At 47.8% G+C, this 72089-nt stretch overlaps 2 protein-coding genes across 2 annotated transcripts in view; one reads left to right on the top strand and one right to left on the bottom strand.

The window, feature by feature from the left end:
- The first annotated feature begins 17225 nt into the window (after positions 1 to 17225).
- Positions 17226 to 50527, top strand: SUMO1 (small ubiquitin like modifier 1). The gene is made up of 5 exons (XM_075318977.1): positions 17226 to 17367; positions 24883 to 24960; positions 25544 to 25621; positions 33588 to 33659; positions 49307 to 50527. The coding sequence occupies exons 1-5, from the start codon at positions 17356 to 17358 to the stop codon at positions 49373 to 49375; spliced, it is 309 nt and encodes a 102-aa protein (XP_075175092.1). The 5' UTR covers positions 17226 to 17355; the 3' UTR covers positions 49376 to 50527.
- Positions 50528 to 70802: 20275 nt separating this feature from the next.
- KIAA2012 (KIAA2012 ortholog) overlaps positions 70803 to 72089 on the bottom strand; it is a 518638-nt gene continuing 517351 nt past the window's right edge. Inside the window, exon 26 of the mRNA XM_075318976.1 lies at positions 70803 to 71289. Coding sequence (XP_075175091.1) covers positions 71130 to 71289 — 160 coding nt within the window. The 3' untranslated portion in view covers positions 70803 to 71129. The remainder of the gene's footprint in view (positions 71290 to 72089) is intronic.

The following is a 72089-nucleotide window of genomic DNA, read 5'->3' as shown; positions in this document are numbered from 1 at the left end:
GTGACCATCAATTCTGCCAATGAAGGGATCCATACCCAGATGAATTCCCCGAACCAATTTTAAACCAATTTTAAACCAACTTCAAGGACTCACCAATAAAAACGCCACAACAAAGGCACCTTGAAACCCTTCAAGTGCCTGAGACCCCCCGCAATCGCAGGGCCCTCTCAATACCTCCCTGCAAGCAAAGAGCCCATAAATCAATTCCCCGCATTCAGGTGTACCCAGTCAACCAACCAAAATTCCTCTTCCGTCCTTTCCAACTCAACATGCCGTATTGCTATACCCCCGTTCCGACTAACAAACTTCGAAATCGCCCTATTAACCTTTGCCCGCGCCTTGTTCAACCTGTCAACCGACCGCGCTGTCCGCCAACTCCTTCTCGCTACTATCTCCGACCAAACTATCGTTAGACCTGGAAAAGACACCCATAACTGTAACAAATCATGCTTGATGTCTTTTATCAAGATTTGAAAAGGACGCCCACCCAAATCATTCCCCCAGACATGCAACACTAAAATGTCAGGAGGTCTGTCCAACCGGGCATATCTATGTACCTCTTGCAACACCCTGTTCCACCCCAAACCCCGAACACCAAGCCATCGAACGAAAGCCAGGTCCCTCTCAAAACCTAGCTGTCTCCCGTTCCTTCTCGCATCCGCTCGTCTGGCTCCCCAATACACATAAGAATGGCCAAGGATCCAGACCAGGGAAGGGAGGGGGGGTGCTTCTGCAATACAAAATGCACAAACGACACCATTTTATTGCATCACCAACCCAAATTGAAAAAACACACAGTCTCACCCCCCTATTTCTACTATAGTACCCCCCCCGTTCAATTGCCAACAACCGCCTGGCGACGGACATACAACTTAAAGCGCTGCGGCTTCCACCTACCAATCTGCTTAACTGTCTCCTCTGGCAGACCGCACATAGAGACCTCCGTCGCTGCCCCAATACGAAAGGAATGTGACGCGAAAGCCTTCGGATCTAACCCCAACGACTTCAAACATGCCCTAAAATCACTCACAAATTGGTATCTAGATAAAAAGGACCCATCCTCGTGACATAATAAGGGGCCATCCACCTTCGGACGGATCTGTTGAAAATTCCTGAGACACTTGAACGGGCACATATCAGATGCCACAACCATCCCCAAACGAACTAGTCTACCCACACTTCTCTGATCAGTTTTAGACTTTCCAATCCAAAATTCAACTTCGTTTTCCACTGCCATAATGTCACCCCGATCCAAGACCCCGGGGAACGCCTTACTGGGCGATACCAACTCCACAACCCGCAGGGCTCCAAAAAACGCCAAAGAAAAGGCTAACTTAAACAAACTCACCTCAAACGGAGATAGACAAACCTTCCACAACGCCCTACCCAGCCGCTCCAATAAGCCAAATGACACAGGCCGTCTACCATCCCGTGGCTTCCGTTCCTTACGAAGACCCTTCAAAGCCTGGACTACCAAAAAACTCTTAGTCAAATCCCGTAAACCTCGCAACCGGAAACCAAATGCTAACCCTGCAACAAAGCGATTTACCTTTGCAAAAGACCACCCTGTCACCGCCGCCCCCCCCCCAACTTTTACAACAATGTCCCCAACTGATCCTCTTCAGAAAAACGCAACCCTGCAACCACTGCTCCCAAAGATCCCATGCTGCCTGGTAGGCTGTCCATGTGTTACCAAACAAAGAAGCCCGAATCAGTGGTCCGACTGCCTGAAGACCACGTTCCAAAGCCGTGCTGGGCACTCCAAACCGCTGGCCTCCGCCTCTGGCGCGCAAACCCGGAGCCGATCCCACTGGAAAACGAGAGAGGGAATCAGCTATTAGGTTCTGAACACCAGGCACGTGGACCACTGTAACACACGCATTGATTTGCAAACAAACCAACACCAGCTCTCGTAAGACCCGAACCACTGGAGGAGAGGACGCCGAAAACGTATTAATCGCCAACACCACCCCCATATTGTCACAGTTAAAATGAATCTTCTTGTTCACCAACTGCTCCCTCCAAAGATGCAGCGCCACCAATATCGGAAAGATTTCCAATAGCGCCACATTTTTTGTCAAGCCTTCAGCCGTCCACCTGTCCGGCCACCACTGATCCTGGAAGAAGGCCCCAAAACCTGAGCTGCCCGCCGCATCCGTGAACAACTCCAAATGAAAATTGTCCCTTGCATCCTCCATCAGCAGAGAACGACCATTGTATTCCTCCAAAAACCGTCCCCAAACTGCTAAGTCCGCTCTGTGTTCCGCCGATAACCGAATATAGTGGTGCGGAGCGAGCACCCCCGCCGTGGCACTAGCAAGTCGTCGCGAAAAAATTCGACCCATGGGCATCACCCGACAAGCAAAGTTAAGTTTTCCCAGTAAGGACTGAACCTCCCTTAATTGCAACTTTTTTACTCGCCGAGCCCTTGCTACCTCGACCTTCAGCGCGGTGACCTTGTCCTCGGGAAGCCGAACTTCCCAGGCCAAAGAATCGATCACAATACCCAGAAAACTTATGCAAGTGGTTGGCCCCACCGTTTTCGCAGGTGCTAAAGGCACCCCAAAGCGACTGGAAACCCACTCCATGGTCGCCAAAATCCCGGCACACTGCGCCGAATCAGCAGGACCTACACATAAAAAATCATCAAGGTAATGTACCACTGATGACAGGCCTGAAACATCCCGAACTACCCATTCTAAAAAAGGACTAAAAGTTTCAAAAAATGCACACGAGATCGAACACCCCATGGGTAAACAGCGATCCACAAAATAGTCCCCCTCCCAACAACAACCCAATAACCGAACGCAATCTAGATGCACTGGCAAGAGCCGAAAATCTGATTCAATATCTGTCTTAGCCATAAGCGCCCCCTTCCCACATCTTTTTACCCACTTTGTGGCCTCGTCGAACAACGTGTACACCACTGAGCACAGCTCAGCCGGTTTCCCATCATTCACCGACCTGCCTCTTGGGTGAGACAAATGATGAATCAGCCGAAATTTTCCGGGCTCCTTCTTCGGCACCACCCCCAGCGGTGAGACCACCAAATTGGGAAAACGAGGGGCCCGAAACGGGCCTGCCATCCTCCCCAAAGCCACCCCCTTACCTAATTTTTTGCTACGACTGCGGAATGCCGATAAGCTGACTGAAGATTCCTACTTGCCACCGGAACATCAAAACCGGGGGCCGGAATCCTGAAACCCTCCCCAAAACCCAACCGCAAAACCTCAGCTTTGTCCTTATCCGGGTACCTATTTAGGTACGGCAGCATCGCGACTAAGCTCACCGGCGTCAGACCCTTGGGTATGAGAGGTGCCGGGCTTGGATTTCCTTTCTTAAAACACTTAGCTGCTCCATCGGATGTCCCACTACAGTGGCTGCAGAGGTGTTTAAAACGGCAGGTTGCCCCAAACTTACATTGCCCTCGTTGAATTGCCAGCACAAACCGGGCTTCTGCGATACCACTTGACCCTGTTGACTACCGGTACCCTGTGTCCCAGACTGGCCAGCCGACCCGGCCCCGCCTTGAAAGGGCTGGCCATACCTGGACAGCGCCATAACCCGCAACCATAACCCTATGTCCTTTTGATCCCATCTTATAGAAGGACACACGGCCTTCCTCTGACGAAACTGCTCGTCATACCTAAGCCAAGTCTGCCCCCCATACACCCTGTATGCCTCGCCAATTGAGTCCATGTAGCAAAACAAATGCGAACAGTTCTCCGGCGCCTTTTCGCCAATCACGCTCGCCAAAATTGCGAAGGCCTGCAGCCAATTATTAAACGTCTGAGGGATCAACCGCCACTGGCGCTTCTCCTCATCCTCCTTCTTACTATCCTCCTTTTTCCCTTTGTCCAAATTAAACTTTGCCAATGGAAGAAGGGAAAAGATCTCAACATATTCATCCTTCCAGATCTTTTCCCTCACCTCCTTCTTAAGATGAGCACCTAAGGGGCCCTCAAAACAGACATAAACTTCCCCACGCGCCCGATCATCTAAATGAATCCTATCCTCCCTGTTCTTCTCTGTCTGAACCGACACCGGGGAGGAAATACCTGCACCCGCCGATTCAATCGCACCCAGCGCAGGTGGGTTAACCCAAGCCCCCAGAGGGGCTGGGGGTTCCCTTGCCCCCCCAATCTGCTCCAGCAACGTGTGAACGCAACCTAACAGCTCTCCCAACTCCCCACTTCCCGCCGCATACACCCCACCACCCATAGGCACCCCCTGACTAAACCCCGGGTGACCTACCCCCCCATTGCATTCTGGTCCTGACAATACCGAGAAGACAAACAAGACATAGAAGCATACTCACCGGGCTGCACAAGGGTAGAGACCCCGCCAGCCGGACCACCAGACTCCAGACGTCCATCCCCCTGCGCTGTAGCTTCCGGACTCCTCTTGACCACCACGCCGCCGTTGGCCCCTGCCGCCACAGGGCCGGAAAATCCCTCCGGTCTAGAATCCTGTCGCTGATGTCTGCCTGGCCGGCTGGCTGCACCATGGAGCTGCCTGTCTTCCTCCCCCACCTGGCAGTGCAGCTCCCCAGCGCCATTCCATAGGTCCCCCTCCGCATTCTGGGGCTCAGCCGACGTGGGCCCTGCACGCCAGGCCCGGTGCACCACAGATCTCAGCCTTCTCGCTCCGCCCCCTCTGCTGGGGCCCGCCTGCTTCTCCGGACTACTCTGCTGACAGGGCACAGGGCGCTCGGCAGGTACATCACCAGAGCGCCCTGCCGCAGCGCCGACGTCCGTCGCTGCCTCAGCGCTAGCAGGCCCCGCCCCCGACTCCAGCAGAGGCCTGCTAACCGCCGCTGGACCCAGCCGCACATTAGAATTCCTCCCAGACCGGGACCTGCTGGACTTCTTTGCATGTGGCGCCTGGCCTGGAAGGTCCTCGGATGGGCTTCTGGGTCGTCGCTGGGCCCGGGGAGTCAGATCAGGAGAAAACCGCTCCGGCGGATTAGATCTCCGGAGGCGCCACTCCCGCAGGGGGAAAGTCCCCTCCGCCTCCATACTCCCTCCAATGATCCCAGCTACAGTCGCCTGCAGCCAGCCAGGAGGATGGCCACCCGCAACCGTTCTGAGACGTTCCAGGAGCTGCTCAACGGATTCCATGGCCTCAGGTACAATGGATGCGACTGTCACTTCAGACACAGGAGCGGGAAAGGTGCCGCTCCTCCCCCTTGTCTAACACTCCTATTCAAAACGGGCTCCCTCCCCCTCACCCCACCTATGACACCCTGACCTCCCCACCAATCAGGTGTCATGACGGCCTCCGCAAATGCCCCGGGGGTCGGGGGGGGGGGGCAATGCTCCGTCCTCTCTTACCTAGTGATGCCCCACATCAAATTCAGATCACTCCAGCCTGGCGCAAACAGGTTCTGGGCATCAGAACTGGCATTAAAGTGGGCAAATGGACAGTTTTAACAGATTTGAATAAGTAACTGGTGTTTTTGAGGGGTTAAATGGCCTTGGGCCACTGATATCACCATAAATACAAACCTTTAGGATTCTCATTCACTTTGGTGCATCCAGATCCCCTTTATAATTTTCTACAAATCTGCACAAGTCAAAATCTTCACAATATCCCAGTCATTTAAGACAGACTGGAGTAAAGCGGGCGTCAAACGGGACGATAAATCGTGCGATCGCATCAGCGATCGCACCCGCCCCCATCGTTTGTGCATCTGTGACGCCCTTGACTAGCCAGGGGTCACAGAAAACAACAACATACACCCCATACACCCCAGGCAGATCCATTAGTCAGACAAAAATCCTTGTTGCCTCCCTCCAGGGGCTGATGTCCACAACAGGTGGGGCGAAGCCAGGCGGTTGGCCCCACCCATCGAGGAGTTCATAGTCCTGGAAGCGGGAAAAAGAGTGGAGTTTAGTTTTGGAGGTGAAAGAGGAAGGAGTAAACTACTGCGGTGTCTGGGTTGGAGCCCAGGCACCTACAGCAAGGTTGGCAGACGGTGGTGGATGTCTGCAGGAGTGACGGATCTCCGCAGAACCGTAGGACCGGGGCTGGGCGGTGGCCCACCGGTACCGAACCGGGGACCAGAGTGAAGTTAGCACACAGGCAGGGCGATCGGATCCCGACCAGGCTTGGAGCCGCCGTTAACAGTCAAATCCGAGAGTGACAGGAACCCCAGGGGTTTCCTAACTACCCAAGTCCCGTCAGAAGGCAACCGCTCACACCGTGAGGATGTACAGCCACCACCACAGGCTAGAGATCCAAAGGCCAGCGCCTGTGGGCAAAAGGGCTCCTACGGCATCTATATGCCGGGGAGCGGACTACCGTTTGGGGAACCATCGGAGTCATCTCAGTACACGAAGGTGCAGGGAAAGACAGCCATCACCACCTGACCGGGAAGAGACACTGCAGTCGGCTGCGGGACCCGTCCATCCAGCCGTTTGGTTTACCGGAGACTTTTGTGACTTTCTAATGCTGAGTGAGTACACCAGTGCCATTCGGCACTGCGCCGCGCTGTCCCTGCAACCCTGCACCCCACCGGTCAAGCCTCCCCAGTCATCCCATCGGGCCCCGGGAGCACCAACCCCCATACCCACGGAGGGGATAACATCCTCGCTGCCTCCTGTCATCTCTCCTGGGATCCCCGTCACCGGTGGTGCCACCATCACCACAAACCGTGGGTGGCGTTACGGACAATCTCCCCAAACCAAATCATCCCCCTTTCACTCACGGGCGAGGAGCGCCGCTTGAGTCCCCGGATGCGGCCCACCGCTCGAGCCACCGAGCAGCAGAAGCAGAAGCAGAACCGGACCCGGGCGTTAGCGAGCGCAGCGCCCCGCTGCCCGTGACACATCACGGGAAATTGATTGTCCGTGTCGCACAAAGTCATTTACCCCTGTCACACTTACTTACCTCCCGGGCGACATCGCTGTGGGCGGCGAACATCCTCTTCCTGAAGGGGGCGGGTCGTGCGGTGTCACAGCGACGTCAAACGGCAGCCGGCCGATAGAAGCGGAGAGGCGGAGATGAACGGGACGTAAACATCCGCCCACCTCCTTCCTTCCACATTGCCGGCGGGATGCAGGTAAGCTGTGTTCGTCGCTCCCAGGGTGTCACACGGAACGATGTGTGCTGCCACGGGAGCAACAAACAACCGGAGCACAGAAGGAGGAACGAGAGTATGAAAATGAACGACGTGTCAACTATCAACGAGAAGGTGAGTATTTCTGCTCGTTCAAAGGTGTCACACGGTAAGATTTGTCTGATGATGCCGGATGTGCGTCACTAACGACGTGACCCAAACTACATATCGCCTGATATATCGTACCTTGTGACGACCGCTTTACTTGACTTTGATGCCAGTTATGATACCCAGAACCCCTTTGCGCCAGACTGGAGTGATCTGAATTTGATGTGTGGCATCAATAGGTATGCAAATGTGGTGTGAGATCAGTGGCCCAAAACAATTTAACCCCTCAAAAACACCCGTTACTTATTCAAATCTGTGAAAACTGTCCATTTGCCCACTTTGATGCCAGTTCTGATGCCCAGAACCCCTTTGGGCCAGGCTGGAGTGATCTGAATTTGATGTGTGGTATCACTAGGTATGTAAGTGTGTTGTGAGATCAGTGGCCCAAAGCCATTTAACCCCTCAAAAACACCAGTTACTTATTAAAATCTGTGAAAACTGTCCATTTCCCCACTTTTATGCCAGTTCTGATGCCCAGAACCCCTTTGGGCCACGCTGGAGTGATCTGAATTTGATGTGTGGCATCACTAGGTATGTAAATGTGGTGTCACATCAGTGGCCAAAAGCCATTTAACCCCTCAAAAACACCAGTTACTTATTCAAATTTGTGAAAACTGGGATATTGCCCACTTTGATACCAGTTCTGATACCCAGAACCTGTTTAAGCCAGGCTGGAGTGATCTGAATTTGATGTTGGGCATCACTAGGTATGTAAATACGATGTTAGATCAGTGGCCCAAAACCATTTAACCCCTCAAAAACACCAGTTACTTATTCAAATCTGTGAAAACTGAGGTTTTTGCCCACTTTGATGCCAGCTCTGATGCCCAGAACCTGTTTGGGCAAGGCTGAAGTGATTTGAATTTGATGTGTGGCATCACTAGATATGTAAATGTGGTGTGAGATCAGTGATTCAAAGCCATTTAACCCCTCAAAAACACGTTACTTAATTAAATCTGTAAAAATTGGCTGTGTGCCCACTTTGATGCCAGTTCTGATGCCCAGAACCTGTTTAAGCCAGGCTGGAGTGAACTGAATTTGATGTGTGGCATCAATAGGTATGAAAATGTGGTGTGAGATCAGTGGCCCAAAGCCATTTAACCCCTCAAAAACACAAGTTACTTATTCAAATCTGTGAAAACTGTCCATTTGCGCACTTTGATGCCAGTTATGATGCCCAGAACCCCTTTGGGCCAGGCTGGAGTGATCTGAATTTTCTGTGTGGCATCACTAGGTGTGTAAATGTGGTGTGAGATCCGTGGTTTAAAGCCATTTAACCCCTCAGAAACACCAGTTACTTATTCAAATTTGTGAAAACTGGGGTTTTGCTCACTTTGATACTAGTTCTGATGCCCAGAACCTGTTTGGGCCAGGCTGAAGTGATCTGAATTTGATGTGGGGCATCATTAGGTATGTAAATGTGGTGTAAAATCAGTGGCCCAAAGCCATTTAACCCCTCAAAAACACCAGTTACCTATTCAAATTTGTGAAAACTGGGGTTTTGCCTACTTTGATACCAGTTCTGATGCCCAGAACCTGTTTGGGCCAGGCTGGAGTGATCTTAATTTGATGTGAGGCATCACTAGGTATGTAAATGCGGTGTGAGATCAGTGGTCCAAAACCATTTAACCCCTCAAAAACACCAGTTACTTATTAAAATCTGTGAAAATTGGCTGTGTGCCCATTTTGATGCCAGTTCTGATACCCAGAACCTGTTTGGGCCAAGCTGAAGTGATCTGAATTTGATGTGTGGCATCACTAGGTATGTAAATGTGGTGTCAGATCAGTGGCCCAAAGCCATTTAACCCCTCAAAAACACCAGTTACTTATTCAATTCTATGAAAACTGGGGTTTTGCCCACTATGATGCCAGTTTTCATGCCCAGAACCCCTTTGGGTCAGGATGGAGTGATCTGAATTTGATGTGGGGTATCACTAGGTATGTAAATGTGGTGTGAAATCAGTGGCATAAAGCTATTTTACTACTCAAAAACACCAGTTACTTATTCAAATCTGTGAAAACTGGGTTTTTGCCCACTTTGATGCCAGTTCTGTTGCCCAGAACCTGTTCGGGCCAGGCTGGAGTGATCTGAATTTGATGTGTGGCATCACTAGGTATATCAATATGGTGTGACATCAGGGGCCAAAAGCCATTTAACCCCTCAAAAACACCAGTTACTTATTCAAATCTGTGAAAACTGAGGTTTTGCCCACTTTGATGCCAGTCCTGATGCCCAGAACCCGTTTGGGCCAGGCTGGAATGATCTGAATTTGATGTGTGGCATCACTAGGTATGTAATTGTGGTGTGATATCAGTGGCCCAAACCCATTTAACCCCTCAAAAACACCAGTTACTTATTCAAATCTGTGAAAACTGGGGTTTTGCCCACTTTGATGCCAGTTCTGATGCCCAGAACCTGTTTGGGCCAGGCTCGAGTGATCTGAATTTGATGTGTGGCATCACTAGGTATGTAAATGTGGTGTGAGATCAGTGACCCAATTCCATTTAATCCCTCAAAAACACCAGTTACTTATTCAAATTTGTTAAAACTGGGGTTTTGCCCAGTTTGATGCCAGTACTGATGCCCAGAACCTGTTTGGGCCAGGCTGGAGTGATTTGAATTTGATGTGTGGCATTACTAGGTATGTAAATGTGGTGTGAGATTAGTGTCACAAAGCCATTTAACCCCTCAAAAACACCAGTTACTTATTCAAATCTGTGAAAATTGGCTGTGTGCCCACTTTGATGCCAGTTCTGATGCCCAGAACCTGTTTAAGCCAGGCTGGAGTGAACTGAATTTGATGTGTGGCATCAATAGGTATGAAAATGTGGTGTGAGATCAGTGGCCCAAAGCCATGTAACCCCTCAAAAACACCAGTTACTTATTCAAATCTGTGAAAACTGTCCATTTGCCCACTTTGATGCCAATTATGATGCCCAGAACCCCTTTGGGCCAGGCTGGAGTGATCTGAATTTTCTGTCTGGCATCACTAGGTGTGTAAATGTGGTGTGAGATCCGTGGTTTAAAGCCATTTAACCCCTCAGAAACACCAGTTACTTATTCAAATTTGTGAAAACTGGGGTTTTGCTCACTTTGATACTAGTTCTGATGCCCAGAACCTGTTTGGGCCAGGCTGAAGTGATCTGAATTTGATGTGGGGCATCATTAGGTATGTAAATGTGGTGTAAAATCAGTGGCCCAAAGCCATTTAACCCCTCAAAAACACCAGTTACCTATTCAAATTTGTGAAAACTGGGGTTTTGCCTACTTTGATACCAGTTCTGATGCCCAGAACCTGTTTGGGCCAGGCTGGAGTGATCTTAATTTGATGTGGGGCATCACTAGGTATGTAAATGTGGTGTGAGATCAGTGGTCTAAAACCATTTAACCCCTCAAAAACACCAGTTACTTATTAAAATCTGTGAAAATTGGCTGCGTGCCCATTTTGATACCAGTTCTGATACCCAGAACCTGTTTGGGCCAGGCTGGAGTGATTTGAATTTGATGTGTGGCATCACTAGGTATGTAAATGTGGTATGAGATTAGTGTCACAAAGCCATTTAACCCCTCAAAAACACCAGTTACTTATTCAAATCTGTGAAAATTGGCTGTGTGCCCACTTTGATGCCAGTTCTGATGCCCAGAACCTGTTTAAGCCACGCTGAAATGAACTGAATTTGATGTGTGGCATCACTAGGTATGTAAATGTGGTGTGAGATCAGTGGCCCAAAACCATTTAACCCCTCAAAAACACCACTTATTCAAATCTGTGAAAACTGTCCATTTGCCCACTTTGATGCCAGTTCTGATGCCCAGAACCCCTTTGGGCCAGGCTGGAGTGATCTGAATTTTATGTGTGGCATCACTAGGTGTGTAAATGTGGTGTGAGATCCATGGCTCAAAGCCATTTAACCCCTCAGAAACACCAGTTACTTATTCAAATTTGTGAAAACTGGGGTTTTGCTCACTTTGATACCAGTTCTGATTCCCAGAACCTGTTTGGGCCAGGCTCGAGTGATCTGAATTTGATGTGTGGCATCACTAGGTATGTAAATGTGGTGTGAGATCAGTGACCCAAATCCATTTAATCCCTCAAAAACACCAGTTACTTATTCAAATTTGTTAAAACTGGGGTTTTGCCCAGTTTGATGCCAGTACTGATGCCCAGAACCTGTTTGGGCCACGCTGGAGTGATTTGAATTTGATGTGTGGCATTACTAGGTATGTAAATGTGGTGTGAGATTAGTGTCACAAAGCCATTTAACCCCTCAAAAACACCAGTTACTTATTCAAATCTGTGAAAATTGGCTGTGTGCCCACTTTGATGCCAGTTCTGATGCCCAGAACCTGTTTAAGCCAGGCTGAAATGAACTGAATTTGATGTGTGGCATCACTAGGTATGTAAATGTGGTGTAATATCAGTGGCCCAAACCCATTTAACCCCTCAAAAACACCAGTTACTTATTCAAATTTGTTAAAGCTGGGGTTTTGCCCAGTTTGATGCCAGTTCTGATACCCAGAACCTGTTTGGGCCAGGGTGGAGTGATCTGAATTTAATGTGTGGCTCCACTAGGTATGTAAATGTTGTGTGAGATCATTGGCCCAAAGCCATTTAACCCCTCAAAAACACCACTTATTCAAATCTGTGAAAACTGTCCATTTGCCCACTTTGATGCCAGTTCTGATGCCCAGAACCCCTTTGGGCCAGGCTGGAGTGATCTGAATTTTATGTGTGGCATCACTAGGTGTGTAAATGTGGTGTGAGATCCATGGCTCAAAGCCATTTAACCCCTCAGAAACACCAGTTACTTATTCAAATTTGTGAAAACTGGGGTTTTGCTCACTTTGATGCCAGTTCTGATGCCCAGAACCTGTTTGGGCCAGGCTGGACTGATCTGAATTTGATGTGGGGTATCACTAGGTATGTAAATGTGGTGTGAAATCAGTGGCCCAAAGCCATTTAACCCCTCAAAAACACCAGTTACTTATTCAAATCTGTGAAAACTGGGGTTTTGCCTACTTTGATACCAGTTCTGATGCCCAGAACCTGTTTATGCCAGGCTGGAGTGATCTGAATTTGATGTGTGGCATCACTAGGTATGTAAATGTGGTGTGAAATCAGTGGCCCAAAACCATTTAACCCCTCAAAAACACCAGTTACTTATTCAAATTTGATCTGTGAAAATTGGCTATGTGCCCATTTTGATGCCAGTTCTGATACCCAGAACCTGTTTGGGCTAGGCTGGAGTGATCTGAATTTGATGTGTGGCATCACTAGGTATGTAAATGTGGTGTGAGATCAGTGGCCCAAAGCCATTTAACCCCTCAAAAACACCAGTTACTTATTCAATTCTGTGAAAACTGGGGTTTTGCCCACTTTGATTCCAGTTCTGATGCCCAGAACCCCTTTGGGCCAGGCTGGAGTGATCTGAATTTGATGTGTGGCCACACTAGGTATGTGATTGTGGTGTGAAATCAGTGCCCCAAAACCATTTAACCCTTCAAAAACACCACTTATTCAAATCTGTGAAAACTGTGGTTTTGCCCACTTTAAAGCCCACTTTACACGTTGCAATTAGTTGTACAATCGCATTTGCGATGTGACACGCCCAGGTTGCATACGGGATCTTACGAGATTGCACGTTGGTCGTTCATTTGCTGTCACACGAGCGTTAGTAGTCTATGTTAAATTGATCAATTTTGTGTGCGATCCTTTAGATCATGTGTTCTGTGACGTATGCATTGGGCAGCCTTTTTTTTTTTTATTTATTGACTTGCCAAGCGTGTGTAATGTGTAGGGATGCGTTTTTACTATGTCATCTGCCATTCAGCTCTGCTACATGGCCGCTAACAGCAGACACAGACAGCCATGTAGCAGAGCTGAATGGCAGATGACAGCAGACACAGACAGAGCCGCACTGTCAGAATGAACTCGGGTGAACTTCACCCGACTTCACGGTCATGCTGCGGCTCTGTCTGTGTCGGGCCCTGATTAGCGGTCACCAGTGAAGGACTCACCGGTGACCGCTAATCTCCTAAGTTACTGAAGTTAGCAGCCCTCTCTCATATACTCACCGATCCCCGATCCCCGGCGCTGCACGGCGTTCACACTGCTCCGGCGGCTTTTACTGTTTTGAAAAAGCCGGCCGCCCATTAAACAATTTCGTATTCCCTGCTTTCCCCGCCCACCGGCGCCTATGATTGGTTACAGTGAGACACGCCCCCACTCTGAGTGACAGGTGTCACACTGCATATTCCTCATAATTTTTTCTCTTTTCTTCTTTTCTTTTTTTCCTTTTTTTACTAGGGTTGATTATAGTTGATAAAAAATTAAAAAATTATTAAATTGATTCTGAATAAATACACCATTCCCTTAATCCTCTTATCTTATTTCTTCTATTTTTTCTTTTATTTGATCTTTTAGGTAATTTGTCTTTAAATTGCCAACCATCTGGTTTATATTTTGCCAACCAGGATCGTCACTTCCGGTTTGCGGACCGGAAGTGACGTCCTGCGGTGAGGAGTGGCTGTCTGAGTATGTCTACAGTTGCCAACCATCAGGATTTACACTTTGCCAACCGGTGACGTCACTTCCGGTTTTCGGACCGGAAGTGACGCTCCGTGACGTCACTTCCGGTTTTCGGACCGGAAGTGACGCTCTGTAACTTGTTAATGAGCTAATTGAGCGGTCTATTTAAATCTGGACATTGGACTGTCAGATTACATTGACTGCAGACCCGGACGGGCAGCTTTTTCCTCTGGTCCAGCTTTTCCATATATTTCTACAGAGCCCTTTCTGGTGAGTGTTCATTACATGGCATTTCTGTGTATTGTCTGTTTTATTAGATTAGAATAGTGTCTCAGTGCTGGTGCTTAGGCTTTTTGTCCTTCTATATTAGCAAGATATACATTTTTTGGATAAATTTTTGGGTTTCCTGTTTGGTTCCCCTTTTGTTGTATAATGGTTCTATTATGTTACATTTTATCTGTATTTCAATTATATCTTTAGGTGGACAGTATATCTGCTAGTGAAGCGGCTCAACTGACAGATTCTTCATTTTTGTCTTTTTGTTGACATTTTTTGTATATCATAGTTTATGGTTCATGCATTATAATGTGGTGAATATTTCTGCCCTTTTTTGTTACCATGATTGTATAATGCCATTATTTCTGTATACTTAAAAATTTTTCATGTATCTTTTTATTGTAGTGTAAACTGATGAAGGTCGGATGACCGAAACGTCTTTAATAATTGCACAGAACAATGAATAAAATATAAAACAATTCCAGTTGAATGCTTTGAGTGCTGGATTTTTTTCAATTTTTTTTTTTTCACACTGCACCCAATCACAGCAGCCGGTGGGCATGTCTATACTGTGTAGTGAAATAAATAATTAAATAATTAAAAAAAACGGCGTGCAGTTCCCTCCAATTTTAAAACCAGCCAGATAAAGCCATACGGCTGAAGGCTGGTATTCTCAGGATGGGGAGCTCCACGTTATGGGGAGCCCCCCAGCCTAACAATATCAGCCAACAGCCGCCCAGAATTGCCGCATACATTATATGCGACAGTTCTGGGACTGTACCCGGCTCTTCCCGATTTGCCCTGGTGCGTTGGCAAATCGGGGTAATAAGGAGTTATTGGCAGCCCATAGCTGCCAATAAGTCCTAGATTAATCATGTCAGGCGTCTATGAGACACCTTCCATGATTAATCTGTAAATTACAGTAAATAAACACACACACACCCGAAAAAATCCTTTATTAGAAATAAAAAACACAAACATATACCCTGGTTCACCACTTTAATCAGCCCGAAAAAGCCCTCCATGTCCGGCGTCATCCAGGATGCTCCAGCGTCGCATCCAGCTCTGCTGCATGGAGGTGACAGGAGCTGCAGAAGACACCGCCGCTCCGGTCACCTCCACGCAGGTAATGAAGACAGCCGCGCGATCAGCTGCTGTCACTGAGGTTACCCGCTGTCACTGGATCCAGCGGTGGCCGCGGGTAACCTCAGTGACAGCTCGTAGATGTCACACGCAGATACCTCACAAACGATGCCGGATGTGCGTCACTTACAACTTGACCCCAACAACGGATTGTGAGATATATTGAAGCGTGTGTAGCGGGCTTTAGGCTATGTTCGCACGTTGCGTTTTTTCCGCGTTTCTGCAGCGTTTTTAGCAGCAGCGTTTTTGCGCTAAAACGCATGCGTTTTTGATTGCCAGCAAAGTCTATGGGAAAAGCAGAAATCCTGTCTGCACTTTGCTTTTTTTTCTGCAGCGTTTAATTTGCATATTTGTGGTCAAAAACCATGCTGAAAAAGAAGCAGCATGTCAGTTGTTTTTGCCATTTCTGCAGCGTTTCCTTAACATTGGAGTCAATGAGAAATGGCAAAACGCAACCAAAAGCACAATTCCTGCGTTTTTCATGCTTTTTACCTGCTTTTCCACTGCGTTTTTGGCTCCAAAAACGCATGCTTTTCTGGACAAAAATTAATGGGTTCTAATGTTCCTTTACACACACACAATAACCGAAAATTTAAATGTTAAAAAATTATAAACTTCACCTATTTTTCTGATAAAATGTGCATAACCACTATTTTTTCATTAAAATTGATAATTTCCCATATAGTTTTATTAAAATTATTATATAATTTAATAGCCTTATGCCAGTTCTAATGCCCAGAACCTGTTTGGGCCAGGCTGGAGTGATCTGAATTTGATGTGGGTCATCACTAGGTATGTAAATGTGGTGTGAGATCCGTGGCCCAAAGCTATTTAACCCCTCAAAAACACCAGTTAGTTATTCAAATCTGTGAAAATTGGCTGTGTCCACTTTGATGCCAGTTTTGATGCCCAGAACCCCTTTGGGCCAGGCTGGACTGATCTGATTTTGATGTGTGGCATCACTAGGTATGTAAATGCGGTGTGAGATTAGTGGCTTAAAGCCATTTAAGCCCTCAAAAACACCAGTTACTTATTCAAATCTGTGAAAATTGGCTGTGTGCCCACTTTGATGCCAGTTCTGATGCCCAGAACCTGTTTGGGCCAGGCTGGAGTGATCTGATTTTGATGTGTGGCATCACTAGGTATGTAAATGTAGTGTGAGATCAGTGGCCCAAAGCTATTTAACCCTTCAAAAACACCAGTTACTTATTCAAATCTTTGAAAATTGTCCATTTGCCCACTTTGATGCCAGTTCTGATGCCCAGAACCTGTTTGGGCCAGGCTGGAGTGATCTGAATTTGATGTGTGGCATCACTTGGTATGTAAATGTGGTGTGAGATCAGTGGCCCAAAGCCATTTAACCCCTCAAAAACACCAGTTACTTATTCAAATCTGTGAAAATTGGCTGTGTGCCCACTTTGATGCCAGTTTTGATGCCCAGAACCCCTTTGGGCCAGGCTGGAGTCACTTGAGTTTGATTAGGGGCGTCACTATGTATGCAATTGTGGTGTTAGATCAGTGGCCCAAAGCCATTTAACCCTTTCACGAACATACTTCGGTGCCCACTTTGATGCCCATTTTTTTGCCAGTTTTATAATTTTCGCAGCAGATTTTGAGTGTATTTATATTAGGGCACATCAGTGCATTTTATTATTGTGAGGTGTTATTTTTGTTGTTAAACGTGTAAAAAACTGAAAAAACTAAATTGCCGAATAAAAAACTGACGAATAAGAAACCAACTTCAGCATCGTAGCTCCATGACCATATCCACTGAGCACAGCAGATCACTGCGCGGAGCACAATGAGATTGTATGGGCCGCAAAATCTGTACATCCCATGCACTTTTGTGCCATGTGAAGGCGCACAACACCGCAGAGTCCTGCGAGGGGATGGGAGATAGCCGGCAATACCGCGACCCCATGTGCGGCAGAGCCTAGAAATGACGGAGCAGCCGCCCCGCGCTCCCCCTACTTCCACCACCATCCTCACAACCCAGCGCCTCAGCGCGCACTGAACGTAACAGTCTTCGTCACGTGACGTGGGCGGGGCGTGTGTCGCCGGAGGTGACGTCAGCTGCCCACACAGGAACTCTGGGCTTGTTTGAGTCTCCTGTGCTGTTATTGTGCCCGGAGGATAGAGCGGCTACAGACCGGACCGGCACGGGGGACAGTAGGCAGCATGTCTGACCAGGTGATGGAGGGTGACGGGGGCTCCGCGGCTGCTAGCTGGCAGCACTTACAGGCCGTAGATGTGGAGAGCAGGGGCCGAGCGTTGCGCTAGTGACGGGACATGCGCAGGTGTCGTTGCGGCTTGTTTATGTTCTTATGTGAGTGTGTGCGCCGTGTACAGAGCTGTTACGTAACCTGTGCGTTACCTGTCCTGTGTATACAGTGCTCCGTGCTGAGGCTGCAGGCTGGAAGTAGAGCCCAGCTACACCTTATATGAGGGCATCAGGCCTGGTAGCAGAGCCCAGCTACACCTTATATGAGGGCATCAGGCCTGGTAGCAGAGCCCAGCTACACCTTTATATGAGGGCATCAGGCCTGGTAGCAGAGCCCAGCTACACCTTATATGAGGGCATCAGGCCTGGTAGCAGAGCCCAGCTACACCTTATATGAGGGCATCAGGCCTAGTAGCAGAGCCCAGCTACACCTTTATATGAGGGCATCAGGCCTAGTAGCAGAGCCCAGCTACACCTTTATATGAGGGCATCAGGCCTGGTAGCAGAGCCCAGCTACACCTTTATATGAGGGCATCAGGCCTGGTAGCAGAGCCCAGCTACACCTTATATGAGGGCATCAGGCCTGGTAGCAGAGCCCAGCTACACCTTTATATGAGGGCATCAGGCCTGGTAGCAGAGCCCAGCTAGACCTTATATGAGGGCATCAGGCCTAGTAGCAGAGCCCAGCTACACCTTATATGAGGGCATCAGGCCTAGTAGCAGAGCCCAGCTACACCTTATATGAGGGCATCAGGCCTAGTAGCAGAGCCCAGCTACACCTTATATGAGGGCATCAGGCCTAGTAGCAGAGCCCAGCTACACCTTATATGAGGGCATCAGGCCTAGTAGCAGAGCCCAGCTACACCTTTATATGAGGGCATCAGGCCTAGTAGCAGAGCCCAGCTACACCTTTATATGAGGGCATCAGGCCTGGTAGCAGAGCCCAGCTACACCTTTATATGAGGGCATCAGGCCTGGTAGCAGAGCCCAGCTACACCTTTATATGAGGGCATCAGGCCTGGTAGCAGAGCCCAGCTACACCTTATATGAGGGCATCAGGCCTGGTAGCAGAGCCCAGCTACACCTTATATGAGGGCATCAGGCCTGGTAGCAGAGCCCAGCTACACCTTATATGAGGGCATCAGGCCTGGTAGCAGAGCCCAGCTACACCTTATATGAGGGCATCAGGCCTGGTAGCAGAGCCCAGCTACACCTTATATGAGGGCATCAGGCCTGGTAGCAGAGCCCAGCTACACCTTATATGAGGGCATCAGGCCTGGTAGCAGAGCCCAGCTACATTTTATATGAGGGCATCAGGCCTGGTAGCAGAGCCCAGCTACATTTTATATGAGGGCATCAGGCCTGGTAGCAGAGCCCAGCTACATTTTATATGAGGGCATCAGGCCTGGTAGCAGAGCCCAGCTACACCTTATATGAGGGCATCAGGCCTGGTAGCAGAGCCCAGCTACACCTTATATGAGGGCATCAGGCCTGGTAGCAGAGCCCAGCTACACCTTATATGAGGGCATCAGGCCTGGTAGCAGAGCCCAGCTACACCTTATATGAGGGCATCAGGCCTGGTAGCAGAGCCCAGCTACACCTTATATGAGGGCATCAGGCCTGGTAGCAGAGCCCAGCTACACCTTATATGAGGGCATCAGGCCTGGTAGCAGAGCCCAGCTACACCTTATATGAGGGCATCAGGCCTGGTAGCAGAGCCCAGCTACACCTTATATGACGGCATCAGGCCTGGTAGCAGAGCCCAGCTACACTTTATATGAGGGCATCAGGCCTGGTAGCAGAGCCCAGCTACATCTTATTTGAGGGCATCAGGTCTGGTAGCAGAGCCCAGCTGTATGCTATATACGAGGTCACAGTCATCATAGAGTGGGGTATACTTGAAAAACCAATCTACTAATGGCTTCCCCTCCTGATACGTTTGACAACTTGTGCATATGGTTGCATCAAGCTTTCCCTTATACAGATCTCATTAGTAATGTCAGAGTAGAGTCATTTAAAACCGCTAATCGGTTTTGTCTTGTTTTGTTTTCCATTTAGTTTGTACACCAGAACCCCGACTTGCACATTCTTCGGCAATGTTCACACAGTGCATCTTAAGATGCAGCGTTTTTGGTCCCAAAAATGTACCCGCGGCAAAAAACGCATACGTCTTTGACGCGTTTTTACCACATTATGCCCAATGCGTTTTTTTTTTTAAGTCAAATCTATTGACTGGAAGGGCTTAAAAACGCTGGCAAAAAGGATTGACATGCTGCATCCACAAAAACGCTGCCAAGAAAAGATGCCCAGTGTGGACAGCAAAATAGAAATCTCATAGACTTTGCTGGGGGAAGGAAATGCATGCATTTGGGTGCATTTTTGTGACCTAAAAAATGCACCAAAAATGCAGTAAAAGATGTAGTGTGTGAACCCAGTCTTAGGGCTTTTTTGGCAGATGGTCCTCCAAATTGGGTCCCCTTGGCCTCCACTCGTCCTGTATACATTAAACGTTCTGGAATAGCTAGTGAAGGAGATTATTCTTCCATCCAACAAGACCCAGTGAGAGTTGGGAGTAACTAAACGTTTGGTATTACTTTTTACATTGTTTTTGTTCTCTTAACTGCAAGTAGATAAGTGGGGGCCTGAGGACCCCCCCCCCCCCACATCACTCACAAACTCCTTAGGAGGTGCCTGCACAGCAGCCGGGAGAAGCCATCCCCTGCCTCAGCTCGCTCACACAACCGACGACTGCTGGAATAGAAATCTTGTGCCTGGGTGTCCGGAGCTATTTTTACTGATTGATGGGGGTCTTGGGATGGGGGTCTTGATGGGGGTCTTACTATCTAACTATCTATCTATCTATCTATCTATCTATCTATCTATCTATCTATCATAGAGAAACAAGAACAGCACATAAAAAATCAGAAATGGGTGCAACCAGGCAGCCTTTCAATTGCTTACTAAGGAAAAGATAAGTGAGGCAGATAGCAAAAATCAAACCTTAATTGGCTCATAGTGTAACTGACGTTTCGGTCCAAGTAGAACCTTTTTCAAGCCAGACTTCAAATAGATTCTCGTCTTCTGTCTTCAGGAGTGCACCGCTCCTCTACCTACCCACTTGTTGGAGGAGCGTGCTCTTGAATAGCGACAGTTCGGACCAGCTGCGCCTCTGACTTTAAAGAGATGGTTCATCCCTTTTCATTACTGGCCATATCGATATTATGTTGAGAAACAAGGTTTCTCTCAATTACCTTTTGTTGCCAATAGTGCCTGTGAGCGGAGCTATTGGGGTGCGCTCACCCCCGTCACATGAACTCTGATGTCCGGTGATGTCAACTTCCTATTGACCTCACATGACCGTGGCCGGCCCCAGCCTTTGAGAGTCACAGGGCTATGGGCGGAGTTTCACCGCTCATCACAGCCCAGCATTGCTCCTGCTTGCGGCGCTCTGCAGTGAAAGAGGGAGCAGGGAGATGCTGGGCTGTGATGAGCGGTGAAACATCACCCAGGAAGACTGCAGCCCGCCTCAGTTGTCATGACCTCACCGGACATCAGAGGGCACGGAGCCCAGGGGGTGATCGCAATAGCGCCGCTCACAGGCACTATTGACAACACAAGGTATTTTGAGAGAAACCTTGTTTCTCAACATAAAAACGGTGTGGCCAATAATGAAAAGGGGTGAACCACCTCTTTAATTATGTACAGGTTTGTCTCTGCAGCAACTGAGGAGCACAGTGACACTAAAACTCTGGCTCCCTCCCTTCGGCCTCTGGCTCCCTCCCTTCGGCCTCTGGCTCCCTCCCTTCGGCCTCTGGCTCCCTCCCTTCGGCCTCTGGCTCCGTCCCTTCGGCCGCTGGCTCCCTCCCTTCGGCCGCTGGCTCCCTCCCTTCGGCCGCTGGCTCCCTCCCTTCGGCCGCTGGCTCCCTCCCTTCGGCCGCTGGCTCCCTCCCTTCGGCCGCTGGCTCCCTCCCTTCGGCCGCTGGCTCCCTCCCTTCGGCCGCTGGCTCCCTCCCTTCGGCCGCTGGCTCCCTCCCTTCGGCCGCTGGCTCCCTCCCTTCGGCCGCTGGCTCCCTCCCTTCGGCCGCTGGCTCTGCTGCCTCTTCCATCTACATAGAATCTCATCAGCACCAGCTGCCATCTCCTATCTCAGTAATGGGAAAGTCTTCACTGAATACAGATTTTACCTCAGAATTGAGAATTTTGATAATGACTGATCAATTCTGGCAGAGAAAGAAGCAAATTTGTCTCATGATATATTACAAAGTTTCTTTTTTCATATGTATTATTGTTTTACAAACTAAAAAGTATAACAACTGTTATGCTTTAAGTTTTGTTCTTTTTGGATTCCAAGAGTTCCTCATTAACTAAAGGCAGTATTTGGTCTAAAATTAAAAATTTGCAGTCTCCTTATGTGATATACGTTATTATTTTTTTTTTTTTATTATGATCTTTCCTCGATAGCCTGATTTTGAATTGACCAATTAAAATGAAATATTTGGTGCCTGTCAGCCTTTCCTTGATCAGTCATTTTTGTTACCCATTAAAAGACACCCTTCATCACCATACGAGTATGTCAGTGCCGGAATTTTTTCTTTAGTTTAATAATAATCTCTTGTTAATTAAAGAGAATCTGTCACCCTTTTGGATTTTTTTTTTTAGTTATTAATATGGGCATACAGGTAGAATAGAGGTGAAATTAGCCATAACTGTATGCCTCCTGGATCAGGGGTCATTTGGCAAAGATCCTCATTTTATATCTTCGATCTTCCTGGCTACGGGGCGTGTGGTGCCCGGAAGATAAGCCTGCCTCCCCTGGTGCCTGCGCATTCTGCCGTCTGTCCCTCCCTGCAATGTTCGGCCCTGCTTGAGGCACAGGCATCAATTTTGCTGTGCGCAGGCGCCGGGGAGTCACTGCTGCTTCACAGTGCAGTGGACAGGCGGCAGGCACAATGCACAGGCGCTAGATTTCTGACCATGCACCTGACGTAACAGGGACGCTGAAGAAAAGGGGAGGATGAATCCTATACAATGAAGACCGGAGGCCGGATTATTTTCCGGGCAGTGCACGCACCCCGATAGCCCGTAAGATAGAAGATGTAAAAGAGAATTTTTGCCCAACAACCCCTCATCCAGGAGGCATAGAGCTATGGCTAATTTCACCTTTATGCCACGTATATACCCATATTAAAGGGAATCTGGCACCCGGTTTTTGCTCCTCCATCTGAGAGCAGCATAATGTAGAGACAGAGATCCTGATTTCAGCGATGTCACTTACAAAGCTGTTTTGCTTTCATTTTGATAAAAGCAATGTTTTCTCTGCTGCAGATCTAGCTGTTATACAGAGCTCATGAATATGCTGGACTACCTGCAGCACGCCAAGTAGTCCTCTAATGATAATCTACTGCTAATTAAACAGTGATTTTATCAAAACTACAGTAAGCAGTCCAGTAAGTGACACATCGCTGGAATCAGGATCTCGGTCCCTATGTTATACTGCTCTTAGATGATGTGACAAAAATCAGGCGACAGATTGTCTCTTATAACTAAAATACAAAAAGGGTGTCAGATTCCCTTTTTAAAAACATATATATTTTTTTCATTGGGAGCAGGACATTGCCCCCCCACAATAGCATTTTTTGGTACTGATGCTGATAACCTGGTTGCAATGCCAGGATTGCAGAGCATGGCCGCAGGTCACTATGCACTACCCACCAGATCCCAGTGATGGGTACATCCACTTCTGAGCTGGACCAGTAACTTCCACGACTGATGTCAGTGAGCAGTGACCAGTGACCGGTGGAGCGCAATCACTACCATGGTGAATGGGAGAGCAAGTTGTCAGTAGTCTCAATGGAAAAAATTACACAGTACAAGTTACATCATTGAAATAGGAAACTATATATTAATGTGCCGCCACCGGGATCATTGTCAGAAGGATTTGAAGAAGAGACATGTAGACATCATTTGTAGGACACTTGGGTCTGGAAGACGGTCTAGACATCCTTCGTCAAACCCTACAGATAGAAGTGCGGTGTTGCCCGTCACCTTTATACATTCAATTCATTGTATCATGCCTCCATAGCGATTCCGCATGACATTTTCTGATTTCTTTGTGAAGGCGCGTGCTCGCAGCAATGCGGATGGAACGTACCGTCTGCTATGTTCTACTTTCGACTCATTCCCTTGCAGAATATAATTCCTCATCTTTTCTGCATGATGAACCTGCTGATTCCACATTCTGGCAGCCGCTCGCTCCGTGCAGGGCTGAATCAGCAGCGCTGCTCATGAAAGGACATTAAGAAGCGTGAACAGACTGTTTAAGAGGGGCATTAGGAATCTCAATGCTCGCAAAGAAAGGGAACGATTCCTTTACTGCTCATGGCCATTCACCTCAAGGATTACACACTGGAATAGGTTAAAATTACTGTATCTACTGCAGTCATTATTAAGTGGAGTTGCTGGAAATGAGCATCCTATTTAGTCGTCTTAGGTTCTTCAATGATTTCATATCTTGAGAAGGAAGGTCAAAGTAAAATAATTGTAAGCCACAAGATATAAAGAATATGATGTCCTGGACTGGATTGTGATCGTCATACCCCTCCAGTACCTAACGGCGGTGGTCATAAGGGATGATGATGGTACAAGTCGCTTACATGGACTGACAGCTATGTGACCGGATCATTTATTCACTGGGGAATACAATTTCAACGCTAATTGGCCAGATGCTCTGTACCCCCTTTGTTTGTCTTTTTACTCCACTTTTGGCCTTTATAGATCAAACCGAAGAAGCGCATGTAATGCTTAGGCTCTGTTCACACTAGAAAAAGGATTTTTCTGAAGAAATTTCTTGAGTCTGAAAGATTAGCACACTTGCAGTCAAAAAGCGCACCGAAAACCGCATGCGTTTTTTGTGCGTTTTTTTTTGTGCAGGTAGGTCCCTGAGTTTTTTTTACCATTATCTATAGCAAAAAAAACTCAGGAACCTACAGAAAAGTGACATTGTGATGTCACACGAGCCCCGCATCCAATTACTGCCGATGTCTCATGCCTTTGGACCAAATGATCAATAAACAGGAAGTTAGTGGCAGCCGCAGCGTCACTTCCTGTTGAAGTACTCATTTGGTCTGAAGGCGGGGGGAGAGAAGTCGGCGGTGATTGGATGCATCACAATGTCATGTCAGCCCCGAACATCGATTACCAACAGCACTGTTCGGCGTAAGAATGGGAGGGGAGCACAGGGTCTTATATTTTACTGGGGAAAACGAGGAGTCAGACTGTGTGGTCCTAGTAATGGACAACCCCTTTAAAGGATCCTTGGCCATTTGTAGTTGTTGTTGGAGCCACATATAGACGGATTGCATATATCCTATAGGTGTGTCGACACGTCTCTTCAGATTGAAGGATACAGTTAGATGGATCCAGCTTTTGCTCCTCGTATTTGTCCACATTTTTTTATTTCATAGTTTTATCTTCTCATTTTTCAGGAAGCAAAACCATCCAGTGAGGACTTGGGAGATAAAAAGGAAGGAGGCGATTATATTAAACTGAAAGTAATTGGCCAGGTAAATTTGGTATAGAGATTGTTATAACGGTGTAATATTAATTGTAAGTGTATCATTCATATTCTGTATACACGTGTGAATATCTACAAACCTCTCCAGCATAAATTCATTCCATGGCTTGTTACAGGTTAAGGTTTTTTGTTTCTTGGTAATTACTATAATGCAGTGATTGACAAGATAGCAATTGTTTTAAAGGAGAATTTGGAGTCCACAGCTCCCTATCCGCACTATCCTATCGGGTACTACACTGTAAATGCAGTATTACATGCTAAGTGGAAGCAGTTTCTTTCCAGTAGCTCCATACTCTGATAGGAGTGTAATCTGTGCAGGGGCTTCTACATGATGGCCTAATTCCCTAATGGTCATGTGGACAAGGGTTGTCCAAATGTGAAGACCCCTTCAGACGTATCTGGCTTACATGGTTTTTGTGTAGAAAAAGAGAAGTCTTTGCAAATTTTGAATTTTTTTTTTTTTTTAACTTAGATGGACATGTATTGACTTGTGTTCTCAATTTTGTTTGCCTTTTTAAGCTCTTCTAAGCTTGCACCACAATCACATTTATATTGCACCTTAATCTTTTCAGGACAGCAGTGAAATCCATTTTAAGGTAAAGATGACGACGCACCTGAAAAAGCTGAAAGAGTCCTACTGTCAGAGACAGGTGAGAAATACTGGTTTTGGAGAAATGTCATGTTCCATCAATATTGCGTTCAACTACTATGTCTGCTAAGCTTTGTAGCACTTGATAAGTTATTAGAACTTTTGAAAACATTGAAACTAACATATTGTTCTTTTTATGCTTCGACTTAAAGGGTAACTATCATTTAACCCCTTAATGACTGTAGGCCGTATTAGTACGTCCTAAGCCATCGAGGTGTAATCACCTGCGGCTGCTGCGGACAGCCGGTGGCGATTCCCACTCATGTCAGCTAATTTGTACAGCTGACATGTGTGCCTCACAAGTGTAGGTGGATCTGTGATCCACCCGTGCCTGTTAACCCCTCAAATAGCGCTCTCAAAATGTGACAGCGCTATTTAAATCCCAGTAAATGTTCACTCACCCGGCTCCATCAGCGGCGCCGCGACATAACTGTGATCCGATGGTAGCACAGGGTCATGTGATGACTCCTGTAGCTCACAGGACTCACTTCCTGTTTCAGCCGGCAGAGTGCTACCTGTTACAAGACATGGGCATTTCTTGTGATCTCAGCTGTAGCTGTGATCAACAGAAATGAATGAGCAATCAGACTGCTGATACTTATAGTCCTCTAGGGGGACTAGTAAGTTAAAAAAAAAGTTAACCTAAAATTTCAAATCACCCCCCCTTTCGGCCCATTAAAAATTAAATGGTTAAAAAAAATATACACACATTTGGTATCAGAGTGTTCAGAAATGCCCGATCTAGCAAAATATAAAATCAATTAATCTGATCGGTAAACGGCGTAGCGGCAAAAAAATTCCAAACGCCAAAATAGTTTTTTGGTAGTCATAAATTTTGCATAAAATGCAAGAACACCCGATCAAAACGTAGCATCTGCGCAAAAAAATGGTACTGTTAAAAACTTCAGCTTGAGACGCAAAAAATAAGCCATCACTGAGCCATAGATCCAGAAAAATGAGAACGCTACAGGTCACTGAAAATGGTGCAAAAAGTGTGCCGCTTTTTTTGGACAAACTTCTGTTTTGTTTTTTTTTTTGTAACCCCCTATACATGTTTGGTGACTACAAACTTGTGCTGACCTGAGGCATCACACCGACACATCAGTTTTACCATGTAGTGAACACAGTGAATAAAATATCCCCAAAACAATCATGTAATCGTATTTTTTCTTGCAATTTTTCTGCACTTGCAATTTTTTTTGCCGTTTTCCAGTACACTATATGGTAAAACTTATGGTTTTATTTAAAAGTACAACTCGTTCCTGAAAAAACAAGCCATTATATGGCAACATTACCGGAAAAATAAGTCATGGCTCTCGGAAAAAGGGAAGCGCAAAACAAATAAAAAAAAAACAAAAAAAAAAACGGAAAATTGGCCGGGGTGAAGAAGTTAAAACATGTTTTCTTTGTCGCTCCATTGGGAGACCCAGACAATTGGGTGTATAGCTATTGCCTCTGGAGGCCACACAAAGTATTACACTTAAAAGTGTAAGGCCCCTCCCCTTCTGGCTATACACCCCCAGTGGGATCACTGGCTCACCAGTTTTGTGCTTTGTGCGAAGGAGGCAACACATCCACGCATAGCTCCACTTTTTAGTCAGCAGCAGCTGCTGACTATGTCGGATGGAAGAAAAGAGGACACATATAGTGTCCCCAGCATGCTCCCTTCTCACCCCACTGTGTCGGAGGTGTTTGTAAGGTTGAGGTACCCATTGCGGGTACGGCGGCAGGAGCCCACATGCTGATTCCTTCCCCATCCCTTTTTACAGGGCTCTGGGTGAAGTGGGATTTACCGGTCTCCAGGCACTGAGACCGTGCTCCATCTACAGCCCCTGGAGAAGATGCTGGATGGAGCGGAGTACATCAGGGACATGGCCCTGCTTCCTCAAGGTACTCTGTGTCCCCGTGCATTTGGCGCTCACACCGCAGCATGCTGGGTGTTGTAGTGCGCCGGGGGACATCAGCGCTGCGGCGCCTGTGCCATAGCCTCATTCAGCTTAGCTGAAGCAGGCACACTTATGGGACTCGGCCGCGCCGGCCGCTAGGACTGCGGCACGGCTGGCACTTGTAGTGCGCCGGGGACTTCAGCGCGGCCTGCGCTTTTACGGCGGCCGCGCTGATAACTACAGTCCCCGGCTTTTGCGGCCTGCTTCCGTTCGTTCCCGCCCCCAGACCTGCCAGTCAGGAGAGGGGCGGGACGCTGCCCACGTCTAGGACTCGGGCGCGCCGGCCGCTGGAACAGCGGCGCGGCTGGCACTTGTAGTGCGCCGGGGACTTCAGCGCGGCCCGCGCTTTTACGGCGGCCGCGCTGATAACTCGAGTCCCCGGCTTTTGCGGCCTGCTTTAGTTCGTTCCCGCCCCCAGACCTGCCAGTCAGGAGAGGGGCGGGACGCTGGCCACTTCTAGGGCGGTCGCGCCGGCCGCTGGGACTGCGGCGCGGCTGGCACTTGTGGTGCGCCGGGGACTTCAGCGCGGCCCGCGCTTTTACGGCGGCCGCGCTGTTAACTCGAGTCCCCGGCTTCTGGGCCTAGTCTCCCTTCGTTACCGCCCACAGCCCTGACAGTCAGGGTAGGGGCGTGACGCTGCATAGAGCAGAGCTGAGAGCTGGAGTATGTTTTGCATACTCCACCCCTCTCACTGTGTGCACTGTGAATCCGGATTCCCGCACTTTCTCAGGCACGCCCACGGCTTCCTTCTCTACAAGGACACCGGCAGCCATTAGTGTCAGTTTCTGTACGATACAGAGACAAGTGTGGAAGACCCTGGCATTCTGATAGTCACACAATCGCTGTAACAGGCGTTAAGCAGCACCTGTGGTGCTAACCCCACTAGTGCAGGATTGCACTTATAGATATGCTTGTACTATATACATTGCACTGTTTGGTCGCACGTTGTATATACCCTCCTGGATTATGCGGAGGAGTTATCAGCATATTCTCTGTGTAAAACAAAGGTGCAGAACCACATGTTTTTCTATACAGCTGGTACAGCATGTACGGCTATACGGCCGGCAGGTACATAGACTCCCATTGTATGCACTAATGGCCAGGGGATGAGGACGGTGTCTGCAGTATTTACTGACAGTTTTTCTGAGACTATGGCTATGATACTAGAAGCCTAGCAGTCCGGACATGTCTCTCACAATATGGGCACTGTTGAATCATTGATCCATGGCCCCCCTCAGTGTGAATAACTAACAGCTCCGGGAATGTCACACGCATCCCAGAGTCACGGCTCTGCACGGACGTCAGTCCCAGACAGCCTAAGTGGGCTCGCTATGAGCGGCCTCGGTTTCATCAGGGTCCTAACAGAAGGACTCGCTGTGTAATGAGGCGGAAGTAGCGGCTCAGGATTCTGATCCTGAGACCGCTCTCAATCTGGATACACCTGATTGTGACGCCATAGTAAATAATCTTATAGCGTCCATCTATAGAATGTGGGTTATTTCTCACAACTCCTCCAGTGGAGGAGTCAGCTTCACGTATTTTTCTGGACCACTCTGCCTTCAGAGAGGCAGTCCAGGAACACCACGCTTATCCAGATATGCGCTTCTCCAAACGGCTTAGGATACACGCTATCCCTGTCCCCTGACTTGGTCAAGGACTGGACCCAATGTCCCGAGCGGCATCCTCCAATCTCCAGGCTTGTAGCTAGATCCATAGTTGCAGTGGGAGATGGAACTGCAAACTCAAAGATGCCACTGACAGACAGATGGATCTCTGGTCGAAAGCCATCTATGAGGCTGTCGGCGCACCGTTGGCTCCGGCATTCTCTCCCTTGGGGCACTCCAAGCTATTTCAGCTTGTCTTACACAGATTGACACGGTTACACGTACATCTGTGCCGCAGGTGGCATCCTTAACCTCTCAAATGTCTGCATTTGTTTCTTACGCGATTCAGGTTGTCCTGGACTCTGCGAACCGTGCGGCGGTAGCCTCCGCTACTCCGTGTTTTTAAGCAGAGCCTGGTCTGCTCGTTAAGTGAATGGAAGGCAGATTCTGCTTCCAAAAAAGGTTGCCTAACCAGTTGCCTTTTTCTGCTGACCGACTGTTTGGTGAGCGTTGGATGTAACCATCAAACAGTCCAGGGGTAAGGATTCATCCTTTCCTCAGCACGGACACAACAAACCCCAACAGAGCAAGAGGCAGTCGGGGTTTTCGGCCTTTTCGAGGCTCGGGCAGGTCCCATTTTTCCTCGTCCAAGGTGGACTCAAGAGGATCAGAGGTGCTAAGATTCTTAGCGGGCTCAGTCTCGCCCAAAAAAGCGACAGTCGGAAAACCCGCTTCCAAGGCGGCTTCCTCATGACTTGCGGCCTCGGTCGGTAGCAGGCTCTCCCGCCTTGGCGATATTTAGCTGCTATAGGTCAATGACCATTGAGTGTGAGACATTCTGTCTCACGGGTACAGGATAGAGCTCACTTCTCGTCCTCCAACTCGATTCTTCAGAATTTCTCCACCTCCCGGCCGGGCCGCTGCTCTTCTGCAAACAGGGTGCACTCTATAGGCAGAAAGAGTGATGACCCCCGTTCCTCTTCAGGAACAAGGTCACGGTTTTTACCCCAAATTCTTTGCGGTACCTATAACAACGGGCCGTTCCGTCCCGTTCTGGATCTAAAAATGCTCAGCAAGCTCGTGGACACCAGGCGGTTCCGGATGGAATCCCTCCGCCATGTCATCGCCTCAAGGTCCCAAGGATATTTCCTAGCATCATTAGGCATCAAGGATGCTTATCCACACGTGCCGATTGATCCAGAGCACTAGCGTTTCTACGCTTCGTTATAGGAGACGAACACCCTCTGTTCGTAGCTCTACCTTCCGGCTAGCGACAGTCCAACTGGTCTTCGCCAAGGTCAGGGCAGCAGTAGTCACAGTCCTGCACTCTCAGGGTCACTCTGTGGTCCCGTATTTAGACGATCTACTTGTCAAGGCACTCTCTTAGGAAACATGCCAACACTGCCCGAACGTTGCGCTGGAGACTCTCTAGAGTTTTGGGTGGATCATCAACTTTTTAAAGTCAGATCCGACCCCGACCCTATCGATAACATACCTAGGCATAGAGTTTCTTACTCTCTCAGCGATAGTGAAGCTGCCGCTAGACAAACAGCATTCACTACGGGCTGCAAGCTCTTCTTTAAGAACCAGTCGCACACATTGACACGCCTCATGCACTTCCTACGTAAGATGGTAGCAATGGAGGCAGTTCCTTTCGCGCAGTTTTACTGCGTCCACTACAATGGGACATTCTCCGCCAATGGGACGAGGAGTCGACGTCCCTCAACAGAGTCGTCGTTCTTCTCAGGCGGCCAAGGAATCTCTACGGTGGTGGCTTCTTCTCACCTCTTGGTCAAAAAGAAGGTCCTTCCTATCCCCGTCCTGGGCGATAGTTACGACAGACGCGAGTCTATCAGGGTGGGGAGCAGTTTTTCTCCACTACAGCGCTCAGGGTACGTGGACTCAGCAAGAGTCCACTCTTCAGATCAATGTTCTTGAACACAGAGCAGTGTATCTTGCCCTACAATCCTTCCAACAGCGGCTGGAAAGCAAGCATATCCGACTTCAGTCGGACAGCTCCACAGCGGTGGCATACATCAACCACCAAGGAAGAACGCGCAACCGGCAAGCCTTCCAGGAAGTCCGGCAGGTTTGATGTGGGTGGATGACACGGCATCCACCATATCAACAATTCACATCCCAAGTGTGGAAACTAGGAAGCTGACTTTCTAAGTCGCTGAGGTGTGGCCGAAAGAGTATGGTCTCCTCACCCGGACGGGTTTCAGGAGATCTGGCGCCGCTGACAGAGGCCGGACGTCGATCTAATGGCGTCACGGCACAACAACAATGTGCCAGCTTCATGGCACGGTTTCACAATCATCGAGCTCTGGCGGCAAACGCCTTAGTTCAGCATTGGTCGCAGTTCCAGCTCCCTTAGGTGCCATCTCTGGCATTGTTGCCCAGAGTACTGCGCTAGATCAAGACCGACTGCGGCCGCGCCATCCTCGTCGCTACAAATTGGCCGAGGATGTTGTGGTACTCGGTTCTGTGGTGCCTCACGGTAGGCTAACCGGGGGCACTACCAGACCAATCAGACTGGCTGTCTCAAGGGCCATTCTTCCATTTGAATTCTACGGCTCTCAACCGGATGGTGTGGCATTGAGTCCTGGAACCTAGTGTCGTTAGGATTACCTCTGGACGTGGTTGCCACCATGAGACAGGCTAGCATACCAACGTCCGCCAAGATTGACCACAGGACGTGGAAGATGTTCTTATCTCGGTGCTCGGCGCAGGGTGTTTCTCCCTGGCCGGTTGCATCGTCTATGTTTCCTTCCTTCCTGCAATCTAGGTAGGAAAATGGGTTGTCGCTCAGTTCCCTTTAGGGACAAGTCTCAGCGCTATCTGTATTTTTTTCAGAAACGACGACTTCCTCAGGTACGCACGTTCCTACGGGGAGTTTGTCTTCTCAGCACTCCGTACAAGCGGCTGTTTGAGCCCTGAGATCTGAACAAGGTTCTAATTGCTCTCCAGATGCCGCCTTTCGAGCCTTTGAAGGATGTCTCCCTTCCCGTTTTTCACGGGAAGTGGCCTTCTACTAACGTTCTCGTCTCTTAGGAGAGTTTCCGAGCTAGCAACGCTCTTATACAAACTCTCTTCCTGGTCCTTCACCAGGACAGGGTAGTTCTGCGTCCGGTTCCGGAATTTCTCCCTAAGGTGGTATCCCATTTTCATATCAATCAGGATATCACCTCACCTTCTTTGTGTCCTCGTCCAGTCCATCAATTTCAGAAAGATTTGCATCTGTTGGTTCTGGTGAGAGCACTCAGGTTCTACTTCCCGCATGGCGCTCCTGCGCCACCCGGATGCACTCTTTGTCCTTGTCGCTGGTCGGCGTAAACAGTCGCAAGCTTCCAGATCCACCCTTGCTCGGGGGATCGAGGAACCAATTCTTGAAACCTACAGTTCTACTGGGCTTCGGGTTCTCTCAAGGCCGAAGGCCCATTCTACCAGAGCCGTGGGTGCATCCTGGGCATTACGGCACCAGGCTGCGGCTCAGCAGGTGTGTCAGGCACCCACCTGGTCGAGTCTACTTACTTTTACCAAGCATTATCAGATGCATACCTACGCTTCGGCAGACGCCAGCCTAGGTAGATAAGTCATTCAGGCGGCGGTTGGCCACCTGTAGGAGAGGGCCGTTTGACGGCCCTATCATGAGGTATTCTTTTACCCACCCAGGGATTGCTTTTGGACATCCCAATTGTCTGGGTCTCCCAATGGAGCGACAAAGAAGAAGGGAATTTTGTTTACTTACCGTAAATTCCTTTTCTTCTAGCTCCAATTGGGAGACCCAGCACCCGCCCTGTTTTCTCGGGGTTTTTCTGTTTTTTCGGGTACACATGTTGTTCATGTGGTATGGTTCAGTTCTCCGATGTTTCCTCGGATTGAATTGGTCTTTAAACCAGTTATTGGCTTTCCTCCTTCTTGCTTTGGCACTAAAACTGGTGAGCCAGTGATCCCACTGGGGGTGTATAGCCAGAAGGGGAGGGGCCTTACACTTTTAAGTGTAATACTTTGTGTGGCCTCCAGAGGCAATAGCTATACACCCAATTGTCTGGGTCTCCCAATTGGAGCTAGAAGAAAAGGAATTTACGGTAAGTAAACAAAATTCCCTTCTTTTATATGTCGGAGGGTCTGGGCCTTGAGACTCCCATGTAATGTGCAAAACCGCTGTCTGAGGTGCCCAGCTCTTGTATACGCTTCATGCACCGAGCGTTGTACAGGCCAGTAGTGAGTCCGTGGCTCTGTCCCCCGCTAAGTGCAGGCAGCAGTTGTGCACTTCAGAGCTGTGTTTTGACCAATCAGTTGGGGTATCAGGACCCCAGCACATAGCGTCCCTCTAGGATATGTTAATATTGTTAAATGATAGGTGCCTTTTTAATGTTTTTTTTTTCTGAACTACTTGTTTTGTTAATTTTAGGGTGTGCCCATGAATTCCCTAAGGTTTCTTTTTGAAGGGCAGAGGATTGCAGATCACCAGACCCCTAAAGAGGTTTGTAAAAAACACGCATGGTGCCCACTGTGAAGTTATAGCTTTCCCCAATTCTGCAACCACACATGCAGTTTTTGGAGTCCAAGTTAGGGATGGATCCAAAAAGTCGTCCACAAATCAAGAAATGACGGATACATCGCCTTTCCTCTGTTTCTCCTGTGTTACTGCATTTGTGATTGCAACCTAAGAACATATTCTGGTGAATGTGGTCCTGAGGCAGGACATGCTAAACTACATCTTGTCCTTATGTCTATAAAGCATTCTGTGAAAAAGGTGCTTGGCAAGAAGAATATATAAATAATGTGCGGGCTTCTTCAAGAAGGTAGCACCAGTGTTAGAAGTCCCATCGCTAAAGTTATGATGAATGGGATATTTGCTAAAAGAGGAGATTTGCTCAGGCAAATCTTATTTATAGAAACATATAAAATATGGACTCCGCTATTTTTTCCCCCCAATTATTATTATAATGAAATGTTCCAAACTCCTGCCTTACCAACCACTTGCTCTATATCCCCCCCACCCAAAAAAGCCAGACTGAGTCCAAGCTTAGAATCCCCCCCCTGTTCTAAGTTGCATTCAGATAGGGTCACATAGAATACCCACATAAACTTATTAAACATATTTAAATAGAAATTGTTTTTATAATAGTTCTATTTAAAGGGAATCTGTCACCAGGTTTTTGTTCCCCCATCTGAGAGTAACATAATGTAGAGACAGATATCCTGATTCCAATGATGGAATCATTACTGAGCCGTAGCCGTTTGCTGTCATTTTTATAAAATCCATGTTTTCTCTGCTGCAGATCTAGCAGTTATACAGAGCTGATGAATATGCTGGACTACCTGGCAGTAGTTCTCTAATGATGATTTACTGCTGATTAAACTGTGATTTTATCAAAACTATACTAAGCAGCCCAGTGAGTGACACATCACTGGAATCAGGATCTCTGACTCTACATTATGCTGCTCTCAGATGGGAAAACAAAAACTTTTATTTTATTTTTTTTTTTGAAATTTTACCTGCTTCCTGTTTTGCTCACACTTTGAGAACATCTTGTACATGTTGGGATATTCAAATGAGATGCTATCAGGGGGCAGAGTCTGCGGTCACTGTTGTAGTTTTTGTCCTCAGAAGAGTCATAAGTGACTGGCGTGGTAGATCTCGGTTTCTCCTGCTTGCCAGGTTTTCTTCATTACAGTGCACACTGATAGTGCACTCACTTCTCTCTCCATTAGAGACGTTGAGGGAACGCACTGTCACTGTGCAGTGAAAGTAATATCACACAATGACAAGGGAGCTCGTACTGAGCATACTTTAAAACCGACGCATGCGCAGGAGAGCAGAGACTAAAGCCTGCTTTACACCTTACAATTTTGCATACGATATCGTATGCGATGTGACACGCCCCCATCGTATGTGCGGCACGTTCAATTTGTTGACCATGCCGCACAAACTATTATTTCCCGTCACACGTACTTACCTTCCATACGACCTCGATATGGGCGGCAAACATCCACTTCCTGGAGTGGGAGGGATGTTCGACGTCACAGCGACGTCACGCGGCAGCCGACCAATAGAAGCTGAGGGTCGGAGATGAGCAGGACGTAAACATCCCGCCCACCTCCTTCCTTCTGCATTGCCGGCGGGAGCCGCGGGACGCAGGTAAGCTGAGTTCATCGTTCCCGGGGTGTTGCGATGTGTGCTGCCTCAGGAACATTGAACAACCTGACATTCAATTTTTAGAAATTGAACGACGTGTATGCGATCGACGTTTTAACGATCAATCGCACGTAGATTTCACACGCTACAATGTAACTAACGATGCCGGATGTGCGTCACTTACGACGTGACCCCACCGACACATTGTTAGATAAATTGTAGTGTGTAAAGCGGGCTTAACCCAGTGCCTGAAACAGATGTCATTGATGATACTTTGTTTAAGGGTGGGGACAGCGGTTGGGATAAGGAGCACAGTCGCTGCTGCTTGATGACGTTTCATTTGTGTATCCCAGCATGCACTGGGGATTCTCAAGCAAAAGTTCATTAAACAGGAAGTAGGTAAAAATGCAGCAGTTAGAGAGGGAACAATAGGGACTATTTAATAAAAGTATATTAGAAAAGAGATTAGATTATTACTTTAGACAGACATTTAGGATTAAAATAAAGGATTAAAATAAATGTTACTTTCAGACTTCCCATTTAAAGGGAATCTGCCATCAGGTTTGTGTTATCTATTCTGAAAGACCTGATTCCAGCTTTGTGACACTTAGGCCTAAGCCACACGGCGAGAAAAACAGTGCGAGTGGAGTGCGATAAAACATCGCATTCCCCTCGGACCAATTCTAGCCTGTGTGTGAGCACACATGAGCGATTATTTTCTCAGCCCTAATCGGACCGAGAAAACAATCGCAGCATGCTGCGATTGTAAGCTGAGACTCTTTCTTCGGCGCTCTATTGGGAGACCCAGACGATTGGGTGTATAGCACTGCCTCCGGAGGCCACACAAAGCAATTACACTTAAAAGTGTAAGGCCCCTCCCCTTCTGGCTATACACCCCCAGTGGGATCACTGGCTCACCAGTTTTCGGCTTTGTGCGAAGGAGGTCAGACATCCACGCATAGCTCCACTGTTTAGTCAGCAGCAGCTGCTGACTATATCGGATGGAAGAAAAGAGGGCCCATATGGGGCCCCCAGCATGCTCCCTTCTCACCCCACTGGTGGTTTGTAAGGTTGAGGTACCTATTGCTGGTACGGCGGCTGGCGCCCACATGCTGTTTTCCTTCCCCATCCCCCTGAGGGGCTCTGAGGAAGTGGGATCTTACCGGCCCCAAAGCCCTGAGGCCGGGCTCCATCCACAGACCCATTGAACCTGCTGGATGTGGAGCGGGAGTGCCGTTCAGGGACATGGCCCTGCACCATTCAGGTACTCTGTGTCCCCGTACACACAGGCACAGCACACTCCAGACTTGCTGGGTGTGCTAGTGCGCCGGGGACAGTAAAGGGTTACAGTCACTGCAGCCTAGCTGAGTGACTTTATTTATTGGGAACTACCGCGCCGGACGCTCCGTGAGCGGCGGCGCGGCTGGGACTTGTAGTGCGCCGGGGACTTAGCGCCGACCGCGCTTTTACGGCGGCGGCGCTCATAAATCCAGTCCCCGGCTTTTGCGGCCTAACTCAGCTTCGTTCCCGCCCCCACCCTGTCAATCAGGGTAGGGGAGAGACGCTGTACACTCAGCAGCGCCGAGGGCTGGAGCCTTATTTACATGCTCCAGCCCTCTCACTAGACACTGTGGGACGCCAGGTTTCCCGCTCTGACTCGGGGCACGCCCACGGCCCGCCCCTACTCACACGAGCTGGGGAAGGACGCCGGCAGCCATTCCTGCAGCCCGAGCTGGGAGAACGGACTCTGGGCAACCAACAGGAATGGGGCGACCACACACCCGCTTATAGGCGGGCGGTAAGCGGCACCTGGGGTGCTGACACTAAATACCGCAGTTTTGTCTATTTGTATTTAAGTACACTGCATAGGTCGCTATTTCGGGCTATATGCCCTCTTAGATGGCGACACATCAGCAGCAGGAAAGCATGGGTGCTACGGCACAGGCTTTCTATGCTGCTTGTATTGCACGTACTGAAGTGTTCATGTGTATTTATGCTTGTATGCTGTACACTGCACTGTACGGTCACTAGTCTTGGCTATATTCGCCATAGAATGGCTAGACTACAGCAGCAGAAAAGCAAGGGTGCTGAGGCACAGGTTTTTTTCTATGCTGCTTGTATTGCAGGGGTTGCAGTGTTCATTTGTACTTATGCTTGTATGCTATACATTGCACTGTATGGTCGCTATTCTGGGCTCTATTCCCCTAGATGGCTAGTCTACAGCAGCAGAAAAGCAGGCTTTCTATGCTGCTTGTATTGCATGTGCTGCAGTGTTCATTTGTACTTTATGCTTGTATGATATACATTGCACTGTACGGTCGCCATTCTTGGCTCTATAAGTCGGCAGCAGCATATAAGCAACACAGGCTTTCGATGCTGTTTTTGCTGCATGTGATACTGTTCCACGGCACTGCTCCCCATTGGGTGCAATGCTCCCCTGTAGCACTTGGTCAGCCGGGGTCTCTACTTGACGTGGCCAAAAGAACCACCTCTCAACCCTGTCCAAGGACAGGGACGGAGTTGCAATGGGATAGAGACTTGCAGTCCGGACAGGCCATGGGCAATCTGGATCATTGCTCCCTGGCCACCCTCACTTGGATTAAAAATCGGTGCTCCGGGGGGGTCCCAGGAGGCTCTCTGTATGATGAGGTAGACGTAGCTCATCAGGACTTTGATCCTGACACCGCTCTCACTCCGGATACACCGGATGGTGACGCCATAAGGAATGATCCTATAGCGTCCATCAATGGAATGTTGGATCTTTTCTCCCTCAGCTCCCCCAGCGGAGGAGTCAGCTTCACAGCAGGAGAAGTCCCATTTCAAACTCAAACGTATATTGAGTAGTGTTCTGGCCACGCTGACTTCAGAGAAGCAGTCCAGAAACACCACGCTTACCAGATAAGCGTTTTCTCCAAACGTATTAAGGATACACGTTATCACTTTCCCCCTGACGTGGTCAGGCGTTGGACCCAGGGTCCAAAGGTGGATTCTCCAATCTCCAGGCTTGCGGCTAGAGCCACAGTTGCAGTGGAGATGGGACTTCACTTACAGATGCCATTGACAGACAGATGGACTCTGGTTGAAATCTGTCTGTGAGGCTATCGGCGTGTCGGTTGCTCCGGCATTCACAGCCGTATGGGCACCCTAAGCTTTTCAGCTGTTCTTGTGCAGCTGGTCTTGAGCACAAGTACATCTGTGCCGCAGGGGCGTCCGTAACCTCGCAATGTCTGTATTGCGACTTACCCTATTAATGCTGTCCTGGAAGGACAGCCGAGGTTTCGGTCCTTCCCAGGCTCGGGCAGGTTCCAATTGTCCTCGTCCAAAAGGGCTGAAAAGCCTCAGAGGGGCTCAGCTGCCGGCCGGGCTCAATCACGCCCAAGGAAGGCAGCCGGAGGAACCGCTACCAAGGCGGTCTCCTCATGACTCTCAGCTCTCTCATCTTTCCGCATCCGCGGTTGATGGCAGACTCGCTCGCCTTTGGCGACATTTAGCTGCCACAGGTCACAGACCGGTGGGTGAGGGACAGTGTGCCCACGTGCACAGGACAGAGTTCTGTTCTCGTCCTCCGACTCGATTCTTCAGAACGTCCCCACATCCCCACCGAGCAGATGCTCTTCTGCAGGCAGAAGGAGTGGTAATCCCGGTTCCTCTTCAGGAACAAGACACGGTTTTCCTCCAATCTGGTTGTGGTGCCAAACAAGGATGGCTCTTTCCGTTCCGTTCTGGACCTAAAACTGCTCAACAAGCACGTGGAGGCCAGGCGGTTCCGGATGATACCCTCCGCTCCGTCATTGCCTCAATGTCTCAAGGAAATTTCCTAGCATCAATAGACATCTAAGATGCTTATCTCCACGTGCCGATTGCTACAGAGCACCAATGTTTTTCTACATTTCGTGATAGGAAACGACCAGCTTCAGTTCGTAGCTCTGCCATTCGGGCTGGCGACAGCCCCACGGGGGTTCGCCAAGGTCATGACGGCAGTGGTAGCAGTCTTGCACTCACAGGGACACTCTGTGATCCCTTACTTGGACGATATACTTGTCAAGGCACCCTCTCAACAGGCATGCCAACTCAGCCTGAATGTTGCGCTGGAGACTCTCCAGACATTCGGGTGGATCATCAACTTCTCAAAGTCAAACCTGTCACGACCCAATCACTAACGTATCTTGGCATGGAGTTTCATACCCTCTCAGCGGTAGTGAAGCTTCCGCTGGACAAGCAGCGGTCACTACAGACTGGGGTGCAGACTCTCCTTAAAGGTCAGTCGCACTTCTTAAGACGCCTCATGCACTTCCTCGGGAAGATAGTGGCGGCAATGGAGGCGGTTCCGTTTGCGCAGTTTCATCTGCGTTCACTTCAATGGGACATTCTCCGCCAATGAGACGGGAAGTCAACATCCCTGTACAGGAAAGTATCCCTTTCACAGACGGCAAGGACTCTCTGCAATGGTGGCTTCTTCCCACCTCATTATCACAGGGAAGATCCTTCCTACCACCGTCTTGGGCGGTGGTCACGACAGACGTGAGTCTGTCAGGGTGGGGAGCGTTTTTCTCCACCACAGGGCTCAGGGTCCGTGGACTCAGCAGGAGTCCACCCTTCAGATCAATGTTCTGGTAATCAGAGCAGTGTATCTTGCCCTACTAGCCTTCCAGCAGTGGCTGGAAAGAAAGCAGATCCGAATTCAATCGGACAAGTCCACAGCGGTGGCATACATCAATCACCAAGGGGGGACACGCAGTCGGCAAGCCTTCCAGGAAGTCCGGCGGATTCTGATGTGGGTGGATGCCACGGCCTCCACCATATCCGCAGTTCACATCCCCGGCGTAGAAAACTGGGAAGCAGACTTCCTCAGTCGCCAGGGCATGGACGCAGGGGAATGGTCCCTTCACCCGGACGTGTTTCAGGAAATCTGTCGCCGCTGGGGAAGGCCGGACGTCGACCTAATGGCGCCCCGGCACAACAACAAGGTCCCAACCTTCATGGCACGGTCTCGCGATCAAAGAGCGCTGGCGGCAGACGCCCTAGCGCAAGATTGGTCGCAGTTCCGGCTCCCTTATGTGTTTCCACCTCTGGCACCCTTGCCTAGAGTGCTACGCAAGATCAGATCCGATTGCATCCGCGTCATACTCGTCGCCCCAGACTGGCCGAGGAGGGCGTGGTATCCGGATCTGTGGCAGCTCACGGTCGGCCAACCGTGGGCACTACCAGACCGACCAGACTTGCTGTCCCAAGGGCCGTTTTTTCCATCGGAATTCCGCGGCCCTGAATCTGTCTGTGTGGCCATTGAGTCCTGGATCCTAGCGTCTTCAGGATTATTCCACGGGGTCGTTGCCACCATGAGACAGGCTAGGAAGCCCACGTCCGCTAAGAACCACAGAACGTGGAGGATATTCTTATCCTGGTGCTCTGCTCAGGGAGTGTCTCCCTGGCCATTTGCATTGCCTACCTTTCTTTCTTTCCTGCTATCTGGGTTAGAAAAAGGTTTGGCGCTCGGCTCCCTTAAAGGTCAGGTATCGGCGCTATTCGTCTTTTTTCAAGAGGCGTTTGGCACGCCTTCCTATGGTGCGCACGTTCCTACAGGGGGTTTGCCATATCGTTCCCCCGTGCAAGCGGCCGTTAGATCCATGGGATCTGAACAGGGTACTATGCCCTCCAGAAGCCGCCCTTCGAGCCTCTGAGGGAGGTTTCACTTTCTAGACTATCCCAGAACGTGGCTTTCTTCAGCGCTCTATTGGGAGACCCAGACGATTGGGGTATAGCTACTGCCCTCTGGAGGCCACACAAAGCACTACACCAAAAGTGCAAGGCCCCTCCCCCTCTGGCTATACCCCCCCCCGTGGTATCACGGGTTCTCCAGTTTTAGCTTTGTGTGCGAAGGAGGTCAGACATTCCATGCATAGCTCCACAGATTTTAGTCAGCAGTAGCTGCTGACTATTTCGGATGGAAGAAAAGAGGACACATATAGTGTCCCCAGCATGCTCCCTTCTCACCCCTGGATGGTGTTGTAAGGTTGAGGTACCTATTGCTGGTACAGGGCTGGAGCCTGACATGCTGTTTTCCTTCCACATCCCCTGGTAGGGCTCTGTGGAAGTGGGATCCTGCCGGCCTCTCAGCTCTGACGCCGGGCTCCATCCACAGACCCATTAGAACCTGATGGAGACGGAGCAGGAGTACGATCAGGGACAGGCCCTGCATCATACAGGTACTCTGTGTCCCCGGCAGGCACAGACACACTCCGGGCTGGCTGGGTGTTGTAGTGCGCCGGGGACCGCAACGTTGGAGTTAGTGTCCCTACAGATTACTGGGGGATTTTTTGTGTATGGGAACGCAGCGCCGACCCCCTCTGGACCGGGCGGCGCTGCTGTGACTTGTGGTGCGCCGGGGATCCGCCGTCCGCGCTTTTACGGCGGCGGCGGTTATAAATTGAGTCCCCGGCTTTTTGGGCCTAGGACGCCGGCAGCTCCGATTCGTTCCCGCCCCCACCCTGTCATTCAGGGTAGGGGAGAGACGCTGTTCGCTAGCAGCGACGAGGGCTGGAGCCTGATTTACATGCTCCAGCCCTCACACTAGGCACAGAGGGAAGCAGGCTTCCCGCTCTTAGCCAGGAACGCCCAGGGCCCGCCCCCCTTCTCTCTCAGGACGCCGGCAGCCATTACATGCAGTCTGGCTGGAGGAAGGACGCAAGGCTCTGGGAGACCTGGACTAGGGGCTATCTGGCGACCACACACCCGCTTTTTAAGCGGGCGGTAAGCGATTTTTCTGTGCTGGTCCCTCTAGTGCCTCACGGTGTATCGGTGTACTGTGTAGGATATAGAGATATTGTATTTCTTGCACTGTGAGGTCGCTTCTGGCTGCATCTCCCAGATCCCTCTGTGGAAGCAACAACATGCCATCCTCAAAACGCAAGGCTGCCAAGGCTAGGGCTGTGTATACTGCGTGTGCTGCATGTGGGGCTAATCTACCAGCAGGCTCCGATGACCCCCATTGTGTGCAATGCTCCGACCCGGTGCTGCTTCGCCAGCCGGAGTCAGGAGAGGTAGTGACCCAGGCTGAGACGCTTGTAAGTTCTGCCCCGGTGACAGGGACAGACTTTGCAGTTTTTGCTGATAATATGTCTGTGTCTATGGCAAAAATCCTTGAAACCTTGCAATCTATGCATGGGGCTCAGTCTTTGGGCACGGCGAGGCCTCTGTCCTCAGGTCCCCCTCACTTGGAATTAATCCAGCCCACAGGGGGGTCCCCGGCTTCACAGGCCGAGGATTATGACTCAGATGATAGCCCCAGCCACCCTAAGCGAGCTCGCTGGGAAAGACCCTCGACGTCATCACACTGCTCAGGGTCTCAGCGCAATCAGTCTCCCTGTGATATGTCTGATGAGAGTGATCAGGAATCCATTCCTGGAACCCCTCTCAACCTGGATACCCCTGATGGGGATGCCATGGTAAACGACCTTATCTCAGCCATCAATAGGCTGTTGGATATTTCTCCCCCAGCCCCTTCAGCAGAAGAGGCGGCTGCGGAGCAGGAGAAGTTTCGTTTCCTTTTATCCCAAGCGTAAATTGAGTGCTTTGTTGGATCACGCTGACTTCAGAGAATCAATCCAGAAGCACGACGCTCACCCAAAAAGGCGTTTCTCTAAACGATCTAAAGATACGCGTTTCCCTTTCCCCCCTGAGGTGGTCAAGCGCTGGACACAGTGTCCAAAGGTAGACCCCCCGATTTCCAAACTCGCAGCTAGGTCCATAGTTGCAGTGGAGGATGGCGCTTCACTTAAAGATGCCAATGACAGACAGATGGACCTTTGGTTAAAATCTGTCTATGAAGCTATCGGCGCGTCGTTTGCTCCGGCATTCGCAGCCGTATGGGCACTCCAGGCTATTTCAGCTGGCTTAGCAAAAGTGGATGCTATCATACATCCAGCAGTGCCGCAAGTGGCGCACCTTACCACGCAGATGTCGGCGTTTGCGTCTTACGCTATCAATGCGGTCCTAGAATCTACCAGTCGCACCTCAATGGCGTCCGCCAATTCGGTAGTTTTGCGCAGAGCCTTGTGGTTAAAGGCCTGGAAAGCAGATGCTGGTTCCAAAAAATGTTTAACCAGTTTGCCTTTATCTAGAGATAGACTGTTTGGCGAGCCATTGGCTGATATCATTAAGCAGTCCAAGGGTAAAGACTCCTCTTTACCACAACCCAGAACAACCAAACCTCAGCAGAAAAAGTGGCAGCAGAGGTTACAGTCCTTTCGAGGTTCGGGCAAGACACCGTTTACCTCGTCCAAAGGGACTCAGAGGACGCAAAGAAACTCAGATTCGTGGCGGGCTCACACGCGCCCCAAGAAAGCAAATGGAGGTACCACTTCCAAAGCGGCTACCTCATGACTTCCAGCCCCCTCCCTCCGCATCGCCGGTCGGGGGCAGGCTCTCCCGCTTTTCCGGCATTTGGATGTCACAGGTCAAAGACCGGTGGGTGACGGACATTTTGTCTCGCGGGTACAGAATCGAGTTCAATTCTCGTCCTCCAGCTCGGTTCTTCAGAACCTCCCCACATCCAGACCGAGCAGATGCTCTGCTGCAGGCGGTGGACTCCCTAAGAGCGGAAGGAGTGGTGATCCCAGTCCCTTCTCAGGAACAAGGGCAAGGGTTTTACTCCAATCTCTTTGTGGTTCCAAAAAAGGACGGCTCGTTCCGTCCTGTTCTGGACCTAAAACGGCTCAACAAACATGTGCACGCCAGGAAGTTCCGGATGGAAACCCTGCGTTCTGTCATTGCCTCAATGTCCAGAGGAGACTTCCTTGCCTCAATAGACATCAAAGATGCTTATCTCCACGTGCCAATTGCTACAGAACATCAACGTTTTCTACGTTTTGTGATAGGAGACGACCATTTTCAGTTCGTAGCTCTGCCATTTGGTCTGGCGACAGCCCCACGGGTCTTCACCAAGGTCATGGCGGCGGTGGTAGCAGTCTTGCACTCTCAGGGACACTCGGTGATCCCTTACCTAGACGATTTATTGGTCAAAGCTCCCTCTCAAGAGGCATGTCAGCACAGCCTGAATGCTACGCTGGAGACCCTACAGTCTTTCGGATGGATCATCAACTTTCCAAAGTCGATCCTATCACCGACTCAATCACTAACGTATCTTGGCATGGAGTTTCATACTCTAGCAGCGATAGTGAAGCTTCCGCTGAACAAGCAGCGGTCACTACAGACAGGGGTGCAATCTCTTCTGCAGGGCCAGTTGCATCCCTTGCGGCGCCTCATGCATTTCCTAGGGAAGATGGTGGCAGCCATGGAAGCAGTTCCCTTTGCGCAGTTTCATCTGCGCCCACTTCAATGGGACATTCTCCGCCAATGGGACGGGAAGTCAACGTCCCTGGACAGGAAAGTCTCGCTTTCCCAGACGGCCAAGGACTCCCTACAATGGTGGCTCCTTCCCACCTCATTGTCTCAGGGAAGATCCTTCCTGCCCCCATCCTGGGCAGTAGTCACGACAGATGCGAGTCTGTCAGGGTGGGGAGCAGTATTTCTCCACCACAGGGCTCAGGGGACGTGGACTCCGCAGGAGTCCACCCTTCAGATCAATGTTCTGGAGATCAGAGCAGTGTATCTTGCTCTACTGGCCTTCCAACAGTGGCTGGAAGGAAAGCAGATCCGAATCCAATCGGACAACTCCACAGCGGTGGCATACATCAACCACCAAGGAGGGACGCGCAGTCGGCAAGCCTTCCAAGAAGTCCGGCGCATTCTAATGTGGGTGGAGGACAGAGCATCCACCATATCCGCGGTTCACATCCCAGGCGTAGAAAACTGGGAAGCAGACTTCCTCAGTCGCCAGGGCATGGACGCAGGGGAATGGTCCCTTCACCCGGACGTGTTTCAGGAAATCTGTCGCCGCTGGGGAGTGCCGGACGTCGACCTAATGGCATCCCGGCACAACAACGAGGTCGCGCGATCAAAGAGCTCTGGCGGCAGACGCCTTGGTTCAAGATTGGTCGCAGTTTCAGCTCCCATACGTGTTTCCGCCTCTGGCGCTCTTGCCCAGAGTGCTACGCAAGATCAGATCCGAGTGCAGCCGCATCATACTCGTCGCTCCAGACTGGCCGAGGAGGTCGTGGTATCCGGATCTGTGGCATCTCACGATCGGTCGACCGTGGTCACTGCCAGACCGACCAGACTTACTGTCCCAAGGGCCGTTTTTCCATCAGAATTCTGCGGCCCTGAACCTGACTGTGTGGCCATTGAGTCCTGGATCCTAGCATCTGCAGGATTATCTCAAGGAGTCGTTGCCACAATGAGACAAGCTAGAAAGTCGAATTCGGCTAAGATCTACCACAGAACGTGGAAGATTTTCTTATCCTGGTGCTCTGCTCAGGGAGTGTCTCCCTGGCCATTTGCATTGCCCAAGTTTCTTTCCTTCCTGCAATCGGGGTTAGAAAAGGGCTTGTCGCTCAGCTCCCTTAAAGGGCAAGTTTCGGCACTATCCGTGTTTTTTCAGAAGCGTCTAGCACGTCTTTCTAAGGTGCGCACGTTCCTGCAGGGGGTCTGTCATATTGTGCCCCCGTACAAGCGGCCGTTAGATCCATGGGATCTGAACAGGGTACTAGTTGCTCTCCAGAAGCCGCCCTTCGAGCCTCTGAAGGAAGTTTCCTTTTCTCGGCTGTCACAGAAAGTGGCGTTTCTTGTTGCGATCACATCGCTTCGGCGAGTGTCTGAGCTGGCAGCTCTGTCATCCAAGGCTCCCTTCCTGGTGTTCCACCAGGACAAGGTAGTGCTGCGCCCTATTCCGGAGTTTCTCCCTAAGGTCGTATCCTCTTTTCATCTTAATCAGGATATATCCTTGCCTTCTTTTTGTCCTCATCCGGTTCACCGGTATGAAAAGGACTTACGTTTGCTAGATCTGGTGAGAGCACTCAGAATCTACATTTCCCGCACGGCGCCCATGCGCCGTGCCGATGCACTTTTTGTCCTTGTCGCTGGTCCGCGCAAGGGGTTGCAGGCTTCTAAAGCCACCCTGGCTCGATGGATCAAAGAACCAATTCTAGAGGCCTACCGTTCTGCGGGGCTTCCGGTTCCTTCAGGGCTAAAAGCCCACTCAACCAGAGCCGTGGGTGCGTCCTGGGCATTACGTCACCAGGCTTCGGCTCAACAGGTGTGCCAGGCAGCTACCTGGTCCAGTCTGCACACTTTCACCAAGCATTATCAGGTGCATACCTATGCTTCGGCGGATGCCAGCTTAGGTAGAAGAGTCCTGCAGGCGGCAGTGACACCCCCGTAGGGGAGGGCTGTTTTGCAGCTCTAACATGAGGTATTTCTTTACCCACCCAGGGACAGCTTTTGGACGTCCCAATCGTCTGGGTCTCCCAATAGAGCGCTGAAGAAGAAGGGAATTTTGTTACTTACCGTAAATTCCTTTTCTTCTAGCTCTTATTGGGAGACCCAGCACCCGCCCTGTTGTCCTTCGGGATGTTTTTTTGTTGTTTGCGGGTACACATGTTGTTCATGTTGAACGGTTTTTCAGTTCTCCGATGTTATTCGGAGTTAATTTGTTTAAACCAGTTATTGGCTTCATCCTTCTTGCTTTGGCACTAAAACTGGAGAACCCGTGATACCACGGGGGGGGTATAGCCAGAGGGGGAGGGGCCTTGCACTTTTGGTGTAGTGCTTTGTGTGGCCTCCAGAGGGCAGTAGCTATACCCCAATCGTCTGGGTCTCCCAATAAGAGCTAGAAGAAAAGGAATTTACGGTAAGTAACAAAATTCCCTTCTTTCTGGTAGCGATCACATCTCTTCGGAGAGTGTCTGAGCTGACAGCGCTGTCATCCAAGACTCCCTTCCTGGTCTTCCACCAGGACAAGATAGTGCTGCGCCCCATTCAGGAGTTTCTCCCGAAGGTGGTATCCTCTTTTCATCTTAATCAGGATATCTCTTTGCCTTCGTTTTGTCCTCATGCAGTTCATCGGTATGAGAAGGATTTACATTTGTTAGATCTGGTGAGAGCACTCAGAATCTACATTTCCCGCACGGCGCCCTTGCGCCGTTCGGATGCACTCTTTGTCCTTGTCGCTGGTAAGCGCAAAGGGTCGCAGGCTTCTAAGGCCACCCTGGCTCGATGGATCAAGGAACCAATTCTTGAAGCCTACCGTTCTGCTGGGCTTCCGGTTCCATCAGGGCTGAAGGCCCATTCTACCAGAGCCGTGGGTGCATCCTGGGCATTACGACACCAGGCTACGGCTCAACAGGTGTGCCAGGCAGCTACCTGGTCGAGTCTGCACACTTTCACCAAACATTATCAGGTGCATACCTATGCTTCGGCGGACGCCAGCCTAGGTAGAAGAGTCCTGCAGGCGGCAGTTGCCTCCCCGTAGGGGAGGGCTGTCTTGCAGCTCTAACATGAGGTATTTCTTTACCCACCCAGGGACAGCTTTTGGACGTCCCAATCGTCTGGGTCTCCCAATAGAGCGCCGAAGAAGAAGGGAATTTTGTTACTTACCGTAAATTCCTTTTCTTCTAGCTCTTATTGGGAGACCCAGCACCCGCCCTGTTGTCCTTCGGGATTTTTGGTTTGTTTGCGGGTACACATGTTGTTCATGTTGAACGGTTTTCAGTTCTCCGATGTTACTCGGAGTGAATTTGTTTAAACCAGTTATTGGCTTTCCTCCTTCTTGCTTTTGCACTAAAACTGGTGAGCCAGTGATCCCACTGGGGGTGTATCGCCAGAAGGGGAGGGGCCTTACACTTTTAAGTGTAATTGCTTTGTGTGGCCTCCGGAGGCAGTGCTATACACCCAATCGTCTGGGTCTCCCAATAAGAGCTAGAAGAAAAGGAATTTACGGTAAGTAACAAAATTCCCTTCTTCTCTCGCACCCATTCAAGTGAATGGGGCGAGAGAAAAATCGCACTGCACTCGCGGTACACCGATGTACTGCCAGTGCAGTGCGAGAATGGCAATAGCCAACTACGCAGGAGAGAGGGAGAGAAATCCCTCCCTCCCCTCCTGAGTGCCGGCCCGCCCCCCGCAGCTGAGGTCTGCTCGCACGAACGGACCTCAGTTGCAAGGACACACGCATGACACTCGGCTCTGCTGTACTGCCAGCACGAGCCGAGTGTCATGCAAGTGGATCGCAGTAGTGCCCCGTGTGGCCCCAGTCTTACTGGGCTGCTTTATGAAGTTTTGATAAAATCATTTTATTAGCAGTACATTATCACTATAGGATTACTTGTCGTGTTGCCGCGGGTTGGTCCCTGCGTTTTTTTACCATTATCTATGGCAAAAACTGCAGGTACCTGCAGAAAAGAAGTGACATGCTCATTATTTTTGCTGCAGAAATTCTGCAGCAAAACCTGTAGGGGAAAAGAACGCAGTGTGCGCACACCATATTATTTTTATTTTTTTTTTAATCATAGGTTTTGCTGGGGAACCACTGCAGAAAGGTTATGAACATTTTCTGCAGCAATTCATGCAGCAAAACCGCAGCGTGTGCGCCCGGCCTAACATTGTAGAAGTCTGGTCAGCTCCATCCCTCAAACCCCCTCCAATTTGTTTAGATTAGATAGCCACGGGGTCTCTCAAGTAGAGGTGAACTGGGAAGCCCCCTGCCGTTGGATGCTTTAGCAAGGTTTGAATGTATTGAGTCTTCTCTGTGTACAGCAGGATATGTGGATACTCTGGTTTCAGGTTGGTTGAAAATAAGTGCAGGGGGAGCCCAACAGTACAAGGTGCAATGAAGCAACAGGACGGTCGAGCTCCGCTCATGCAGAGAGCAGCAGCCATGAGCAAATGAATATGCTTTTTTTCAATGTAATTTGCGCTCCTCCTGCTTACTGCAATATAAGTGTCCTTGGCATGTGCCTACCATTTCTCCCGGCCCTGATTATATAGAACTGAAAGACTTTACCTTTTAATTAAACATTACTTGGTATGAAAAGACTTTTGTAATTAGTTTAGATCTATGTCTTTGTGATTCTAACCGTCTTCCTCTTCCTTTACAGCTGGGCATGGAGGAAGAAGACGTTATTGAGGTTTATCAGGAACAGACTGGGGGCCATTCGTTGATTTAATTTTTTTTTTTTTTTTTGTTTTGCTCTATTTTCATTTGGAAATTTTTGACATTCTGGATTTTTTTTATTTTGTAATAAGTTGTTTACCTCCCCTGCCATATGGCTACCTTTCTTGTTGTAATCCACTTGCTGTCTTCACTTTAAAGGGAAACTATCATCAGAAAATAACCCATTGTTTAAATCAGCTTTTTGTATTAAATGACTATTTTTTTCAAAGATTGGCCTTTTTGTTTTTGTTTACATATCACACTCTACTAAAAAATGAAAAAAAAAAGTAATCTTGCAATTTTCACACTGGCCACGGGGGCTTTTTTTATATTTTAACTTTGTTGTTTCAGGAAACAACACATGTACATAGCCACAACGAACAGACTCTGACCCTACCTTTTTATATTGAAGTATTTGTGTGTACAAAGGTTATTATGCAGTGAAGAGGAGCAGGGTCAGCTGTGACATAACACGGGATCCACCAATTACAAGGTTATCAGCTTTGTATAGAGGTGTTTTTTTCCCTTTTTTTGTAATCCTGCCTCTGATATAACTCCCTGAAAGGACAGAGAATAGCAGTCTAAAAAAAAAAAAGTCCCAGTGTGAAAACTGCAAGATTACTGTTTGTTTTTTTTTTTTTACAAAAATTGTGATGTGAAAAAAATAATAAAAAATTGCCTTTTTTTAATGCATTTAGCACAAAAAAAATGATTTTAAACAGTCAGTCATTTTCTGATGATGGTTTCCCTTTAAACATCACATCATTTCAGCAGCCACACGATGTACCAAGATGAGCAGCATCTGCACACTTCACCAATTCAAGCCTTTTTGTCATCGGACTCTGGGCTATGAGGGTCCAGCCGGAGTCTACATGGTAACTTTGTGACAAGAGGAGAGAACTTACTGGAGACTGCTTCATATTACAGTTGAAAAACTTTGGCACCATAACTTCATTGTTCCAGCGCCTGCCTAGAAGAGTTAGGAGTTGTGTTCTTAGAAGTGGTCATGCTACAAAAACCCTATGTATAGAGAAAATGTTTGTTGTATCTTTTATTTTTGTGGGGCATGGGTTTTAAAAAAAGATAAAAAGAGAAAAAAAATGCATTATCTGTATTGGCTTAATTGAAGTAATATTAAATAAGAAGAAACGTTTTTAAAATCCGAGATCACTTTTGTTTTTTCTTGTGAACGTTTTAATCAATAAAGTGTAAGTTAGGAGTAAATTATGGCCTTGGCATTTAGGCTGTTGTACATGGGCGAGTAACAAGAATTTATATTGTCCTGGAACCATATGTTAATGATTTTATTGCCAGTCTTTGACAACATTCAATTTTAGATGACAAATTATGCATGGTAATCAGCCTTTGATTTCTTTTGACTTCCAGAACAGTTCTAATGTATATTTTTTTAATAATATTATTATTATTGCGCCATTTATACCATGGCGCTTTACATGTGAAAGGGTATACATAAAAAAACAAGTACAATAATCATGAACAATACAAGGCACAGACAGGTACAGGAGGTGAGAGGACCCTGCGGCTAGGGCTCATATTCTACAGGAGAGGGGTGAGGATACAGTAGGTGAGGATGCAGGTGGTCGTGCAGTGGTATAGTGGAATCAGGGTTACTGCAGGTTGTAGGCTTGTCAGAAGAGGTGGGTCTTCAGGTTCCTTTTAGAAGGTTTCCACGGCAGGTTACAGTCTAAGTTTGGGTATGGGGGATGCACAGTTTGGGGGGGGGGCACTTTTTTTTTATAATTAAAAAAAAAAATCGGCCTGGGGTGTCTTCCGTTTTGGATCACCAGCCAAGGTGAAGTTGTGAGTTGTGGTCTGCAGACTGCAGCAGTCTGCTTTACCCTAGCTGGCTACCAAAAAAAGGGGGTGCCCCCCACATCGTTTTTATTTATTTTTTGGCTAAATACAAGACTAAGCAACTTTTTAGTGCCACATGAAACTCCACTAAAAGGTGCCAACTTAAAATATGCAGAAGGGTGGGACATTATATACAGTGTGTCCACCCATATCCTGTCCACCGCCATTAACTTGAGAACGGCAGCAGCTATAGGCATAGAAGTGGTGTCTAGGTATAGTAAAGTAGCTATGCGCTACGCAACGAAACCACCTATAGTGCCACCTGGTGGAAATCAACGGATTTTTATCTTGAACGGAACGAGATAGAAAAAAAAAAAAAAGTGAATTACAAAGTTTTAGGGCATCATCAATTCAATACGAATCGACACCTTGCATACAGAAATGCTATGATTAGAACGTTTAACCCCTTAACGACCGCGGGCAGTAAAATTACGTCCTAGCAGTCATAACGTTACTGCCCGCGGTCTGCCGCCAGCAGCATGCCGCGATCGGCGCACATCTCAGCTGATTTTCACAGCTGAGATGTGTGCCTGCTAGGCACGAGCAGAATCGTTATCTGCTCGTGCCGTTTAACCGATTAAATGGTGCTGTCAATATGTGACAGCGCCATTATAAACGCGATCGCGGTAAAGTTTTACTTACCGCCAGATACCAGAAGTCACGTGACATGATCACGTGACTTCCAGCGATTGTCATGGTAGCACAGGGTCATGTGATGACACCTGTGCTAGACATGAACCACTTTCGTTTTCTATGGCGGCCAGGGAAGCAGGAAGTGCACGTATCTGCTATTTACAGCTGTGTAGCTGTGATCAGCAGATAGTGTAGAGCGATCGGATTGCTGATCGCAATAGCCCCCTAGGGGGACTAGTAAAATAAAATAAAAAAAATAAAAAGTTTTAAAATTAAAAAAAAAAAAACCTAAAAAGTTCAAATCACCCCCCTTTCGCCCCATTGAAAATTAAAGGGTTAAAAAAATAAAAAATACACACATTTGGTATCGCTGCATTCAGAAACGCCCGATCTATCAAAATATAAAATCAATTAATCTGATCAGTAAACGGCGTAGTGGCAAAAAAATTCCAAACCCCAAAATGACTTTTTTTGTCACAACTTTTGCGCAAAATGCAATAACAGGCGATCAAAATGTAGCATCTGCGCAAAAATGGTACCGTTAAAAACGTCAGCTCGAGTCGCAAAAAATAAGCCATCACTGAGCCATAGATCCCGAAAAATGAGAACGCTATGGGTCACGGAATATGGCGTAAAACGTGCGCCACTTTTTTCAGACAAACTTCCGAATTTTTTTTTAACCCCTTATATAAAAGTAAACCTATACATGTTTGGTGTCTACGAACTCGCACTGACCTGAGGCATCACACCCACACATCAGTCTTGCCATACAGTGAGCACAGTGAATAAAATATCTCAAAAACAATCGCACTTTTTTGCAATTTTTCTGCATTTGGAATTTTTTTTGCCGTTTTCCAGTACACTATATGGTAAAACCTATGGTTTCATTTAAAAGTACAGCTCGTTCCGCAAAAAATGAGCCCTCACATGACCATATAGACTGAAAAATAAAAAAGTTACGTCTCAGAAAAAGAATGGCGAAAAAAAAAACGGAAAGCGAAAAATTGGCCGGTCGTGAAGTGGTTAAAACTCACAAGGCTGCGGATGTGAAGCGATACCTCATGGAGACCTTCCTACAAGTCATTGGGTATGGTGGCTGCGTGGAGTGGCCTCCACGCTCACCTGACCTGACTCCATTGGACTTCTTTCTGTGAGGTCACATCAAACAGCAGGTGTATGCGACCCCTCCACCAACATTGCAGGACCTACGACGATGTATCACAGATGCTTGTACAGACAAGTCACCTACCATATTGCATATGTGCAGCAAGATACAGTATGCTGTCCACAGTCCAGATGTGCATTGCAGCTGACGGTGGCCACTTTGAGCATCAAAGTTAAATGAGTGCCATATGCATGACCAGCATTCAATGTTTGGGGGGGCGGGGGGGGGGTCATGGGTTTCATATCATAGCATAGCAATTTTTTAATTCACTTTTTTTCTTCATCTCGTTCCGTTTGAGATAAAAATGCTAACTCCATTGTTTTCCACCAGGTGGCGCTATAGGTGGTTTCATTGCGTAGCGCATGGCTACTTTTACTATACCTAGACACCACTTCTATGCCTATAGCTGCCGCCGTTCTCAAGTTAATGGTGGTGGACAGGATATGGGTGGAGACACTGTATGAGTTTGACATCTAGCCATCCATCCTAGCTTTTTAGGCTATGTGCCCATGATCACGATTTACAGCGTTTTGGACGCAGTGTTTTCGCTGCGTCCATAATGCTGCGTTGTGCAGTACAAGCACAGTGGAAGGATTTTTAGAAATGTCCTGCCCACTGTGCTTCTTTTCTTTGCACCATAAACTGACCTGTGGCATGGCTTTCCGAGTCTCAGCATGTCAATTTATGCTGTGGAGATTACTGCATTCTCCGCGGGGAGAATAGAGCTAAAGTCCGCAGCGGCCTGAACCCGGATCGTTGTCACGGGCATCTACACTCTGCTGTGGACAACACTCGCATCTCCGCAGGAAGGCTGGCAATGTATACTAGACACAGTGAAGCCGGATCTTGGGCACATAGCCGAAAAGTTTTTTGTGAAGCACCTGTAGATTCAAAATGCTTACTATACCCCTGAATAAAATCCTTCAGGGGTCTAATTTCCAAAATGGGGTCACTTGTGGGGGTTTCTGCTGTATAGGTACCCTAAGGGCCCTGCAAATGCGACATGGTGCACGTAATCTATTTCAGCCAAATTTGCTTTCCAAAATGGAAATATTGCTCCTTCTGTTCTGAGCCCTCCCATTTGTCCAAACAGAGGTTTTCTGACCACATGTGGGGTATCCGCGCCAAATATTGGAGTCCATTTTGTTGTGTTAGTTCTTCTAAGGCCGGAGTTACACTTGTGAGTGCCTCACGTGTTTCTCGCGCAAGTCTCTCATTGCATCACCCGTCACGGCCTCACACTCTTCGGACAGGAGCGGGTCGGTTGCATGTATCTCTATGCAGCTAAGACGCTCCTGTCCGGAGAGTGTGCGGCTGTGACGGGTGATGCAATGAGAGACTCGCGCGAGAAACACGCGAGGCACTCGCAAGTGTGACTCTGGCCTAAAAGTGAATAATTGTGGACTAGAGCAACAATGTTAGGTAAAATTATATTTTTTTTTATCATTCCACATTGCTTTAGTTCCTGTGGAGCACCTGAAGGGTTAATAAACTTCTTGAATGTGGTTTTGAGCACTTTGAGTTTTTAGAATGGTGTCACTTTTGTGTATTTTCTTTCACCTAGGCCTCTCAAAGTCACTTCAAATGGGATGTGGTCCCTAAAAAAATGGTTTTGTAAATTTTGTTGAAAAAATGGGAAATTGCTGATGAACTTTGAACCCTTCTAACTTCCTAACCTCAAAAAAGGTTGTTTCAAAAATTGCTCTGGTGTAAAGTAGACAAGTGGGAAATGTTATTTATTAACTATTTTGTGTCACAGAACAAACACATTTATGGCCATAAAAATTAAAAGTTTGCAAATTGCAAAATTTTCATCAAATTTCTGATTTTTTTCACAAATAAAAGCAAAAAATATCATCCTAAATTTATAACTATCCTGAAGTACAACAAACAATCTCAGAATCACCAGGATCCGTTGAAGCGTTCCAGAGTTATAACATCATAAAGTGACACTGGTCAGAATTGTAAAAAAATGGCCTGGTCACAAAGTACAAAACTGGCTTCATCCTTCAGGGGTTAAGGCCCTTCACATGTACGTGTGGCATCCTTTTTTCATGGATACCATGCATACCCTTTAAAATCTATGGTTGGATGGCACACTGATGGAAGACAACAGTATTGGTTTTTCACGTATGTGCTTTATACAGGGATGTGTGAAGGTGGCATAAGGTAAATTGGTTCACATTAAAGTAATGAAATTAGGTATTTAGAGACCTTGCTTTGTGCACTAGGACACAGTCATGCCGGAATAAAAAATAACTTTCTACTGTTGCCTGGAAGCATAATGTCTACAATAAATGTACAGTATAGCACAAAAGTTAGTGCACCCTTCACATTTTTGTAAATATTTTAAATCTTTTCATGGATCAACACTGAGGATATGTCACTTTGATACAATGTACAGTAGACAGTGTACAGCTTGTATTAACAGTGTAAATTTGGTGCCCTCTTAGTAACTGAACACACAGCCGACCATGGCGAGGCCTGTTCTTGGTGAAACCTGTCTTGTTAAACCTCTGTATGGTCTTGGCCACCGCGCTGCAGCTCAGTTTCAAGGTTTTGGCAATCTTTCTATAGCCTAGGCCATCTTTATGTAGAGCAATATTTTTTTTTCTTTTTCTTTCAGATCCTCAGAGAATTCTTTGCCATGAGGAGCCATGTTGAACTTCCAGTGACCAGTATGAGAGTGTGTGAGCAAATAACACAATTTAACACACCTGCTCCCCATTCACACCTGAGACCTTGTAACACTAAAGAATAACAACACCGGTGAGGGAAAATGGCTAATTTGGCATTTTCACTTAGGGGTGTACTCACTTTTGTTGCCAGTGGTTTGGACATTAATGGCTGTGTGTTTAGTTATCTAGAGGGCACACCAAATTTATACGGTAATCAAGCTGAACAAAAATGTCTTAACATTGTATCATATGTGATACATATCTTCAGTGTTGTCCAACGTAAAGATATAATAAAATATTTACTAAAATGTGAAGGATGTACTCACTTTTGTGATACCCGATTCTTTCCCCGCTATTTTTACCTGCACCGAATGAAGTAAATAAAGTACTTTGGAATATTGGATGGATTGTGCCGTGGCTCTTTCTTTCTTGCTGGATTGGATTTGGACTTTCTCCTACTCTGATCACGTGCACCCGTGACCATTTCCCTTAAACGGATGACTGGAAACTAACCTACCTCTTCCCGGTATAAAGGTATTGCGCGGTTGTTGCAAAACCGCTTCTGCATATCATTCACTTTTGTGATACACTGTATATTTATGTTGAAACATTAACATTACCTTTTGCTGGAAACACAAGGGCCTAGCCTAAACATTGAAAAACTGTCCCATACTTTTATGCATCCTCCACCAATGTTTTCAATAGGCGATATGCTGCGGAGCACTGGTACTTAAAGGGAATCTGTCACCAGGTTTTTAACACCTAATCTGAAAGCAGTATAACGTAGGGGCAGAGATCCTGATTCCAGCGGTGTCTTACTTACTGGGCTGCTTAGTAGTTTTGATAAAAATCAGCAGTAAATTATGATTAGAGGACTACTTGGTTTTCGGCCAGGTAGTCCAGCATATTCATGAGCTCTGTATAACTGCTAGATCTGCAGAAGAGAAAAAATTGCTTTTATCCAAATGATGGCAACAGATTAGTAAATGACACCTCTGGAATCGCGGACTCTGTCTCTACATTATGCTGCTCTCAGATGGGGTAGAAAGAAAACCTGCTGACAGATTCCCTTTAAGGCATCCTTCCCCTTAGGGAGGTGCCTGAGCAACGTGTGTATTCTGCCACTGCCTGTTGCTACTGTATTTGTCAGATCCCAGACAATATGTGTTCATCCTGTGTACGATAACCTGTGTTTCTGTATACAGTCCACTATTCCGTTCTGTCAGCAGCTGCCGACTGTGCAGTTCCTCCGCCAAGCAGTCCGCACCAGTTATCCTGCCAGTATCAGCCATCCAGCCAGTTCCAGCAGTCCAGTCAGTATCAACTGTTCTGTTGTGCCACCCATGTCCCAGAGTCCGTTCCTGCTTGGTTGACACCTTCCAGCACAAGCCTAACTTCACCATCAGAGGCTCTAATGAAGACAAGGTAGTCGCTTAGATACGTCCCTCTAGGGGAAGCCCGGTCCTCTGGCGCACTGGGTCCACACCCACTACTATGACACCTTATATCCAAGGTGTTCATCATCTGTGCTCTGCTCCCAGCACTGTCTAACTATGTAGGAGGTTAGTCCAGAAGATCAAAGTTGTCTATCATACATCTCAACACTGAGAAACTTGCTGTAAGTTATTGTGAGGGTGTGCTCTCTAGATTTCACAATTTAAACTTTCTTCATCGTTCCTTATGGGAGACCCAAACCATGGGTGTATAGCTTCTGCCTCCGGAGGACACACAAAGTACTACACTCAAACGTGTAGCTCCTCCCTCCGGGCTATATACACCCCCTGGATGACAATCTAACCAGTTCAATGCTTTGTGTTCAGGAGGTCACACACACACATGCATTCTCTGATTTTTTCATTTTATTTTGATTTTAAAGATATGGAAGAAAAGCGGGTCCAGTCTGGACTCCCGGCATGTCCCTTCTCACCCCACTGTGTCGGCGGTGCTGTTAAGGTTGACTTTACAAGGCTGGAGCCTTCACATGCCGCGCTCCTTCAACATCCTCTGAGAGGCTCTGGTTTGAAGTGGGAGCCGTCACGGTCCTCTCTGCTTGCAGGAGACCGGTCTCCATCCGCAGCCCTGTCTGGTTCCTGCTGGAAGGAGCGTTTAACCCCCCCTCAGGGACTGGCCCTGCGTCTCAAAAGCTAAGTATTGAGACGTTTTTCAGGGGTCCCGGGTACTTTTATTAGGGGGAAAGTATGTCTTTTGTCTTTACTGTAAATTCCGGCCGGTTCTGGGGGTTTTCCCTGAGAACCGCGCCGAGGGTGCCTGCTCGTCGGCCGCATGTTAAAATCTAGGCCCCGGCTTCTGTTTGGGCCTAGTTTCGGTTTCATCTTCCCCTGCATGTCATTCATGCAGGGGAATAGAGTGGCACCGCCCACCGGCCATCCAGCAGAGGGGAGGACACTCCTCTCTGAGGAGATGTTTCCCTCCCCTGCATCTCTCCTTAGCCCTCCGGTTTCTAATCTCCGCCCCCCCTCCTCCTCCCAGCGCCATTTTCTCAGCGTTTATCACACTGATTGGCGCTGGCTGCTGAACTGCTGCTTTCTAGGAAGGCTGACGCTTTACTGGGGGTCCGAGCTGTGGAATCCGGAGGGCACACAGAGAGCGGTCTGGTAAGCCACAACCTCTGGTTGTGGGCTTTATTATACACTCTCAGGACATTCTATAGGAGTGTATTCTTACTGCAGAGCTTCCACCTCAGCAGCATGTCTGTCACTAGAGCAAGGCTGCAAAGCTGTACGCTATATGCACTGCTTGTAAGCTCATTCTGCAGAGCCAAGCACATACCCACATTGTGATGCCTGTGCTAACATGGTTGTGTCTCAGCCTGGAGCCTCCTCAGGGGTTCCTCCGGCCGCTCCAGCCCCAGTGGCTGATCCCCCGGCTTGGGTAGCATCTTTTTCCAAAGCTATTTCCCAGTCTTTTGCCGACTCCAGGGACAGCTGTCCCGGACTCTGCTGACCATGCATCAGCCCTCTTCTCAGGGTGCCTCTGCTGCTCCGAGCTCTGCAGAGCTCTCAGAGCATGTCCTAGGACCCCGTCCCCCTAAACGGAGACGCAGGGACCCTTCTCCTTCCTCGTCCCACGGCTCTGATTCACGAGCCGAGGTGCAGGGCGAGGAGGATTCTTTTACTGTGGGCTCAGACGCTACCTCTATGTACCCCATTGTCTTGTCTGAGGGTGAGGCGGATGTTAGTGACTTGATTGCGTCCATTAACTCCGTACTGAACCTCAATCCACCAGAGTCAGAGGAACAAGCCTCTCTGGTAGAGATACACCAGTTTGCCTCACCTAAGAAAGCTAGGAGTACGTTTTTTAACCACTCCACTTTTCAGGCCACTGTCACCAAGCCCAGGGCCTGTCCTGACAAACGCTTTCCGAAGCGTAGTTCTGATGACCGTTTTCCTTTTCCACCAGAGGTGGTTAAGGAATGGGCCCAGTCTCCAAAGGTAGACCCTCCGGTGTCCAGAATCTCAGCCCGCACAGTCGTAGCTGTGGCTGATGGCACTTCTCTTAAGGATCCCACTGACCGCCAGGTTGACCTTCTGGCCAAGTCTGTATATGAGGCGGCAGGAGCCTCGTTCTCCCCGTCTTTTGCGGCAGTGTGGGCTCTTAAGGCAGTCTCTGGCTCTCTGGCGGAGATACATTCCCTCACCAGGGACTCTATACCTGAGATGGATGCCTTAACTTCTCAAGCTACCGGAGGAGTCGGCTTTTTCATCCTACGCCATGTCTGCCATTCTGGAGGCTTCTCACCGCACGGCGGTGGCCTCCGCTAACTCCCTCGCGATCCGCAGAATCTTGTGGCTTCGGGAGTGGAAAGCAGACGCTTCCTCTAAGAAGTACCTTGCGAGTCTCCCTTTTGCTGGATCCCGGCTGTTTGGTGAACAACTGGATGAAATAATTAAGGAAGCTACTGGCGGGAAGAGTACTTCCTTGCCACAAACTAAAACCAGGAAACCTGTCCAGGGCAGGAACCAATCGAGGTTTCGTTCCTTTCGTTCCTCTAACTGGTCATCCTCTAAGCCCTCAACCTCGTCCACTACCGCAGCCAAGGATCGTAAACCCAACTGGCGCGCGAAGCCGCGTCCTCAAAAGACCGGAGGAGCCGCTGCCACTAAGGCAGCCCCCTCTTGACTATCTGGCTGCGCCAGCAACGTCCTTGGTCGGTGGCAGGCTCTCCCACTTTGGCGACGTGTGGTTTCAACACGTCTCCGATCAGTGGGTGCGGGATATCATCTCCCACGGCTACAGGATAGAATTTTCTTCCAGTCCGCCAAACAGATTTTTTCTGTCCACCCCCCCCTGCTCCAAAGCCGCCGCCTTCTCTCAGGCCGTGGCATCCCTGCAGGCCAACGGTGTAATTGTTCCGGTTCCCGCCCGGGAACGGTTCAGCGGTTTCTACTCAAACCTCTTTCTAGTCCCCAAGAAGGACGGTTCCTTCCGGCCCATCCTAGATCTCAAGCTTCTCAACAAGCATGTTCAGGTGCGGCGCTTTCGCATGGAATCCCTGAGATCGGTCATTGCCTCAATGACCCAAGGAGATTTTCTGGCATCCATCAACATCAGAGATGCCTATCTGCATGTGCCTATTGCGGTTTCACACCAGCGTTGGCTACGCTTTGCAATCGGAGAGGAACATTTCCAATTCGTGGCTCTCCCCTTCGGGTTAGCCACGGCCCCTCGAGTATTCACCAAGGTCATGGCAGCAGTGGTTGCGGTTCTGCACCTCCAGGGGTTGGCAGTGATTCCTTACCTGGACGACCTTCTAGTCAAGGCCTCATCCAGTGCAGACTGCCAGCGGAGTGTCTCGCTCACTCTCGCCACGCTCGTTCAGTTCGGGTGGCTTGTCAACCTGCCCAAGTCCACTCTGACCCCGACCCAGGTACTTATGTACCTAGGGATGCAGTTCGAGACTCTGCCGGCACTTGTCAAGTTGCCCTTAGTCAAACAGCAGTCCCTTCGTCTGGCGGTGCGCTCTCTGCTGAGGCACCGCCGTCATTCCATCAGGCACCTCATACAGGTGCTGGGTCAGATGGTGGCGTCAATGGAAGCGGTTCCCTTTGCCCAGTTCCATCTGCGTCCCCTGCAGCTGGACATTCTCCACTGTTGGGACAAGCGGATCTCTTCCTTGCACAGGCTGGTGGCTCTGTCGCCACAGACCAGGAGCTCCCTTCAGTGGTGGCTTCGGCCCCTCTCTCTGTCACAGGGACGCTCCTTCCTGACTCCGTCCTGGGTGATCCTCACCACGGATGCCAGCCTCTCCGGTTGGGGAGCAGTTTTTCTCCATCACCGAGCACAGGGCACTTGGACTCCGTCCGAATCGGCCCTCTCGATCAATGTGCTGGAGATCAGAGCTGTGTTTCTAGCTCTCCTAGCCTTTCACCACCTGTTGGCGGGCAGGCACATTCGAGTTCAGTCGGACAACGCGACAGCGGTTGCCTACATCAATCACCAGGGCGGGACTCGCAGCCGTCTGGCGATGTTGGAGGTTCAACGAATCCTCCAGTGGACGGAGGACTCCAAGTCCACCATATCAGCAGTCCACATCCCAGGCGTAGAAAACTGGGAGGCCGATTATCTCAGCCGTCAAACCGTGGACAGCGGCGAGTGGGCCCTGCATCCGGCAGTGTTCAGATCTATCTGCCGCAAGTGGGGCACTCCGGAAGTGGATCTAATGGCATCCCGGCACAACAACAAGGTTCCGGTTTACGTGGCTCGCTCCCACGATCCTCAAGCCTTCGCAGCGGACGCGCTGGTTCAGAATTGGTCCCAGTTCCGTCTGGCCTATGTGTTTCCCCCTCTAGCTCTCTTGCCCAGGGTTCTGCGCAAGATCAGAATGGAGGGCCGTCGAGTCATAATCATTGCTCCAGACTGGCCCAGGCGAGCTTGGTACCCAGACCTGCTCCGTCTGTCCGTAGAGGTGCCGTGGCATCTCCCGGACCGCCCAGACCTTCTCTCTCAAGGTCCGTTTTTCCGCTAGAATTCTGCGGCTCTCAGATTGACGGCGTGGCTCTTGAGTCCTGGATCCTGACGGCTTCAGGCATTCCCTCTGAGGTCATCTCCACTATGACTCAGGCTCGGAAGTCTTCTTCGGCCAAGATTTACCACAGGACTTGGAGGATTTTCCTGTCCTGGTGTCGCTCTTCCGACCATGCTCCTTGGCCGTTCTCCTTGCCGACCATCCTGTCTTTTCTACAGTCCGGTCTACAGCTAGGACTGTCCCTCAATTCCCTCAAGGGACAGGTGTCGGCTCTGTCGGTATTGTTCCAGCGGCGTATCGCCCGACTGGCTCAGGTGCGCACCTTCATGCAGGGCGCATCTCACATCATTCCTCCTTACCGGCGGCCCTTGGATCCCTGGGACCTTAATCTGGTCCTCACGGCCTTACAGAAACCCCCCTTTGAGCCTCTCAGGGAGGTTCCTTTGTTTAGACTTTCACAGAAAGTTGTTTTTTCTAGTAGCCATAACTTCTCTCAGGAGAGTTTCTGATTTGGCTGCGCTCTCTTCGGAGTCCCCCTTTTTGGTGTTTCACCAAGACAAGGTGGTTCTTCGTCCGACTCCGGACTTTCTCCCTAAGGTGGTGTCTTCTTTCCACCTTAACCAGGACATTTCATTACCTTCTCTTTGTCCGGCCCCTGTGCATCGCTTTGAGAAGGCGTTGCATTCCTTAGATTTGGTGCGGGCGCTCCGAATCTATGTGTCACGCACCGCCGTTTTTAGGCGGTGCACCTCACTTTTTGTGCTAACCACTGGTCAGCGCAAGGGTCTCGCTGCTTCTAAACCGACCCTAGCTCGTTGGATTAGGTCGGCTATCACCGATGCCTACCAGTGTTCTCAGGTGCCCCCTCCGCCAGGGATTAAGGCGCACTCGACCAGAGCTGTCGGTGCCTCCTGGGCTTTCAGGCACCAGGCTACGGCTCAGCAGGTTTGTCAGGCTGCCACTTGGTCCAGTCTGCACACTTTTTCGAAGCACTACCAAGTGCATGCTCATGCTTCGGCAGATGCGAGCTTGGGCAGACGCATTCTTCAGGCGGCTGTCGCCCATTCGTGAAGTTAGGTTTTGTCTACTTCTCAGTTTGGTTTATTTCCCACCCATGGACTGCTTTGGAACGTCCCATGGTTTGGGTCTCCCATAAGGAACGATGAAGAAAAAGAGAATTTTGTTTACTTACCGTAAATTCTTTTTCTTATAGTTCCGACATGGGAGACTCAGCACCCTCCCTGTTGCCTGTTGGCAGTTTTTTGTTCCGTGTGTTTTCACCGGCTGTTGTTAGTAGACAGAGTTCCGTTTTTTCCGAGTTTTACTCTATCTCTATTTATGGGTGGATGTCCTCCTTCAGCTTTTGCACTGAACTGGTTAGATTGTCATCCAGGGGGTGTATATAGCCCGGAGGGAGGAGCTACACGTTTGAGTGTAGTACTTTGTGTGTCCTCCGGAGGCAGAAGCTATACACCCATGGTTTGGGTCTCCCATGTCGGAACTATAAGAAAAAGAATTTACGGTAAGTAAACAAAATTCTCTTTTTATTAAATATGAAATGGATCTCTATGACCTGACAAGACTGGTGTACTTACTTTGAAAATCCATGTCAAATTTCCTGTGTAATCCTTTCTGAAAATGTACTTGCCTAATATTAAAATGAGCATTTTAATTTCCAGCAATGCAAAGAAACGCCAAGATTTAAAAGCTTTATTAACCTGCGCTATCAGTTTTTATCAGCTGTCTGATGGCCTCCAAGATGGAAAGTAAAGCAATATTACAATAAAGCTTAATTTACTGTAAAGCACTGCTCCAGTTTTGTTTTTGTTTTTTTAATTTTACCGATTGAGTGGTGCTTCCAATTTGAGTCCCGTGTCTTATACACACCCGCTTGTATTTTCAGCTTCTATCTATGCCGCTCCATTCAGCCTACGACAGTTTGTGACCCACCTCCCAGATTGTTCCAATGTTTCATGGAGCGCGCCATAGGTCACTTTTCCATGAAAGTCTATGAGAACCTCATTCTGGCCTCATTCTGACTCTCATAAATTTGCACTGGGAGACTGTGACGCAATGTCTGATTTCCTGTAAGTCAGAAATTGCAGTCACAAGATGGCCCTGCAAGATTGGAGTGGTGAAGACCCCAGAGGGTGGGTATAAGACAAAGAGAAAGGGGACTCGCATTAAATGCGCCACTACAGTGCTGAAAAAAACCAAACCACAGAATAGTGCTTTTAGGTACTGATTGACAAGTGAATACTTATCACGTCGCTATCGTGCATACAAGCTCATTAGAAAAGCAAAAGTTCGCTCGAAAGACTGCTGGAGCAGTTGATGGAAAGTCGCTAGTCGTTCATAGAAGCATGTTTTAATGCGGGGGTCGGAAACCTATGGCTCGCAAGCCAGATGTGGCTCTTTCGATGGCTGCATCTTGCTTGCAGACAAATCTTTGAAAATAAAACTGTATTTTCCAGTTTGTAAGACACACTTTTTTTCCCCGAAAACTGGGGGAAAATGGGGGTGCATCTTACAAACCGCATATGGCTTACCGGGGCGGCAGTGGTGGGGCAGGGTTGGCAATACTGCGGGCTGGTGGGGTTTCATGGCGGAGAGCACACCAGCGGACTGTGGGCTGCCTTGAATCTCCCGCAGTTGACGAGATTGACTTCAAGAAAATGGCCGTGGAGGCGGCGCGTGCTCAGATAGGACTCCGCAACCATTTTAAGAAGTCCATCTCATCGATCTGCACACGCGCCGCGGCCATTTTCTTGATGTCCATCTCGTCAACTGCCGAAGATGCAAAGCAGCCAGCCAGCAGATTAATGGTTCACCCCATGATTCCGCAGTATTGCTGACCCTCCGCTGCTGCACACTGAGCCACAACACCCCCTCTTCCGAGCCCACCGGCAGATCAATGGTGCCCACAGCCATGACACACCACGAGCCCGCAGCAGTATCGCCGACCCTCCACACACTGACCCTCTTGAGCCGTGACACCCCCTCCTCTGTGCTCGCAGCATCGCCTGCCCTGCCTCCGGGACCTTCTCAGCCGCTCCACCACCGCCGCCTCCCCCTGGTGAGTATGGCTCTCACGGAAACACATTTTAAAATATGTGGCGTTCATGGCTCTCTCAGCCAAAAAGGTTCTTGAACACTGTGAAATTTTATGTCGGCAAGTGATCTTTTTTAACCAAGTTGAAAAATCTGATTTCACAGCAATCGAATGATCACAATCGCTACCAGCTGTTACACATTGAGATTATCACTGTCTTAAGAATCATATTGTGATTTTACTCGTGATTTTTGCCCCGTCTAATAAGGGCTTTAGTGTTCTAGGATGAGGATGAAAAGGAACTGGCATTATATGCCACAGATTATCCCACTACCAAACACAAAAAATGACATTACACAAAAAGTTCCAAAAATACAAATATTTATTTAATCATTACCTATAACATAAAACAAGGGGGGGGGGCTGAAGCAAAATATATTGAAGTAGTGGAATAATACTAATAAAGCACCAATAAATATGGAAATTTGTGCACATAATAGGTGATTAGTGCATACATTGTGGTTAGTCCACCACTATATGGCACCGTAATGGCATAACAAAGAAAAAGATGCCTGCAAACCAGTAACACACCTCAAGAATAAGATAAATGATGGGAATCTTTATTATGTATCACAAACCACACAGGATTCCATTAAAAACATACAGAAAGTCGCGTTCTCCACTCATTCAGTGTCTCAAATAGGCCAGGAGGAGGCGTCCTCTATACTCCAAATAAGAGTGTACCCCATCAGGAACCGCCCCGACTGGACCACACAATGTTACATATTTGAGATTGGAAGTAAAAGAATAAATTACATTTGAAGGCAACAAATAAGGACATCTGTACAAACATAATATAGCAATGTGACATCAAACCCAAAAGTGGCTGTGGGGTCATCAGTAACCGTGATGTTGATGATGGAAAAGTGGCACAACGATGAGACGCTATGTTTGTCTCCAAATCCGATTACAAAGCCAGTCTCTCAGCAGTCCTGCATCGTCAGTTTTTAATATGGACTATGGATATAATATTTCATGTCTTCAAATGTATGAAGGAGGATAGCAACGCGCCACTGTCTTTTAAGTGCAGAAAATTCCAGCAAGTAATTGCTCTTTTGCTGTTGGTTTTGCTTCAAGTGGTTATTGTGTGTATATATATATATATATATATATATATATATATATATATATATAATTGCTTCACAATAGTGGCGTACAATAGTGGCGTCAGGTCCAATATTTCTATTTATGGCCTACAGATTACAGGGAATCTGTCACAAAGTGACACATCGCTGGAATCAGGGTCTCCATCTTTACCTTATGCTGCTCTTAGATGGGGAGAAATTACCCAGTGACAGATTCCCTTTATCTTATTTTAAATTGCTAATTAACTCTTTCATAACCTAGTGACTTTTTAGTTTTGTTCTTTTGTTTTTCCTCCCCTATTCTCAGAAGCCATAATTTTTTTATTTTCTGTCCACAAAGATGTATTCAAGTATAATTTTTGCAGGACAAAAGTCATTTTTAAATTACAACATTCATTTTGCTCAATGTGGTGAAAAGCAGGAAGAAAAAAAATCCAAGTGGGGTGTAATGGTGCAATAATGCAATTCCGTCATTATTTTTTTTGGGGGGGGGGGGTGTTGTTATGAGATTTATGGTGCTGTAAAAATGCCCTGGCGATATGATTTTTCCAGAGCAGTACAATTTCTGAGTGTATGAGTTTTTCATATATATGCATATATATTTTAGAGGTAAAAAAAAATAAATATATAAAAATGTTGTTATATTCCATATTTTTAATTTTTCCGTTTGGAGCTGTGTATTCGCTTGTTTTCTTCAAGCTGAGCTGTAGTTTTTATCCATACCATTTTGGGGTGCATGTTATGTTTTTAACCTCTTTTATTGTATTTTTTAAGGGAAGTATGACGACCGGTCAACAGTTCTGACATCATTTTTTTTTCTTTTTGGTGATTCATTTATGGTTTAAAGAATGAATAAATCAGACTTTATGGAGATAAAACAATAGCAAGTACATTTTTTGCATTTTTTTTAACCAAAATTAGGGGGTAATTTAAAAGTTTATATTTTTTAATATATTTTTGCAACTTTTACTTTACCTTTTAGCTTCCCTAAGGGACTTGAATCCACGATCAACATTTAATCGCTAATACTATACACTGCAACGCTATACTTTGCTATATAGTGTAATTGAGACTGTGAAGCTAAGCCAGGGCTTTCATGGGTCATCCAATGTAAGTGCAGAAGATCGCCAGCAAACAGGCCATTTCTGTGTTACTGTCAGTGATTGACAGCGGCATTTACATGTTACAACAGCTGCAGTGGTCACATAACCTCAGTCATGCAAAGCTTTTACTTGCGGTCACTTGACTGTCTGCTTGCACTGTGAATACAGAGTAACGGTGACTGTGTGCATTTCAGAAAGCTGGCAACCTTAGTACCAAAATCAAGCACCCACAACAGAAAATGCATCAATATGGAATAAGTATGATGAAATGTTGGTGATGCATTTGTCTATTGATTATATGATTAGACAATTCAGAATAGAACTGTAACCGATAAAGAAAAATCAAACAAAAAGTTCAAATAAATTCATAGAAAAAAGGCAAAATGATAATGCAAGTAATAATGTGGCAGCAAAAAAAATAAATAAAACAAAACAGAAAAGCATCCACACAAGTAAGATCATGTAATATAAAAACAGAGCATTACAATAGGACCTGACGATAAACCTATATTATGACCCAGATGGAAAAAATATGCCCTAAAAATAGTAAATACCATAAAATGATGTAAATTGGGTGAGATGTGTTATATATGACATATGTGGCACATACAGTTAGGTCCAGAAATATTTGGACAGTGACACAAGTTTTGTTATTTTAGCTGTTTACAAAAACATGTTCAGAAATACAATTATATATATAATATGGGCTGAAAGTGCACACTCCCAGCTGCAATATGAGAGTTTTCACATCCAAATCGGAGAAAGGGTTTAGGAATCATAGCTCTGTAATGCATAGCCTCCTCTTTTTCAAGGGACCAAAAGTAATTGGACAAGGGACTCTAAGGGCTGCAATTAACTCTGAAGGTGTCTCCTTCGTTAACCTGTAATCAATGAAGTAGTTAAAAGGTCTGGGGTTGATTACAGGTGTATGGTTTTGCATTTGGAAGCTGTTGCTGTGACCAGACAACATGCGGTCTAAGGAACTCTCAATTGAGGTGAAGCAGAACATCCTGAGGCTGAAAAAAAAGAAAAAATCCATCAGAGAGATAGCAGACATGCTTGGAGTAGCAAAATCAACAGTCGGGTACATTCTGAGAAAAAAGGAATTGACTGGTGAGCTTGGGAACTCAAAAAGGCCTGGGCATCCACGGATGAAAACAGTGGTGGATGATCGCCGCATACTTTCTTTGGTGAAGAAGAACCCGTTCACAACATCAACTGAAGTCCAGAACACTCTTAGTGAAGTAGGTGTATCTGTCTCTAAGTCAACAGTAAAGAGAAGACTCCATGAAAGTAAATACAAAGGGTTCACATCTAGATGCAAACCATTCATCAATTCCAAAAATAGACAGGCCAGAGTTAAATTTGCTGAAAAACACCTCATGAAGCCAGCTCAGTTCTGGAAAAGTATTCTATGGACAGATGAGACAAAGATCAACCTGTACCAGAATGATGGGAAGAAAAAAGTTTGGAGAAGAAAGGGAACGGCACATGATCCAAGGCACACCACATCCTCTGTAAAACATGGTGGAGGCAACGTGATGGCATGGGCATGCATGGCTTTCAATGGCACTGGGTCACTTGTGTTTATTGATGACATAACAGCAGACAAGAGTAGCCGGATGAATTCTGAAGTGTACCGGGATATACTTTCAGCCCAGATTCAGCCAAATGCCGCAAAGTTGATCGGACGGCGCTTCATAGTACAGATGGACAATGACCCCAAGCATACAGCCAAAGCTACCCAGGAGTTCATGAGTGCAAAAAAGTGGAACATTCTGCAATGGCCAAGTCAATCACCAGATCTTAACCCAATTGAGCATGCATTTCACTTGCTCAAATCCAGACTTAAGACGGAAAGACCCACAAACAAGCAAGACCTGAAGGCTGCGGCTGTAAAGGCCTGGCAAAGCATTAAGAAGGAGGAAAGCCAGCGTTTGGTGATGTCCATGGGTTCCAGACTTAAGGCAGTGATTGCCTCCAAAGGATTCGCAACAAAATATTGAAAATAAAAATATTTTGTTTGGGTTTGGTTTATTTGTCCAATTACTTTTGACCTCCTAAAATGTGGAGTGTTTGTAAAGAAATGTGTACAATTCCTACAATTTCTATCAGATATTTTTGTTCAAACCTTCAAATTAAACGTTACAATCTGCACTTGAATTCTGTTGTCGAGATTTCATTTCAAATCCAATGTGGTGGCATGCAGAGCCCAACTCGCGAAAATTGTGTCACTGTCCAAATATTTCTGGACCTAACTGTATCCTTCCATGCGCTTTCCAGACCTATATACGGATAATTGTCAGAGCCGTGGTTTATGCAAAAATTGCTTCGGTCTACAACCAGACTTTGACATCTGATGCAGACAACAAGAAGAACAAATTACTATATACACCTTAGCCATTACCTGGTCTACAACAATTATTATGTATGGGTTTGTTAGTTTGGGATACATATACTTTAATGTTTATATATACCGTATACACATGTATACAGTGCCTTGCAAAAGTATTCGGCTCCCTTGAATTTTTCAACCTTTTCCCACATTTCAGGCTTCAAACATGGTGAAGTATCAACAACAAGTGGGACACAATTGTGAAGTTGATGGAAATGTATTGCTTATTTTAAACTTTGTTAAAAAATAATAAACTGAAAATTGGGGCGTGCAATATTATTCGTCCAGTCAATCCAGAAGTTCATTGAGGATCTCTGAAAGATCCAATGTTGTCCTAAACGACTGATGATGATAAATATAAGCCACCTGTGTATAATCAAGTCTCCGTATAAATGCACCTGCTCTGTGATAGTCTCAGTGTTCTGTTTAAAGCACAAAGAGCATCATCAAGACCAAGGAATACAACAGGCAGGTCCGTGATACTGTTGTGGAGAAGTTTAAAGCCGGATTTGGTTACAAAAAGATTTCCAAAACTTTAAACATCCCAAGGAGCACTGTGCAAGCGATCATATTGAAATAAAAGGAGTATCATACTGTGTTTTCTCTTTTAAATCATGGCTGTTGTTTAATAATGTATTTTATATAGTAAGGATTCCATATTCTATGTAGGGTAGATTGCTGCCATCTTGTGGCCTTTTCCGATATTGACACTTTTATTACATGAGCATCAAGCATTCATTTCAGATCAAAGGACCATCATCATGCATGGCGTTCGGCTTGCCCTTCATCTCCTGTGTCTCTCCCATGTCTCATAGTGTCACAGACATCTCTGAGACGCGGTCGGCAGCGGGTATCCAGATACACCAGCCCGCGCATGCATCACATAGACGCACCTTTTTTCTTATTTGCCAGCTGTCACATTTAAATCTCCCTCTCCTTTGATGATTCTACTGCCTGATGAAGGAACATCGAAATGCGAGTCGGGGTGGGCGTTACACATTACATTACCTGAGGTAATTAACATCTCTGACCCCAATACACCCTGTTTATCTATTGCATGCACATCATGTACTAAGTATCTGATGTTATATGATTTATTCCATAAGTGTCTCTTTTTAACCCTAATATTGACTTATGCACTCTACTGCACATTGCACTATGGGTAACACTGATGCTATATGTGCATAAACCACGGCTGTGACAATTATCAGTACATAACTGTGCAAAGCACATGGAAGGATTTGTGCCACAGATATCACAATATAATATATCTTATACAATTTACATCATTTTTATGGGTTTCACCATTTTTAAGCCATATTTTTTTATCACCTGGGGCATAATATAGGTTTATTGTCAGGTCCTATTGTAATGCTCAGTTTTTATATCACATAATCTTGCTTATATGTGGATGCTTCTATGTTTTTTGCAGCCATGTGAATGCGTGTTTTTATAAACAAAATTATTGCCTTTTTCTACAAATGTTTGACTTCTTTGACCTTTTTGTTCAGTATTTCTTCATTGCTGACAAAGTTGGCAATCTGCAGACTTTTCAGAACGGAAAAATAAATCAAAAATGGAGAGGGTGTCCAGAGGTGCTACTGATTTTATAACCGGTGTCATGCCCTCGTTTTTGCTAATTTGTCTGGATTATACACTAGAGAGGAATTTCTTTATTCCAATTGCTGATCTCATGTAGATGTCAAGTGGAATTTTTGTGCAATGCGTGGAAGTCTTATTCTCCTTCTACTGGAAGAGGCAGTCCAAGTAGCTCCAGAAACTCAAAATATGAGAATACCCAGGGTCTGGAGATACCTTGAGTTTGGTCCATACCCACTGTTTCCTTCATAAGCCCTCGATGAAACTGCAGTTGTTGCTCCAGAGCGGCTGTTTGCCTGTGAAAATAAATGCCATATTAGCACTCCAGACACTGGTACACAACGTTCCTAAAATATCAGATGAAGCATCCATCACTGCAGAGAATCGGTAACATTATACTATTCCCATACATAGTGGAACACAGGGCAAAGCCTGACATCCTCACATTCCTACCCCCCCAAACATCTTGCAGCCCCACTCATTTTCCTGACTACAGTACATTTTCTATATCCCTGGTGGCTAATATTTCTGCACTCTGATTGACCCCGAATTTTGAGGTGAGGTCAACCGGCAATGGACCCTCTCTCTCTCTCCAGGTTCTTCATAGCAGCTGCAGGGTCTGCCTTCATTGTACTTGTGCCCTAACCCACACTCTATGGCTTTTTAATCAAATTAAGAGACGCATTAGAGATTTGCATTTTTGAATATGTCAATTATGGTATCCCAGACCTCAGATGGATGATTACTAGATATAGTGATGGTTACCAAGCACAGGGTACAGCTGTATACTTGGTAATTCTAAGGTGCTTGTCTTCATAAATTAGTATCAGCAGGGTAAAGCTGCCTGTTTGCAGCATTGGAGAGTGCACACTTCAGATTCAAACTATACATCTGTCACTGTGGTCTCTCTGCATATAGAGAGCTGTGACAGGTTCAAGGCCCGAGTCTCAATTTGCCTTGTGAATCTCTTAATATTAAATGTGGTTTTTTTTCTTTTGGTGCTGAAAATGTCAGTTTTGTTACCAAAAATTGTTTAAAAGAAGTTTTGTTACCAGCAGCTTCTGATTCCTGACCTCAGATGCTTCTGGTCGGTGAC

Source organism: Anomaloglossus baeobatrachus, chromosome 7 (assembly GCF_048569485.1).
Source record: "Anomaloglossus baeobatrachus isolate aAnoBae1 chromosome 7, aAnoBae1.hap1, whole genome shotgun sequence".
Lineage (NCBI taxonomy): Eukaryota > Metazoa > Chordata > Amphibia > Anura > Aromobatidae > Anomaloglossus > Anomaloglossus baeobatrachus.
The sequence above is the reverse complement of the archived record's forward strand: the minus strand, read 5'-3'. Positions and strand labels throughout refer to the sequence as shown.

Excerpts from the sequence above, each read along its gene's own strand:
- SUMO1 (XM_075318977.1), top strand. Across the intron at positions 24,961-25,543 it reads AACTGAAAGTAATTGGCCAG|GACAGCAGTGAAATCCATTT; the intron begins GTAAATTTGGTA and ends TAATCTTTTCAG. Across the intron at positions 33,660-49,306 it reads ATCACCAGACCCCTAAAGAG|CTGGGCATGGAGGAAGAAGA; the intron begins GTTTGTAAAAAA and ends CTTCCTTTACAG.